This window comes from Cannabis sativa, chromosome 4 (genome assembly GCF_029168945.1).
Source record: "Cannabis sativa cultivar Pink pepper isolate KNU-18-1 chromosome 4, ASM2916894v1, whole genome shotgun sequence".
NCBI lineage: Eukaryota > Viridiplantae > Streptophyta > Magnoliopsida > Rosales > Cannabaceae > Cannabis > Cannabis sativa.
Window position 1 is genome coordinate 51,145,257 of NC_083604.1, and position 72,089 is coordinate 51,217,345.

Here is a 72,089-nt window from a genome sequence, read left to right on the forward strand (position 1 = left end):
CATCTCATTTTTGTTTTCATATGGATATTGAATTAACAAAATGTTCATCAAAGGAAATATATATATGCGTAGTATTGTGCACGAGTTTTGGTTGATTGTAAGTTGTTCGTGAAAAATGTTTAGGTGTGGCGTGTGGGGGATTTGTGTCTTTTTGGCTTGCTATATAGCTAGCTAGCTAGTGCTACTACCACACTTGTCACATGCATTATATATATATATACATATACTACATATATATTTACAAATTTATGTGTATCAATGTAATTTAGGTACATCCATGGCCAAATTGAAGACCGCCAAATTGGTTCAGGCCACGAGATACTTGTTCTAATGTGTCAAACACATTATTATACTCTCCAACTAACCCCTCATATGCTTCCAATATCTACCCTATAGACCATGACCCCCTTTCTTATAGACCCATCCCTAAACTTTTTTATATATGTATGTATACACTGTAACCAGTGGCGGACTCAGAATTTAAAGTGAGGGGGGCGTAAATAAATTTAAAAAGAAAATATAAAGTGTAGTTAGTGGGATATGAACCTTTACCCTCTAATCTATTTACCAACTACCTTAACCATTACACCAAAGTTACTATTATGTCTATAAATATCATCTTTTAATACAAATATATGTTGTAACTAATTAAAATACATATACATTTTTTTCTCGATTTTTTTTTTTAGGGGGGCGACTGCCCCCCCTCGCTACAATGTGGGTCCGCCCCTGACTGTAACTATATAATATTTTTGTATATATATACACGAACACATTCAAGTGTACATGTAAAATCTACTTTATAATAATACATAGACATAAATCCTTTTGCATACTAATATATAAATATATATATATATATATATATTTACATATATTTATAATTTATATATACATCATTACCTTTAGCAGATGACGAGGAGACCAAAATTTCTATTGTACACCTTGCCGGCCGGCCAGGCAATTGTACATTAGGACATACATTCACTTTTGTGTTCGTGATAATGTCTAAACAATAACAAATAACTTTTTATTAGATCATCTCTTGTAATTTTCTATATATACTTTAATTATACAAAGTTAAATCTTCATATTGATATGAAATAATAGCCTGTTTTTTCCATTTTTTTTTATTTTATTTTACTATTTATTTATTTAGGTGGTGTTTGGTAATACTTTTTTAATTAGTTTTCTGTTTTTAAAAGTAGAAAAGTGAAAATATTTTTCAAAAACATGTTCTATAAAACTGTTTTTACTTTTTAATTTTATAATTAGAAATCAAAATTTTAAAAACAACAAAAATCACTTTCAATATTTTTTTAAACATTTTTTTTTCTTAATCAATCTTTTGGATTACGACCAGACCCGGACCCAAATCCCCTCCCCACGGCCCTGGCGCTGAACCCGGCTTTTGACTTGAACCCGAATCCGACTCCGACCCTAGACCCGACTTTAATAAAATCAAAAAATAAAAATAAAAATGAATTTTACAGAACACACTTTTGTTTTCTGTTTTTAAAATTGAAAAATAAAAGTAGTTACAGAACGCATTTTTATTTTTCAAAAATAAATTTTTCAAAACAAAAATTTTACTTTCATTTTGTGATTAAAAAATTAAAAAACAAAAGTGTTACCAAACGGCACCTTAATTTTGTAAAATATTAGCATGTTTAGTTTATATTTCACCCTGTCAAATTTTTATTGGTATATTGTATAAAATAAATAAAAATAATGTGTATTATTTTAAAATTTGGTTGTGTATTTGTATTTATTATTTTCGAAAATATCTTTTCTTTTCTTAATGTAGAAAGTCTATCAAATCAGATTGTACGACTTTATTAGTGAATAAATATAAATTTTTCTTATTTAAATTATTATTTAGTATTCACTTTGTATTTTTAAGAAAAATCAAAATATATTAATTTTATTCTTATTTATTTTTATTTTTAATAAACCGTGTATATGGATAAAGGTTTTCAAGTTTTCTTATTTATATAGTTAAGTTGCTAAAAAATTGTCCAGGTTTAATGTATCTGTTTGAACAAATTGACGTACAGTCTGTTTGAACAGAATCTGACTTTTTTGTTTGGGAAGATTTTCCATTTATTAGCTGATGGATTCTTAATTCTTTGATCACGACCTAGAGGGTTTCTAAAGTGTATAAATACAATCTTAGGTCGTTGAATTCCATCATCTCTCTTGGTGTATCATGTTCTAAATTACTTTTCAAATTTAGAGATAGTTTCTTTAGTGTGTGAAAAATTTGAGTTGAATAAGTTCTTAGTATTTTGTTATTGTGTTATTCTGTATTATTTCTTGTTGAAATTGTCCAGGTTGTAAACATTGGATATCGTTCCTCAAGTTTCGGGAGAAGACTTGTTCGTCACTCTTCAGGAGGAAAAGTGCAAGTGAGTCATTCTTTGGGAGGAAGTGTGCAAGTGCTACGATTTGAAGGGAGTTCAAGGTCTCAACACTTCAGAAATTTCGTTAGAAAGATATATTACAATGGTTGCAGAAAATTCAAAGAGGGTATAAGTCAATTTGGTTTTGTAATCACTTGAGATTCATCTAATAAATTTAATTCTCTGGGAGTGGCCTCGTGGAGTAGTAGCAATTTGAAAGGATTACTGATACCATGTACAATCTTATGTGTTCTTTATTTCATGTTTGTTTTTACATTCTGTTAACTTTTGTTTAAACATATTATTGATTCAAAAATTTAGACTAGACTTCTAAGTCCCAACTGCTCGCTAGATTGGCAAAAATAAAAAAGTAGTTATGTAATTATAAGTGAGACCTAGCAAATTTATAATAGTTCACTCCCCGTATCGTAAGAGTTATGGAGCTATGTCTATTTCGAGTTTTTATTTCTCATAAGATGGTAATTATAGAAAAAGACTAAGTGTCAGAAGCTCCAATTTCTAGAGAGAAAAACTAGAGAGAGAAGCTTTGACTTTGTGGGTAGTTTCCTGAATGTGAAAAATGAGCTTATAAAGCTCTCCTTTAATAGGTGAAGGAGGCCCAAAAAATAGGAAAAAAACACAAATAAGATATATATATATATTTTTGACCGTTGATGATGATCTAAAGATGAAATTAGCTCTTAGTGGTGATGGCCATTTTTTGAAGCCCAGTAGGTCCTGTTGCGGGTAACTTGGAGCTTATTTTCGTAACTCCCTTGGGGTGAAATTGACGACGATAACTTTAGAATTATGTCTCGAGTTTGAGACATGACTTCATAGAGAATTGAATTAGCTTCGAAAAACAAGTTTAATTGCGTCCATTGGATTGTAATTGAGTGAATTATGACTGTTTAATTGAAGGTGGTTCATATGACCCAGCGCATCTAGCGCCCATGTTGCCATCCCAGCACCCAGGTTGACATATGACGTTAACCTGGATGCTAGGTAAGTGTAAAAACGTCCAAGGGATATACTTTAAGATGCGTAAGTGATATTTTGACATCACTTAGTTAGTCGTTGTGTTCTGGCGAAGCTGGTCCCTAGTTCACGAAGATGTTGTTGTTCTGCAGACTTGAGAGACTCAAAATTCTTCATTTCTAAGTATGCCAGAATGAGAAATGCAAAGTTATGAATTTGACATCTCTGACTTCATAGATCTTTATTATTATAAAAAACTAGACGAACAGTCAAAATGACATCAGGATCGGATAAGCGAAACCCAGTGCACCAGACCTTTTGTCAGCTTTAGCGCTAGGTACTTAATCTTGAGCTCCTGGGATCTCATTTTTGATACTTCCAAGGCTTCAGAGCTTGAGGATGTGGTCTCCTCCCTTGTTTTTAACCATTCTAGATTCAATGGTCGCATAAGATTTGGCAAGGTAGCATCCCATTTTGATTGTCAACCTGAGCATTGGGCCCAACACTAGATCAACCTTGGCGCTAGCCCCGTTTCTTGGGGCTCGAGTTTGTGGTTTTCTCCCCGAGTTTTCTTGAATCTTCATTACTTTTGATGATGGAAAAAAAGCCCTAAACACTTTTTGATAAACTCAATCAAAAATAGCCCAAGTTGACAATATGTTAACTTGGGCAATGGGTCCCAGTTTTGTCCCTTCAGAAATTCTATTTGGTCCTACAAAATAGTTGATTCTTAATATTTTCCAAAAGTAAAGAAGATTCTCGAAAGTGTTAATGAAAAACTCCATTTAAAATGGCCCATGTTGAAAAAATGTTAACTTGGGCACAAGACCAACCACAGGTGTAAACCTTAGCACTGGGCCCTATTTTTTACACCCAGAAAATGATTTTTCTTCTTTGAAATGACCTATTTTCTAACGCCCTGTCCAACAGGGACGCCACATGTGTATTTTTATAAAATTTACACTTGCTACATAAGTATAATAATACCAAAAAGTGAGGTTAATTAAAACTTTTTAATTTAAATAAATACAAAACATTCATTAAAGGTAATTACTAATCTCTGTTTTTCAAAATATTTACAACCAGTTTAACAATGCTTTTACAATGTAAGTTTATATTTCAAAATACAATCAAAATGGAACACCCTAATCACTGGGTTGTAACACCGCGGCCGATATGTACATTGCTGCTATGACCTTTAAACTCATGGCTGCTCAGCTTTGGCCTTCTCTTTACCTGGACCATGTAGCACCCGTGAGTCACAGAGACTCAGCAAGAAAAGTGAATAAAACGATAATCCTTATAACATTTATCGATTACACTTGAATTAACATGCTTAAACTTTTACACAACATTGTAATCACAGTCCTGGTACATAAAGTACCCTTACCACTCGTTAACCATGAGCTGAATATGTCACTATCGTTGCCCAATAAAGCAAACAAAAAGTAAGAAACATATCTGCGGTTTCAGGAGTAATTACTTGTAACGGTAATGACCATTTCCCAACCCTCAATCATTACTGAGGCTTAATAAACAAATAATCTGGATCTCGATCATAATCGAGACTATACAATTCAATTGTTAATCACTTAATCCTAAGTGTTACATAACACTTTTCTTACCTTGGTCCAAAACTCAAGTGTGCGGGCTGACTTGAGTGGAAAATAAGCTGGGAGATTCTGGTCCTATGTCATGACAACAAAATCCAATAAATAACTTTTCAAAACTCTGAAATCAAACCCTAATCTCCATAACCGGACATCTAACTCCCACTGGATTTGAACAATTAAAATATTGTTAAATTACCCTAATTTAAGTTCTGAAAAACACCCCGAGCAAAAACTGGTTTGGAGGCTAAAACCAAAAATTTTCCCCTGCTAGAAAAATTGGTTGACCAGTTTTATAACACCTATAAAACATATTAATCGGTTTTTTAGCTAGCAGAAACGGAAAAATTGGTTTTCACCCCAAAACCACACAAATCTCCTCCAAACTTGCTCAAACTTCCCACAACAGTACAATACCATAAATATAATGTATTCGAAGCACTAATTCACAGCAATTCATCCATTAACTCAAAATTGAACACTCAAGTGAAATTAAATTCAAAAATTCTCAACTAAACCAAACCTAACTAAACAGCCCCTAAAATCCCAATCTGAATTCCTACAAACCCTAAAACAAACCTAAAAACATAATCTAATCTTAATTTAACATCACAGTCCCAAATTTCTAGAACTCTAACCAAAACCTAAATTTAAACTTATAAAATCCTTAAATATTCACAAAGAAGGCTTACCTCAAAGCTTGAACAGTCCCTAAGCCTTGATAAACTAGCTGAAATTTGACAATTGGAGAAGAAAATCCCTTGGTTGCACCCTCACTTAGGGTTCGGGCAAGGAGAAAGGAAAAGAGAGAGAGTTGAGTGCTATCCTTATCTAACTCATCACTAACTTATATTATTAAGTCTTTAATTAAATAAATCTAAACTTTCAGCTAATAAACCAAGTAATAATAAGCTAGAAATAAACCTTAAATGACCCTTTTACCCCTCACAAGGTTCTCTCAACCTAAAATAAATCTTAGGGGTATTTTGGTAATTCTAACCAACTGCCACACCAATAACCTAAAATTCTAAACTAGTCCGGAATGCTTCCAACACAATCCATAGTTTATTTTCGTGACATATCCAATCACTCCGCCGAGTTCCCATGGTCATTGGGCCCAAAAATATTTTATTCCAAAAATGGTATCCACGATACTCATATATTCCATTAAAATCTCCGTAATTAATAAATTACGCTTTATTTAATCATTTAATGTATTCACTCTAATTAGTCTAAGTAAGATCATAATCTTACATCATTACTAAAATAATTACATATTTAATAAAATATGTCTAAGTAAATAGCATATTATTTTTCGGGATATTACAACAATCCCCTTCTTATAGAAATTTTGTCCCCAAAATTTACCTGAAAAGTTCGGGATACAGCTCCCGCATCTGCGACTCTAATTCCCAAGTCGCTTCTTCAATCTTTCTATTTCTCCACATCACTTTAACTAGCGGAATAGTCCTGTTCCGGAATACTTTTTCCTTCCTGTCCAGAATCTATACTGGTTGTTCTTCATATGACAGGTCAGTTTGAAGCTCGATATCTTCATAACTTAATACATGAGTTGTATCAGATACATATTTTCAAAGCATCAAGACGTGAACACGTTATGAATCCCAATTAGAGCAGGAGGTAGAGCTAACTGATAAGCCACCTGACCTACTCTCTCAAGAATCTCGAACGGGCCAACAAACTTGGGACTCAACTTTCCCCTCTTTCCAAACCTCTGAATTCCCCTCATTGGGGATACTCGAAGGAAAACAAAATCCCCGATCTGGAATTCAATATCTCTATGCTTTGGATCTGCATAGCTTTTCTGTCTACTCTGTGAAGCAAGCATACGAGCTCGAGTCTTTTCAATAGCCTCACTCGTTCTTTGGACAGCTTTAGGTCCAAGATACATGCGTTCACCGGCTTCATCCCAGTGAATGGGCGAACGACATTTCCTTCCATAGAGCATCTCATATGGAGCCATGCCAATAGTACTCTGATAACTATTTATATAAGAAAACTCGATTAGAGGAAGATACTTATTTCAAGAACCTTCAAAATCCATTACACAAGCTCTTAGCATATCCTCAAGTATCTTTATAATCCTCTCAGACTAACCATCAGTTTGAGGATGAAAAGCTGTATTGAACTTCAACTTAGTACCATTGCCTATTGTAAGCTTTCCCAGAACATAGACGTAAACTTTGGATCTCAATCTGAAACTATCGACTTCAGGGCACCATGAAGTCAAACTATCTCCTTGATGTATAAATAAGCATATTGATCCACTGTATACATTGTTCGCACTAGTAGAAAGTGTGCAGGCTTCGTGTATTGATCCACAATACCCAAATAGAATCATAGTACCCCTACCGTCCTTGGCAAACCCACCATAAAATCTATAATGATGTCTTCCCATTTCCACTCGGGAATCTTCAAGGGTTGAAGTAAACCTGCTGACCTCTGATGTTCTACTTTGATTTGCTGACAGGTTAAGCATCTTGACACATATTCAACAATATGACTCTTCATACCCGACCACCAATATAGAGCTTTCATATCATGATACATTTTGGTTGTTCCCGGGTGTAAGGAGTACGGTGTAGTATGCGACTCGTTAAGAATCTCCTGTCTGATAATTTTATCTGTTGGTACACAAACCCTGCTCTTGTATCACAATAACCCATCAGACAAAAGTGAAAAGTCTTTTGCCGATCCGGCCTCTAACTTCTCTTTGTGCCCCTACAACTCAGAATCACTTTGTGTTGGGTTTTGTGCCCTAAATAAAACTCATTTCAATATAATCAGATTTACTTATTAATAAATATCAGAAATAACATTTTATGTTGCATGGTTCACATGATTTATTTCATGATTATATATATAATGTATGAATTCTATTTAAGTCCTGAACATATGAATTTGTTAATGATTATAGTGTTGTTAGCACAGTGGAATATAATCTTAATTATATGTTCGAAAGTTTATTCCCTGATTTGTCAGTTCACTGGATTTAGACTGACATGATAATCAGCGATAGGTATTCTTACACCTTGGATAAGTGTTATGTCCTTTCCAGAGCATTGGCAAAGTTTACCAGTATCGGATGTATGGAGTATACATCGGAAGGGACCGATATTGAACTTTGATTAGATATATTAAAATTTACCATAATATCTATTCAATTCAATATCACCCGTTGATCCTAGATCAAATGATCTTAATCCTGATATGGTTAGGTTCGATCTCAAGAGTATTATACATGTTCTTTGATTTGTTAGTTAAGCCTACTTTTGGGTCAAGGTGATACGTACATTTTGGGAACATGATAGTATAATTGAGTGGGAGCGCTAACATAAATATGGAGTCTATAACTTCTATAGGAATTTAGAAGTGAAACGATGATATCCTTCGAGCTTGGCTAAACAGAGATAAATGGTGGAGATCTCATTTCACTTCGCTGAAATATCATTTATACGGAGCTAAGTGTTTTAAGGATAAAATACATTGAAGGTGTAACGGTAATTTACTTCCTATTCAATGTAGATCATCTATTAGAGGGTCATTGATCAAATAAGGATTATAACAATGGATAACTAATAGCGTATCTATATCGTGGAACATATAGAGCGTTCTATATGACTGAGAGTGCAATTCCAAGTTCTAAGTGTGGATTCAATAAGGAATTAATAAGTTAGGGAATTTACTTGGTAAATTCGGTTCAACTTATTGGAAGCTCGGTTTATATAGGCCCATGGTCCCCATACTAGTTGAGACCATACTGCTTGTAAGACTCAGTTAATTGATTTTAATTAATCAATTATAATTCTAAAGTTAGACTATGTCTACTTTATGAATTTTCACCAAGCAAGGGCGAAATTGTAAAGAAAAGAGATTCTAGGTTTATTTATTAATTAAGATACTTTACATGTCTAAATTAATAAATATATTAAATGGCAATATTATTTAATAATTAATTTTTAGTTATTAAATAATTAGTGTTGGCATTTAAATGGTTAAATTGGAAAATTGGCATTTTTGAGAAAATGGGAATGAAAAATAACAAAATGGGAAAGTTGCAAAGTGAGGCCCAATTTCCTTATATGGGCCGGCCACTATGCAAGATTTTATCATTTTATTTTGGGAAATTTACATGTTATACTAACTTTTACTATTTTTTTACAAAAATACTGCCAGGCGGTATTTTTTACTTTTTTACTATGTTTTTTTATAAGTTTCATATTGCAGTATACTGTGTTAAGTTTTCACTGGTGTTCTACTGGTGTTTTACTAGTGTTCTACTGTTGTTTTGAGTTGTTCTGCTTTGTGTTTTAGTGGTGTTTTATAAAAATACAGTATTTTTGAAAAAAATTCCGTGTAACAGTATTTTTGTAAAAGTTAACCCAAATTCCAGTATTTTTGTAAGTTTTCCTTTATTTTTCCATTATTTTAATGCCATACAATTCTAACCTAAACCTAGATGGCATTCTATAAATAGAAAGTATTGGCTTCAGGAAACTCATGACTTGCACATTGTTTCCTTCAGAGAAAAGCCTTTGACGCCCCTCTCTCTTTTTTCCTCTCTTCAATTTCGAAATCCTTGAGTGATAGAGTAGTGCCCACACACATCAAGTGGTATCTCAATCATAGTGTGTAAGACTGTAGGAGAATCCAAACAACAAGAAGGAGAATCAGCATCAAGGAAGGAGAGAAAGAGATCCAGGTTCAGATCTTGATTATGCTCTGCTACAGAAAGGAATCAAGGGCTAGAGATCTGAACGGAAGGAGTCATTATATTTCGCTGCACCCAATGTAAGGTTTATTAAACTTTATGTGTTTATTTCATTGTTTTAGAATTCATATTAGGATGTTAATGAAACATACTTGGTTGTAAATCTAGATCCTGGTAAAATATTTCCAACAACTGGCACCAGAGCCATGGTAATGATTTACTTTCATGAAATATGAATTAAAACGATGATATGTGTTGATTTGGATGGATTCATGTTGATATGTGTGTTATATGATGATTGATTGATGCTTGTGAAATTTTATGAAAAATAATTGAATTTTTGTTTCTGGAATTATTTTTATTGGATAGTTTGGAAAAAAATTAAGCAATTTCCTTTTTTACAAAACTCAATTTTTGATTTTATTTGAATTAGTTATGATTTTTTGAAATTTTGAAAAAATCGGGGGTGGTGACACACCCTTGTGCGCGCGGCTGGCTGGTGGCAGCACCCTTTGTGCGCCCAAGCAGCCCCTTGCGCCCAAGGATGGTGTGCTTTGCATACCGTCCGTACATCTCACAATTTTTTCGTTTTTCTTCGATTTTTCATGCTATTTCATGGAATTAACTTCCGATTTTTTCTGTAGTTTTGTATTTTGATTTTTACTTTTTATATTTCAAATCTAATTATCAGAAATAAATTAATTTTAATTTTTAAAATTAATTTTAGATATTAGTGTAATTTGATTTTGAAAATAGGTAAAAATCAATTTTTCCTTACCTCTTTTTTTATTTTTATTTTTAAATTTGATTATTTTATCTTAATTTTAAATCTAAGGTCAGATATTAAATTCCTTTTATAAAAAATATTCTATTTTAAGTAATTTGACATTATTTAGATTTAAAATAAGATTACTATAATCATGGTATTTTAAAATGAAATAAGATATTTTTGCTAACTTTTAAATTTTGTTATTTTTACTTAAATTAAATTATAAAATCAAAAAAGGGTATGTATTAATCATTTCATTTTATTGAATATTTAATTTATAAAATAACATGAAAATTTAAAAGGTGGTTAGCAATTTTTTGAAATGATATTTCGGTTAGTAGAAACCTAATTTTTCAAAAATTGTAGGTTTAATTTTAAATATTATTTTATTTTACTTAAAAGCAAAAATATTTTTTTATTTAAATATTATTTTCGAAATTTTTTTTATTAATTAATTTAAAATTAAATAAATCCTACATCCAACTATCCAAATTCAACTTGTTGCAGGAGTATGTGTTTTAGCTTGTTTGTAAGTTTTCTAAAACCTATTATTGCTTGATCTAAATTGCCATGGTTAACTTGTTGACAAATCAAATGATCTGATTTTAACCCATGATTCAATTGTCAATAGGTCAAGTAAATAATTTGTAACAGGTAAATTTTACATTCTTCTTTCATCTATGTATGACCTAGTAACATGATAGGATTCATCCAAATCTGTGTGCCTGTGTGAGCCTATATGTTTACTTTATGTTTAGATGCATATAGGTTGTTGCTAAATAAAATGTCACACCATGATAGATTTTATTTAGGCCCATTTAGATTTTGGGCCTATTCAATTAATAACAGTTATTTATTTTAAGGTTAAATTCCTCTCTTTTGGGCCTTGTGTAAGAGTTGGGGGCCAATAGAAGTGGGTACGACATACTGAACCTAGCTCCCCCTCACATGAACTACCCTAATTGTGAAGGCCCATTTGCCTGATTTGGATAACTGTGCTAGGTTAATTAAATTAGTTTAACCTAATAAAATTGATTAGCAACATAATTAACTTTTAAAATATATGAAATTTATTTTCATTTTAATATTTTAAAGTTAATTTTAAGAAAAACACTCTTAGTTTAAGATATTATTTCTAGATAAACTATTTGTATTTTTCTTGTATTTAATTAAATAAAGAATTTTAACTAACTAGATTCTTTCTGAAACTTACTTTAATTATTTCATTAAATATTCCTATTTAAGTTATAAATTAGTTATTTCTAACTAATTTTCCTTATTAACTTAAATTTGAATATCTTTTTAATTTAATATTAAGTTGAGGAATTCTAGGAATTGGTTATTGAAGATTTTTAAGATATTTTTTAAGTTGATTTTAAACTTAAAATGGAATATTCTTAAATTAAGTAGTTATCACTTAATTTTGATATTTAATTAAATTTCATTTGAAAACTTTTTAAGTTGGTTATTATAGATTCTTTCTATAACAACTTAAATTAGATATTTTCCAAATCTTGAAAAGATACTTAGTTAAATAGAGATATTTTCTAGATAGTTATTTCTATACTAATTATTATTTCTAATATTAAAATAGGAAAATATCATTGATTGTGAAATTAATTGTTTAATAATTAATTTTGGTACAATTCAAGTTTTTAGTATATTTTCCTAGTATTAAACTAGAATTAATAATTAAGTTTCCTCTATACTTAATTATTTATTTCTTGAATTTAATACATTTAATTAAATTGAAAATTTCAATATCCAAGTTGATTTTCATTATGATACTTAAATATTGTTATTTTCATGTTATTTAATTAAAGTTAAAAATTATCTTAAGTTTCGAATCTTATTTCAGAATAACTTAAATCTGAATAATTTTTAAAATATATTTTTTTTTATTTTATTAATCTTTTTCCCACATTTTCAAAATTGCATTTCTTTAATGCAGAAATCTCGAATTTTATTTGAAAAATAGATTAAAGTTGAAAATTATTTATTTTAATTTTGGACCAACTTAAATCAATGATTTTTTCATTTAATGATTGATTAAAATAAATGAACTAAAATATATTATAATTAGAGATTGAATTAATTAGTCAACGAAAGTTTAGATAGATATTATCTGTTTTGCTTGAAGTATTTTTCTAGTGATATTTAATTAAATAGAAAATTAATATTTAAGTTGATTATACATCATGATACTCAAATATTTGAAATTTTTTCTTAAACATTTAATTAAATAGGAAAATTATATTTTTGTTGTAAATTAATTTTATTAATTAATTTTGGGCCAACATAAAATTAAGATAATTTTTCCAGGATTTACTTTTATTTTATTTTAACAAGCATTTTCGAAAATTGTATTCTTATATATACTTCAATTTTTCGAAATGCAATATATATTTATAGAAAGTTAAATTTGAGTTGTAAATTAATTTAAATTAATTTTGAAACAACTTAAATTGAATATTTTTCTAAATATTTATTGGAAATTATTACTAAGATGGAAATAATTCATGTTATTTTCATATCCATCTAAGTATAATTTATAAATATTAAATTAAAATTTATATTTAGAATTTTTCATTCTAAATTGGAAATTTTAATTAAATAAATATATATATAAAATAAATATTAGAAGAAAATACACTTTAAATAATGAGCTTTATTATTATTAGGAAATTCGATCTCCATTGTTGGTTCTACATAGTTCTTGTTTTAGTGAGTAATCATCCCTAATGGAGGAACGTTCATTAGCAATTTAACGTCGTATAATTTTGAAAGATAATATTATTTGTAAGTGGTTTATATAGTATTGATCACCCTAATGATGGCGACTGTATTTGACTTACAAAAGTATGAAACAATGGTGGAAGCTCATAAGATAGAATAGCCTTGACTCTCGCCTAAACGGGACAACGCTGGATTCCAATCTTGATCGAATAAAAGGTTGCTAGAATTTTTATCATTTTAGATGAGCTGACAACTCTATTCAATGGATGGTATCACTGACTCTCGCCTAAACGGGACACTGATATCAGTTTGTTGAAGACCTTGGAAATTATTTAGGATTGTATGTTTTAGTATTTTCACTTGTCATTCCTACTTGCTATGTGATTAATAATTTCTGAATTGTGTATGAATTTATATTAAACCGTGTTATTTTCTGTTATTAAATTGTAGTTTAATTTCGAATCTTCATTGTTGGTCTAACTTGGTTTGTTGTTTTAATGGGATAAATCCCTAATGGATTGTCAACACTAGACAAACATAATAGTGTTAGATCTCGAAAGATAAATATTGTAAATGCAACATCTAGTTGTTCATCAATTGATGACACCTTAGACTAGTATTTACAATATGAAACAAGAAGATTGTATAAATAAGATTACTTTGACTCTCGCTAATCGAAGCATCGTTGGATTCTTATTTAAAACGAAATTATCCTAATTCCTCTTAGCTTATTCATTTCGAATTAGCTTAATAACATATCATTGGATGAATGTTCAATAAATCGTATAATGTCATTCTATTTTCTCTTAAGAAATTAAATGACGCATTTGGTTATATTCCCAAAATTCTATCCCAAATGATATAAATCCTCAATCTTAAAAATATCCTACTTGTATGGGCAATTCAACTCAGAGTTAAATTAGTAGTGATGGTCCAAGAAAGAATTACTCATTATACAATTACACTTTCACAAGTGTTTAATAACCATTTTCTATCAATGGATTCAAACTGTATAGAATATGAGTTTAGTATTCTGTGACCAGAATCCATTTGCATTATTCTAAGAACTCTTTGATGTAACTAAACCTAAGTCATAAAAAGATACAACTACATATTTTTTAAATCTATGGCATTTGTATCTTGTTCATAGTTATTTTGACAAGATCATTCTCTGCAAAGAGTTAATATGCCTATATCCACTGAAAGTAAGTTCATCTCATTCGCAGATGGATGTACATTCAGGGGTGGATATGAGTTTTCGTTGTATTCTTAAAACGATCACTCTAGATTTTACCTTAAGCAAAAGAAATTTGAAATGTTTGAAAAATTTCATGAATTTCTAGCAATGGTGAAAAACCATTAAGGTAAGTGGTTAAAGATCTTGCGAACTGATAGGGGTGGAGAAATAGTTAGTAGATATGCAGTTCAAAGATCATTAAGTTGATTTTTGAATTATATCCAAACTTACCTCCCCAGAAATTTGAGTTGCATATTGATGATTAGTTACTAGTCGTTGCCTAAATTCTTCTATGGCAACATAATTTTAAAATGATGAAATGGTTGTATACTTAATGTAAATCATTACTAGATTCATGGATGACCTAATCGAAATCTTAAGAAAAGCTAGAACTGTTAACCACGGTTTGCATGTTTGTTAGCTATTCTGAGTGATTAGGGGTGGACCTTCCCATAGTCAATAGATAAGAAAGTGTTTGTTTAAACAAATACTACTTTTCTAAAAAAATGACTAAGTCTGAAAAACAAAGTAGTAAATAAAGGAGATAATTTTTTTCTTGATTCCAAAAGTGTTCTATCATCATATTCTACATATGTGATCCCATTGCCTCTGTTGTCTTAACACAACCTAAGAGGTTAATACCATTTAACTTTCTTAGACATAATTCACAGTACCTTGTCATAGTGGGAGAGTTTCTAGGAACTCACTCTTATTATGACTTGGAAGACACTAGTGATTAAAATCCATTGTAAGTTTAAACAAGTAATGGATTGTCAAGATAAGAAACTAAGAAGAAAAGCCAAGAGAACTATGGTTTAATCCATTCACATGGAGTAACCTAAAGTTTTCTATTACAAGGACATGAAACAAAATTTTAGTTAATAAGTCTATTCAATGGACTTAACAAAACTTCATGTTCCTAGTATTATAGGTTTGAGTTTATCTAAACCTTTGGCTTATGGTATACCTGGTAATTACATACTCTAATGCAAGCAACTTACTTTAGTAAGATGATGAAGCATTTTCTTTTCTAATGGCAATCTATAGAAGCTTCTCGACTTCTAGGCATAGATTTTATTTATCTAAGGAATAGTCTCAACTATTCGAGAAAAGATAAAGCCATGAAAGAATTTCTTAAATCAACAGTGAGAGGTCTCAGATATGCTTTAGTATGCCTTAGACCTGACACCTGCTGTTGAGTGGGAGTAATGAGTAGGTATCAGATTAATCCAGGAGAGGAACATTGGAAGAAAATCAAGTAAATCTTAAGATTAAGAAGATGAACTATATGTTAGTCGATAAGGTGTGTTTAAAACTCTTAGACTACACCACATCAGATTTCTAGACTTGCCTTTGTGCTAGAAAGTCTACTGATAAGATGGTGATTACTCTGCGGGTGGAGTAGTGATTTTAGAAAAGTGTAAAAACCTATCTGAAGTCTCTAAGTCTACCAGAGAGAGACTGAATGTTAAAGATGCAGGAAAGGTACTTATTCAGTCTAAGGAAATTTCTATACATTTTTGGCACGGTTCCAACATTTCTTAACTACTAGTGTTATTTCCTGATTAACCAAAAGTAGTTGCCAAAAGTATAGAATCCAGTATCCCAAGAGAGTAGACATATAGAGAGGAATTTCACAATATCAAGGATTTTGTGATTAAGGAAGAGTAATGGTGGAGAAAAGGTTGTGTTTAATTCAACCTGTCAGATCCTATTACAAGGAGTATACTACTACTACACTTGATTTGTATATCAAGGTGTTGAGATTATTTGAAATGCACATTTTGTTTTATATTAGTGCAAATGGGAGTTTGTTGGGTTTTGTGCCCTAAATAAAACCCATTTCAATATTATCAGATTTACTTATTAATAAAGATCAGAAATAACATTTTATGTTGCATGGTTCACATGATTTATTTCATGATTATATATAATGTATGAATTCTATTTAAGTCCAGAACATATGAATTTGTTAATGATTATAGTGTTGTCAGCACAGTGGAGTATAATCTTAATTATATGTTCGAAAGTTTATTCCCAGATTTTTCAGTTCACTTGATTTAGACTGACATGATAATCAGGGATAGGTATTCTTACACCTTGGATAAGTGTTATGTCCTTTCCAGGGCATTGGCAAAGTTTACCAGTATCGGATGTATGGAGTATACATCGAAAGGGACCGATATTGAACTTTGATTAGATATATTAAAAGTTACCGTAATATCTATTCAATTCAATATCACCTGTTAATTATTTGTTAATCTGTTAATTATCTGTTCAACAGGGACGCCACGTGTGTGTTCTTATAAAATTTACACTTGCTCATAAGTATAATTATACTAAAAAATGAGGTTAATTAAAACTTTTTAATTTAAATAAACACAAAACTTTTATTAAAGATAATTACTAATCTTTACGGGGACCCCCATTTTCAAAATATTTACAACCAGTTTCACCGTGCTTTTACAACGTAAGCTTATATTTAAAAATACAATCAGGATGGAAGACCCTAATCACTGGGTCGTAACACCGCGGCTGATATGTACATTGTTGTTACGACTTTCAAACTCATGGCTGCTCAACTTTGGCCTTCCCTTTACCTGCACCATGTAGCACCCGTGAGTCACAGAGACTCAACAAGAAAAGTGAATAAAACGATAATTATTATAACATTTATCGATTACACTTAAATTAACATGCTTAAACTTTTACAAAACATTGTAAACACAATGGTACATAAAGTACCCTTACCACTCGTTAACCACAAGGTGAATATGTCACTATCATTGCCCGATAAAGCAAACGATAAGTAAGAAACCTATCCGTAGTTTCAAGAGTAATTACTCATAAGAGTAATGACTATTTCCCAACATTCAGTCATAACCGAGGCTTAATAAACAAATAAACTGGATCTCGATCATAATTGAGATTAAACAATTCAATTGTTAATCACTTAATCCTAAGTGTTACATAACACTTTTCTTACCTCTGTCCAAAACTCAAGTTTGCGGGCCGCCCTGAGTGGAAAACCAGGTAGGCGATCCTGCTCCTATGTCATGAAAATAAAATCCAATAAACAACTTATGAAAACTCCAAAATCAAACCATAATCTCCATAACCAAACATCTAACTCCCACTGGATCGGAACAATTAAAATATTTCTAAATTACCCTAATTTAAGTTCTGAAGAACACCCCGAACAAAAGCTGATTTCGAGGCTAAAACAAAAAAAATTTCCCCTGCCGGGAAAACTGGTTGACCGATTTTACAGTACCTGTAAAATTCATTAACCGGTTTCTCAGCTGGCAGAAACAGAAAATTAGTTTTCACCCCAAAACCACACAAATCTCAATCTCATCCAAACCTGCTCAAACTTCCCAGAACAGTACAATACCGTAAATACAATGTATTCCAAGCACTAATTTACAACAATTCATCCATTAACTCAAAATTGCACACTCAAGTGAAATAAAATTCAAAAAATCCTCAACTAAACCAAACCTAACCAAACAGCCACTAAAATCACCCAATCTAAATTCCTACAAACCCTAAAACAAACCTAAAAACATAATCTAATCTTAATTAACATCACAGCCCCGAATTTCTAAAACCCTAACCCAAAACTAACTTAAAACTTATAAAATCCTTAAATATTCACAAAGGAGGCTTACCTCAAAGCTTGAACAGTCGCTAACCCTTGATAACCCAGCTGAAATTTGACAATTGGAGAAGAAAATCCCTTGGTTGCAACCTAACTTAGGGTTCGGGCAAGGAGAAAGGAAAAGAGAGAGAGTTGAGTGCTATCCTTTTCTAACTTATCACTAACTTATATTTTTTAAGTCCTATGTCTGGGTCCTCATCCGAGTCCGGTCTCGGGTTTAGGTCCAAGTCCTAGGCCCGGTCCCGCGTTCAAGTCCAGGTGTCTGGTCCGAATTCGGTCTTAGGGTTGGGGTGGCAATCAGGTCTAGGTCTGGGTCCGGTCTGAAGTTCAGGTTCAAGTATGGGTGTCTAGGTCTAAATCTGGGTCTAGGTCTAGGTGTTCGAGTTCGAGTCTAGGTCTAGTCTTGGAATTGGGTCCAAGTTTGGGTTTCGGTCCATGTCCAAGACTGTGTCCCGGGTTCGGGCTGATGGGTTTTATACCCTAAATAAAATCCATTTCAATATAATCAGATTTACTAACTAATAAAAGAACAGAAATCACTTTATGTTGCATGGTTTAAATGATTTATTTCATGATTATATATTTAATGTATAAATTCTATTAATTCCATAACATAAATTTATTCAAGATTATAGTGTTGTCTGCATAGTGTAATATAATCATGATTATATGTTCAAAAGTTTAAGTCCTGTGATTTGTCAGTACACTGGATTTAGACTGACATGATAATCGGCGATAAGGCATACTTACACCTTGGATAAGTGTTATGTCATTTCCTAGACATTGGCAAAGTATACCAGTATTGGATGTATGGAGTATACATTGGACTAGATCGATATTGACCTTGGATAAGATATCATAAACTTACCGTTATATCTTTCTAAGTCAATATCGTTGGTTAATATTAGGTCTGCAGATCTTAATCCTGATATGGTTAGGTTCAATCTTAATTGTATTATTTATGTGCTTAAAGTTGTTCGTTAAAGTCTAGTCGGCTAATCACTTATATCTTGGGAACATGGTAGTTCAATAGAGTGGGAGCGCTAATCATAGTTATGGAATCTATAGCTTCTATAAGTATATAGAAGTGAAATGATGATTTCCTTTGAGCATGGGCTGATAGAGCTAAATGATTGATGTCTCATTTCAGTAATTATATTAATTTACTAAAATATCATTTATAGGTAGCTAAGTGTTTTAAGGATAAAATAAATTGAAGGGTGTAGCGGTAAATTTGTCCCTATTCAATGTAGATATCTATAAAGGATCTTTGACCATTTAAATTGTAACAATGGATAATCATAACGCATCTATATATTGGTACATATAGAGTGTTCTATATAATTGAGAGTGCAATTCCTAATCTATAGTGACGCAAGGAGGAATTAGTAAGTTAGGAAATTTACTTGGTAATTTTTAAATCTACTTATTGGAAGCTCGGTTATATAGGTCCATGGTCCCCTCACTAGTTAAGATAATACTGCTTGCAAACTCAGTTAATTGTTTTAATTAATCAATTATAATTCTAAAATTAGACTATGTCTTATTTATAAATTTTCACTAAGCAAGGGCTTAATTGTGAAGAAAAGATGTTTTGGGGTTTATTTATTAATTAAGAGACTTTGTTAAGTCTAATGAATAAATAATATAAATAGAAATTTTATTTGATTATTAATTATAATTATTAAATACATAGTTTTGACATTTATAGGATCTAAATTGGAAAATATGGTATTATTGAAAGAAAGAAAAATGATTGAAATATATTGGCAAAATTATAACTAGTGAGGCCCACATTAATGTGGCGGTCACTTAGTGTATTTTTGCTCATTATTAATCCATATAATTAAATCATAAACCCTAGTTGAAATAATATAAAAAAGGAACATGATGTTGTCATTCTCATCCAACACTTTCAACCTGCCAAATCTAGTTTCTAACTTTGTTAGACAACTATAGATGAGAGACACCTTCTATAGTGATTTTGAGCCTTCTTCATTGTTCTTTATAATCGACCCATAGTGATAGAGTGTCATGCCCACACATAGCAAGTCCAGTACTCAATTATAGTGCGGAAGACGGTGGTAACCAACCTGAAGGAGAGAAATAGATCTAGACTCAGATCTTGTTAATACTCTGCAACATAAGGGAACAAGGGTTAGAGATCTGAGTGGAATGAGTCATATTATTCCGCTGCAACCAATGTAAGGTTTTCTAAACTCTTATGTGTTTAATTTCATTGTATTAGAGATATTCATATTTAGGATGTCAATTAATATACTTGTTAGTAAATCTAGATCCTAGTAAAATAAATCCCAATAATTGGCCTCAAAGTCATGGTAATGATTTACTTTCATAAAATATGTATTTAAAACGATGAATTCGTTAATTTGTTGATTTAGATGTGTTCGTGTTGGTTTATGTGTGATTTGATGATTGAATGTGAATTACAAAATTTTTCCATGAAAATAATTTTATTTTCATTCTAAAAATATTTTATTTCGATTCATTGTGAAAAATTAAGCAATTTTGGTTTTTACGGAACTCAATTCTGATAAAAATTGAAAAAGTTATGAAGGTTTGAAAAATTCGGGTCCAAAGGTGTCCAGATAGTGCATCGAAAGCACCAAGCACTCAGACAAGCCAAGCATCCGCTCACGCATGACAGGGACAATTTCTATCTGAAGCGCACGTCAGCCTTGCTCAGACACAATAGGCCGCAACTCGCCTGCCCAGGAGGCTGCATGTGACCGAGGTTTCTCAATCAGGGACCTTGCACGTCCCTTGGTTCGTTCGCGTATAGGGCTACGTGCAGCCTGTTGCACGGCAACCTAAGTGCTTTCAACCCAAAATCTAATTTTTTGGGGATTTTTCACCTAATTTTAGATTTTTCAATTTCAAAACCCTAAATATCTAAATAAAATATTATTTTTTACATTTGAAATTAAGTATCAATTTTTTAAAATTAATAGTGTTTCATTTTTAATAGATTATTATTAATTTTGATATTTTGAGGTTTAAATTTAAAAATTGATTATTTTATATTTTAAATTATGGTCAGATTTTAAAAATTTGTTGATTTGTTAATATTTATATATTTTAACATTGGATATATTTCAAATTAAAAATAGCATTATTTTTTTTAATTTGAAATATTATATTAAAATTATCTTATATGACAAATTAAATAATTATAAATTTAAAATTAACCTAGATATTTTTGTAGACATCCTAACCATGATATTTTCAAATTCAAATTTAGTTATTTTGTAGAATATTTTATTCTTTATAAATTATAAGTTAGAAAAATGATATTTTATAACATTTTGCTCATCATACATTTATAAATAATATTTAAAATATTTAAATAACTTAGATATTTTTGTAAAAAATTTGAAAAATACTTAATTTAAGACATTTTGACATATAATTTAGAAAATTATGATTTGTTTATTATTTTATTCTTAAAATAATTTATTATTTTATTCTTAAAATAATAATTACCTAACCACATCTATTTTAAAAATTGTTTATTTTATTATTTTAATTTTATTAATTTATAAGATTAAAAAATGATATTGAAAATATCTAATTGGTTATTTTCAGACCATTTATCTTATTAAATATTTAATTTAATTTGATACAATAATTTAAATAAACCTAAATATTTTAAAAATATGTTAACTTTGAAATTTTGAAAAGATATTTTAGGTTGTTTCAACAACCCTAAATTTTCAAAATCTAGTTGGTTAGTTAAAGAAGAATTTAATTATATAAGTAATAAATATCTTATATTTGCTACATGGTATTGTTTGTTTTATATAAATTTTTTATTTTAAATTTTTTTTTTTAACAAACCTATTATTTATTTGATCTAAATTGCTATGACTAACTTATTGACAGATCCAATGATCTGATTTTAATCATAGTCCAATCGTCAATAGATCATATAAATAATTTATAACAGGTAAATTTTGTAAATTTTTTCATGTGTGATAAACATATAAACATGATAGGGCCCATCCAAATCAATTTGACCTGTGTGAGCCTATATGTTTGCTTTTGGGCTTAGATGCACATAGGAAGCTCATTTATTTCTAGATATATAAATGGACTAGGTTGCTAAAATAAAATATCACCTATGATAGTTTTATTTAGGCCCAATTAGTATTGGACTTATTCAATGAATAACAATTATTTAATTAGAGGTTAAATTTCTCCCTTTGGGCCTTGTGTGAGAGTTAGGGGCCATTAGTAATGGGTACGACATACTGGACCCAGCCCTCCCGAACATGAACAACCCCAACTGTGAAGGCTCATTTGTCTTATTTAAATAATTGTATTAGGCTAATTATACTAGTTTAACCTGATTAAAATTTAATTAGTAACATAATTATTTTTCATTGGATTATTTTAAAATTTATTTAAAAAAAAACACACTTAGTTTAAAGAAAAGATTCTAGATACGAATTTCAAGTAAGTAATTTATATTTTCTAATATTTAATTAATAGAAAAAATATATTTAAGTTGAAAATTAATTTGTTTGTTAATTAATTTTAGACCAACTTAAATTAGAATATTTTTCTTAGAACTTAAAAATAGAATTAATAAATAAGTTGATTTTAATCAAGATACTTAATTATTTATTTCTATTTCAAGGAATTTAATTAATTTAATAGAAAATATAATTGAGTTGAAAATTAATTTATTAATTAATTTTAGACTAACATAGATTAGAATATTTTTCTTACATATTGAATTAAAAATTAATAATTGAGTTAATTTTATTCAAGAAATTTCAATATTTATTTTTATTTTAATAAATTTAATTAAATAGAAAATTATATCTAAGCTAGAAATTTTTCAATTTTAGATCAACTTAAATTAGAATAATTTTTAGAGTATATTTTATTTTATTTTAATAATAATTTCCCACATAAATTTTGAAATACATTTATTAAATGTAGATATTTTTTAAATTTGCAATTTTAAAAATTAGATTAAAGTTGAAAACTGATTTTAATTAATTTTGGGTCAACTTAAATCTAGTAATTTTCATTAATGATTTATTAAAATAAATAGAAAAAATATATTATATTTTAATTAGAAAACAATAATTAGTTTATGAATTATCTAGATCAATATTTTTTAGGTAGACTTTTTGTATTTTTCTAGGTATATTTAATTAAATAGAAAATTAATATTTAAGTTGATTTGTTCAAGAAACTTAAATATTTGATATTTTTTTAAAAAAAAAATAAATAAGAAAATTATATTTGTATTGAAAATTAATTTATTTAATTTTAGATCAACATCAATTAGAATAATTTTCCGGTTTTATTTTATTTTATTTGAATTTCGAAAATATATTACTTTAATACATTGGATTTCGAATTCGATCATATATATATATATATATATATATTTATAGAAAATTAAATTTGAGTTGAAAATTAATTATTTAATTTTTGACCAACTTAAATTAAGTAATTTTCATAATATTTATTAGAAAATTTTTACTAAGGATGGAAAATAAATTTTATTTTTCAAATCTTCGTAGGGTATAATTTTATAAATATTAAATTAAAATCTATATTTATATTTAGATTCATCGAAATTAGTAATTTTAATTAAATAATATTAATATTAAAATAAATAGATTGAAATACAAATCAAATGAAAATACACTCTTTAAAATAATGAGCTTTAGTTATAAGGATATTCGATCTCCATTGTTGGTTCTATATAGTTCTTGTTTTAGTGAGATTCATCCTTAATAGATGTTCGTTCATTACTATTTTAACACCGTAGAATCTCAAAAGATAAGTATTGTTGTAAGTCTTTTATTCTTAGTAACGTCCACCTTAATAGTGGCTACTAAAAGTACGACTTACAAAGTATGAAATAATGGTGAAAACTCATAAGATAGAATGGCTTTGACTCTTGCCTAAACGGGATAACACTGGATTCTTATCTTGATCGAATAAAAGGTTGCTAGAATGGTATCCATTTTACATGAGTTGACTACTCTATTCAATGAATGATATCTTTGACTCTCATCTAAACAGGACACTGTATCAGTTTGTTAAAAACCTTGGAAACTATTTAAGATGTGTTTGTTTTGTATTGTTACATGTCTATATTACTTGCTAGATGTATGATAATTTCTGAATGTGTAAGAATTTATATTGAACTATGTTATTTTCTGTTATTAATGTTGTAGTATAAATTTCGAATCTTCATTGTTGCTCTAACTTAGTTTGTTGTTTTAATGGGACAAATTATAAAGGATTGTCATCCATTAGACAAACATAATAGTGTTAGATCTCGACAGATAAGTATTTGTAAATGCAACATCTAGTTGTACATCCAAAGATGACAACTTAGACTAGTGTTTACGATATGAAACAATGAAAAATATTATTATATAAGAATAACTTTGACTCTCACCTAAACGGGACATCGTTGGATTCTTATTTTAATCGAAATTATCCTTTACTTTTCCTCTTAGCTTTTTCATTAAGAAATTTCCTAAATAGTGTATCATTAGATAGATGGTTTATAAATCATATGCTTATAATGTCATTCTATTTTCTCTTATGAAATTGAATGGCACACATGACTGTATTCTAGCAATCTATCCCGAAATGATATAAGTCCTCGATCTAAGAAATTTCCTACTTGTATATGTTTACTAGAGGTAACTTATATTTAGAGTGAAATTAGTAGTGTGGTTCAAGAAAAAATTATTACTCAAAGATTATTTGGTATAAATTTAAGCCTGTGACTTTAAATTTTAGATTCCAATAGAAATTCTAAATTTCAGTTTCCAAGAATGCATTGAACATTACAGTAAAACTTTCACAAGTTTAATATCCATTTTCTACAATGGATCTGAACTATATATTATGTATGGAATATGAGTTTTGTATTTGTGACCAGAACCCACTTGGACTATTCTAAGAACTCTTTATAGTAACTAAACATAAGTCATCCGAAACCACAACCACATTCTAATATATCTATGGCATTTGCATCTTGTTCATAGTGGTTTTGACAAGATCAATCTCCGCAAAGAGAAAATATGCAAATATCCACTTGAAAGTAAGATCATCTATATTTGAACATATAGATGTACATTCAGGGGTGGATATGAGTTATTGTTAAATTATTTAGATGTTCACTTTGAATTTTATCTTAAGCAAAGAAATTTGAAATATTTGAGAAATTTCATGAATTTTTAGCAATGATGAAAATCATTAAGGTAAGTGGTTAAAGATCTTGCGAACTGATAGGGGTGGAGAAATATTGGGTGGATATGCAGTTCAAATATAATTAAGTTGAGCTTTGGTTATGTATTCAAACTTACCTCCCCAAAATTTCAGATTCCATATGGATGAAAGTGAAAGGTCCATGATTAGTTACTAGTAGCTGCCTGAGTCCTTCTAGGGAAATATCCTAGGAAAATTTCAGAATGATGGAATAGTTATGTACTTATTGTAAACCATCACTAGTTTCATGGATGTCCTAATCATGAACTTAAGAAAAGCTAAAAGTTTTCACTAAGGTTTGCATGTTTGATAGCTATTCTAAGTGATTAGGGGTGGACCATCCTATGGTCATTAAGATAAGAAAGTATTTGCTTCAACAAGTACTATTTTTCTAAGAATATGACTAAATCTGAAAGCAAAGTATCAAAGTAGAGGAGATATTTTTTTTATTCCAAAGTGTTATATCATCTTATTCAATATAAGATGGTCCCACTGCATCTGTTGTCTTGACACAACCGATGACGACAATACCATTATTGTTCCTAGACAGATTATAGTCACGGTACCTTAGTGTAGTGGGAGGATTTTAAGGAACTCACACTGTTATGACTTGGAAGACTCTTGTGATTAAAAATCTATGTTAGTTTAAATAAGTAATGGATAGTCAGAATAAGGAACTAAGAAGCGAAGTCAAGAGAACTATGGTTAAAACTATTCATATGGAGTAACCAAAACTTTTCTATTACAAGGACAAGAAAGAAAATTTTGAAAATAAGTCTATTCAATGGACTTAACAAAATCTCTTAATCCTAGTATTATAGGTTTGAGATTATCTAAACCTATGGCTTGTGGTATACTTGGTAATTTATTTACTCAAGTGCAAGAAACTTACTTTAGTAAGATGTTGGAGTTAATCTAATGACTAATTCTAAAAGAGGCCTTTTGGCTCCTAGACATAGATTTTATTTAAGGAAAAATTTCAACAATTCCAAAAAAGATAAAGGCCAAGGAAAGAATTCCTTAGGATTGACAGTGAGAGGTCTCGTGTATATTTTGCAATGCATTAGAGTAGACACCTGCTGTTGAGTGGGAGTAATGAGAGGGTATCGATTTAATTCAAGAAAAGGGAACATTGGACAACAATCAAGAAAATCTTAAGATCAAAAAGTGAAACTATATGTTAGTTGATATGGGTGGTATTTTAATACTCTTAGACTACACCAAATCAAGTTTCTAGACTTGCGTTAAAGCTAGAAAGTCTACTGATGAGATGGTGATTACTCTAGGGGTGGAGCAGTGATTTTAGAGAAGTATAAAAACTAATCCGAAGTCTCTAATTCTGCCAGTGAGACTGATTGTTAAAGTTACTGGAAGGATACTTATTCAGCCTATGGAAAGTTCTATACAGTTTTTGGCTTGTACCAATAATGAATTAACTACTAATGTTGATACCTAACTAACACAAAAGTAGTTGCCAAAAAGTAAAGAATCCAGTATCCCTATACGAGTACACATATACGGAGGAATTTCACAATATCAAGGATTTTGTGACTAAGGATATGTAATGGTGGAGAATGAATACAACTTGTTAGATCCTATTACGGAGAGAATACTACATACTACACTTAATCAGGATATCAATGTGTTGAGATTAATTGAAATACACTTTTAGTTTTATATTAATGTGAAAAACTGTGTTTTTGCAAATGACAGTTGTATATACGAAAATATAAAAACTGTAAGCGTTTGCAGCAGCAGAAAGTAATTCTGCTACAGCAAAACTGAACAGGCAGAATATAAAATATTTGCAGAAAAATAAATAACTTGACACAAGAGATTTATACGTGGTATCAGTGTTCTCCCGAACACTCCTAGTCCACGGGGCCACGCCCAGAGAATGAAATCAATTAATAAAGTATCAAAATTACAAAGACAATTGACTTAAACAAGTTTAGACTCCCTCTAAAGTATTGCTGCAATCCTTTGTAATCCACTTTATGAATCTGACTTCTTGAAACACCTTCAAGCCCGAACTCCCTTCGTCTTTGAAGTGTGAGTGCTTACTTCCTCCCGAAGTAAGGCTTTAACAAGTCTTCTCCCGAAGACCAAGTGCTTACTTCCTCCCGAAGTAAGGCTTTATCAAGTCTTCTCCCGAAGACCAATCTCTTGTTCAGTCAAGTAGTTCTTTACAACCTCTAGGATAGAGTAAGAACAGAAATAGAACAACTAGAACCTAGATGAACAACTAGGCTCTCACAAAACAAAGAAAGACTCTCTTCTCTCAAAAGATAAATGTGGAAAATGAATAATGGAAGAGGTAATTCGAATGGTTGCTCTCTAGGCTCTATTTATAGACCATAGAAACCAAAGAGGCAACCACAAGTTCGAATTAGCAGCTGTACAAAAACTTTCCAAAAGAAACACGATCTGCTACATCAGATCTCGTGATGCCGACGCAGCAGATACGCCGAAACGGAAACTTACTAAAATCGGGTCCGATCTTCTTTCAATGCTTGATTCTATCGCCAAAAACAGATTAGATATTCTGATTGTATCAAGATACAATCGAAATCAATAAGGAAAAGGCAATAAACAAAGTTTCCCTAAAAAAGACAACTTTCCAAAAGAGAATTCCTTCTCTTTTGAGAAGTTTTCAACAAAGGAAAGTTCAGCTGAAAGTGCAACTTTCCAAACAAGGAAAAGGGCAACTACAATCCGAATTTATAAGGTAAGAAATCGAATATGAATGCACAACAATCTTACCATAAATGGAAAAATTATTTTGTCAACTAACTTGCCAAAAAAAGACTTTACAATCTCCCCCTTTGGCACTTTAGATGAACAAAATAATTTTTAACACAAAGTATCTGCAAGATAAAGTTAGCCATAACAAATAACTACTCCCCCTGAGTAACACAATCGCAAACCAACAATAACTACTCCCCCTGAGTAACACAATCGAAAACCAACAATAACTAAAGAAACATGCTAACTTTTAAACCAAATAGTTCACAGGTACCAAACACAACTCCCCCTGGAAAAAGGGTCTAGAGATGATAAAAACAAATTGAATGCTCAATAAAATGCACATTAATTAAGAAATATTTTGACAACTAAATTGCCAAAAAAGGACCTAACATAATGCAAGTGGGAGTTTGTTGGATTTTGTGCCCTAAATAAAACTCATTTTAATATAATCAAATTTACTAATTAATAAAGGATCAGAAATCATTTTATGTTGCAGGGTTCACATGATTTATTTCATGATTATATGTTTAATGTATAAATTCTATTAAGTCTAGAACATATATTTATTCATGATTATAGTGTTGTCAGCACAATAGAATATAATCATGATTATATGTTCAAAAGTTTAAGTCTCATGATTTGTCAGTACACTAGATTTAGACTGACATGATAATCGACGATAAGGCATACTTACACAATGTCATTTTCAGGGCATTGGCAAAGTATGATAAGATATCATAAACTTACCGTTATATCTTTCTAAGTCAATATCACCGGTTGATCTTAGGTCTATAGATCTTAATCCTGATATGGTTAGGTTCAATCGTAATTATTTTTTTATGTTCTTAGAGTTGTTCGTTAAAGTCTAGTCGACTGATCATGTACATCTTGGGAACATGTTAGTTCAACTGAGTGGGAGCGCTAATCATAGATATGGAATCTATAGCCTCTATTAGTATTTAGAAGTAAAACGATGATTTCCTTTGAGCTTAGCTTGATAGAGATAAATGATTGAGGTCTCATTTCAATAATTATATTAGTTTACTGAAATATCATTTATAGGTATCTAAGTATTTTAAGGCTAAAATACATTGAAGGATAGAACGGTAAATTTGTCCCTATTCAGTGTAGATAATTTATAGAGGATCTTTGACTATTTGGATTGTAACAATGAATAATCATAACACATCTATATCTTGGTACATATAGAGTGGTCTATATTATTGAGAGTGCAATTCTGAATCTATAGTGGCGCAAGAAGAAATTAATAAGTTAAGGAATTTACATGGTAAATTGTAGATCTACTTATTGGATGCTTGGTTATATAGGCACATGGTCCCTCACTAATTGAGATAATACTGCTTGCAGACTCAGTTAATTAGTTTTAATTAATCAATTATAATTCTAAAATTACACTATGTCTTATTTATGAAATTTCACTAAGCAAGATAGCTTAATTGTGAAGAAAAAAAGTTTTGAGGTTTATTTGTTAATTAAGAGACTTTCTTAAGTCTAATTAATAAATAATATAAATGATAATTTTATTTGATGATTAATTATAATTATTAAATAAATAATTTTGATATTAATAGGATTGAAATTGAAAAATATGGTATTATTGAAAGAAGGATAAATGGTTGAAATAAAGTGGCAAAATTGTAACTAGTGAGGTCCACCTTAGTTTTGTCGGCCACTTAGTGTATTTTTGCCGATTATTTTATTCTTCTTTAATCCATATAATTAAATCATAAACCCTAGTTGAAATACTATAAAAAAGGAACATGATGCTGTCATTCTCATCCAACACTTTCAACATGCCAAATATAGTTTCTAACTCTGTCAGACAACTAGTAAATGAGAGACACATTCTATAGTGATTTCGAGCCTTCTTCATTGTTCTTGATAATCGACCCTTAGTGATAGAGTGCCATGGCCACACATAGCAAGTCAAGTACTCAATCATAGTGCGGAAGACGGTAGTAACCAACCCGAAGGAGAGAAAGAGACTCAGGCTCAGATCTTGATAATACTCTACGATAGAAAGGAACCAGGGTTAGAGATCTGAGCGGAAGGAGTCATATTATTCTACTGCAACCAAGATAAGGTTTTCTAAACTCTTATGTGTTTAATTTTATCGTATTAGAGATATTCATATTTAGGATGTTAATCAACATACTTTTTAGTAAATCTAAATCCTAGTAAAATAAATCCCAACACGGGCATGGGTCCTGGTCTCGAGTTTGGGTCCCCGTCCGGTCCCGAGTCCGAGTCCTAGCTGGTCCGGTCTGGGTCCTGGGTCCCAAGGAGTCTGGGTCCGGGTTCGGAGTCTAAGTCTTGAATTAAGTTTTTTTTATTAATATATTGAAACTAGATCAAATCCGATCTGAAAAAAAAAAAAATAGATGGGGCGGAGCAGATATGATCTGAGATATAAGTATCCAAATGATTTAGATCAGAGGTGATCTATCGGATCGGAACTCCGACCCGCTCCAACTAAATGAATCTTTTTAACATGCCTATCAATCTCTATAACATGTTATTTTATGATCATATTTGCCTCATTTACTAACAACTACTAATACAAGCACTTCTATTAAAGTTGACTTTAAAAAACTCTTATAATATATATATTAAAACACTTTATTAAAATTTCACCTTTTTATTTTTCAAAGGTAGATTCTTTGATAATAATTGTCAATTTACTTATAAATAAATAATATATATATATTTTTATTGTTATTACAAGAAATTAGAAAGAAAAAAAAATGTAATAAGATGTTATTATTTGCACTCCTCTTTTATAGCACGTCTCGTTGGTTACATATCCATATGCTTCTTAATACTTTTATTTTTAAGATTGAAGACTCTTTATTCTATTAACTCTTTAATTATTTATTTTATTTTGTCTAATTTAAATGTTTGTAAAGAGTGCTTAAAAACCGCCTCTCTCGCTTCTAGTTGACTAGTTGTATATCATCAAGTGAAGCAGATGTTCTTCCCAAAATTAAAATAATGTCAAGATTATGTATATGCAATGCATATAGTGGACAAATATGTATCATTTTATATTTTGTTGAGAAAGAAAAAAATAATAATTCCAAAATAGAAATAGAGAGAAAAAGACTTAAAAGAAAGGTCCAAGAGCACCGCTAAGGGACTGTGGCCACCCTGTCCTCTTCTTGAAACGTCATTTTCTCATCTTAAAAACACCTTAGCGCATACCTCTTCCCATGTAGGGCCTGAAAGCTATGTAGATCTTTCCATTAACTATCCCCCACCCCACCCCACCTCCATTTTTCTTTTTCTCTCTCCTCAAAATTGTTTTCTTTTAATATATATAAACAAATTTCTTTTCTTTTAATTATTTTATTTTTATTTTTTTGGTATTTTTTTTTCTTACTATAGAACAAAGTACATTAATTTTATTAACCGGGCAATCTCTTTTATCTTGCCTACCCACTTGTTTCTCTCCACATCTTCATCAAATCCGTACAATTCCACTTATGTTACTCATACAATTTTTTTTCTTTTATTTTATTTTTGTTTTTCTGTCCAAGTGGTATAAATTAAGAGGGTTATACGCCAAACTCTCTATCCATTGACCATCAGTACACTCACAGAATATATTTATATATATATATATATATTAACCATCTTCTTCTTATTGTGTAACTTGGTATTTTTGGTTTCATCGACCGGTTTATGGCAATTGCAGGCACCTCAAGTAGTACTACTACAGCTAGTAATAATATGAGCCAAGAGAACGAGTCTTCCAACAACAACGTTGTAAGCAAGGCCAACGATGATGACGATGACCATGAACACGACGTCGTTATGCCAGGCTTTCGCTTCCACCCTACCGAAGAAGAACTTGTTGAGTTTTACCTTCGCCGTAAGGTTGAGGGCAAAAGATTCAATGTTGAGCTCATTACTTTCTTAGATCTTTATCGCTATGACCCTTGGGAGCTTCCAGGTATAGTATATAATCCAAAAAGCTAGGTTATCTCAACTAATTCATAGCTACCCTTCATATCCGAAATTCGATCTATAAATATAAGAAACAATATTAACCAACTTATATGATAATCTAACTGTAATAATAATAATAATAATAATTAATATGCACATACATATATATATATATAAGATATATTTTCATCGAAATTTCTTTCAGCTTTGGCTGCAATTGGAGAGAAGGAATGGTTCTTCTATGTGCCAAGAGACAGAAAATATAGAAACGGCGACCGGCCTAACCGGGTGACAACCTCCGGATATTGGAAGGCAACGGGAGCTGACCGAATGATCCGAACCGAGAGCTCTCGGTCGATTGGGTTGAAGAAAACCCTAGTTTTTTATTCTGGGAAAGCTCCCAAAGGCATCCGAACCAGTTGGATTATGAATGAGTATCGCTTGCCTCAACATGAAACTGAAAGATATCAGAAGGTAACTTAACGGCCGGTATCAATGTATTTAAAAATTCACTACTAAATGATTGAAAGCTTCTAAAAATATATCATTTAGTTTTCTTTTTGTAAAATAAAAATAAAAAATAATAAATAATAATAATAATAAAAGTTTTACTTTTTATTACTAGATTCTTTTAAATTAGTTGATCTATAGCTTACTAATTTCACTAACCCTAAATTAACAAATTTCTAATATGGGCCGGCGGGGGATCTAGCTAGAAAGTTGTATGTTAATTTCAACTTTTCTCCACGGTTAGTTGGCAAAGTAGTTAAAAGTCTCTCAAGATTTCTTAAACATTCTATAAGATATATATAAAAATTTATATCAATTTAGATTTTTATACACACAATAAATATATCAGCTATATATACTATAGCAAAGTAGAAAACCAAGAGAGACTTGAACGAATTGCATCGTCAATGAGATTATACGTAAAATAGATAAAAGGAATTGAATACTATGAAGGAAGAACCAACGTACACACTGTGCACTTGTTTTTATCAAAGTTAACCATTTTTAACATGGTAAATTAATACATATATATACATTCAAAACTATACTCTCCTTAACGAATTCTCTTAGTTAATATTAAGGAAGGATATAATAATTTCACCTATATATACATATTTTCTTTCTAAATTATTAGTTTCTAAGTAAATACACATAGCAACAACGTGGATCATTAATCATCATCATCATGAAATTAACTGCAGGCAGAGATATCCCTTTGCCGTGTGTACAAGAGACCAGGTGTGGAAGATCATCCTTCTCTTCCACGCTCTCTCCCATCTAGAGCGTCGTCTTCATCAAGAGCAGCTCACTTAGTAGACAGAAAGCAGCAGCCCGTCAACGCCATGGAAAAAATCGGCCAAGCTTTCATGGGACAGCCAACGGCACTGCCTCAACAATTTGAGCAAGAAAATATGAACGAAACAGACGGAAGCAGCAGTTCCGATGTTGCAGCAGGAAATATTCTTGGAGTCTCTAAACGCAAAGCCAATTACAGGACTTCATTAATGGCTACTCCACTCATTCACGCCTCCCTCGAACAAACAGTGGCCGCAGCCGCAGCTTCCAACAATATCAACGAGGCACAGGCTGCGATGCTGTCATCTCATCTACTGCAGCCTAAGCAAATCATGAGTACTTGTCCAATTAGTTGCTCCCCAATCTTTCCGGGCTCTTCTTCCTCGGCCGTGGGGGCAGCGAATTCCATCGACGACCTTCACAGATTAGTAAATTACCAGCAGCAGCAACAACAGCAATACTATCATCAACAAGAGCAGCAGCAGCAGCAGCCTTCCACCAACCAATTTGGCCATCCATTGCAGCTGCCACCGCAGGCGCAGCCACAACTGCCTTCGGCTGCCCTTAATGCACTGCCTAATTTCCTTCCAACTACCTTCTCTGACCGGCTGTGGGAGTGGAACCCTTTCCCGGAGCCTAACCGAGACTACTCCAACAACCCCTTCAAGTAATTATGAATCATGATGAATAATAATATATTTATAACTGCACATACATTAATTAATATACTTAGAGGAACAAAGTAGTTCTGCTTGTGTTACTTCTGATTATCATCATGATCTAAGTCAATTTAGTACTCTACCAATTAGTTCTAATGCAGTGTAGGATCTTGGATATATATATATATATAATATTATAATTATATTAATGTTAATTTGTTTAGAATACTAGCTAGGGCTTTTGTATTGAATTATTTTGATTATTAGTAATATATGTGACTCGGTATAACGTTTTTGCTTTTATTTCCCTCCTACATATCTGATAATTCTCAAAAAAAAATATTAATTACATATCTGATATATATTATTTTGATTTTTAATAATAATCATCCCAAGCTGTATATGTAGACAATTCATTAATATATATTAAGTACTTCTCCAACTTAATTAATGACATTAGTTTAATTATTAGGCAGAAATTTCATGAAATTGGTTAGGGTTTTGAGTTTTAGTAGACCCAATATTGGGGTTAAGGACCTCTCTCTCTCCTTAAAAAACTAGTATAGTTTGGTAGAATACAGGCTCCTACAAGTATCGCTATATATACATTAACCTGGTATGAAAAGAATAAAAAACAAATTAATTCACAACACAAAAATTACATGTTATGTTTAGTGTGCTTTATGGGAAAAAAAAAACTAATACACAAAAAGAGGCGTTCAAACTGATATACAAAAAAGAATCTAAATTTAACACTAAACAATTAACCAACTAAAAAATCGGCCATTACATATATGCTGATAATTATATATTTTAATTTAATTCTTTATTAATACTTACCCATGACATATTTAATTATAATTTTATATGTAAGAGAACCAGTGGATAGAGAGGCAGAGGAAACTAATCAAGCTCTCAAATATATGATTTATACACGTACATTACATATATGTATAAAAAATATCTATAACCTTTGGTGCATGCTAGATTTAGACTTTAGTGTGAAAAGATGATGATTAAAAAAATGATAGATTTAAATAATAACCACTCCTATGTAATTCATTTTTCTTGTGAACCGCTTTCATTATAATTAACGAAAGAAAGTATCCAAAAGAAAATACGGTGGTATAGTCCTTAGCTTTGAGGGTAAATTTCTGTTATAAAAGGTAGTATATATAAATATGTGCATACAACTAAAGATATTGGTAAACTTTTTTTCAAGAAAAGTGAGTATTTTTTTAGTACAATTAATTCGTTAATTTTTCTTATGGTACGTACGTATACTATTTACGAAATTTATGTAATTGTAGAGCTTTTAATATTGTAACTTAATTATTATCTTCCATAGAAAATAAAAAAGTTAGGCACACTATAGCTTTTATATATACTAGCCAGTTAATAAATGTGACAAATTATATGCTGCAATTTTTCCAACGACATACCTTATGAATTATTTCATAAATATAAAAGAAATTATAACATTTCTGGAATATTATAAAATATTATTACGATTTTTAAAATGTTATTTACTATAAATATCATTTTTTATATTTGCATGCTATTTGTAATCGATATGAATAAGAGGTGGAAGTGGAACTTCATGCATTTATACTCTAATTAAATTGTGACACATCAATTAATTTAATTATTTTAAGGAAAAAAAAATTATCTACATGGTTAATAGAATCTAAAAAAAGTAGTTAATTAGTTGAATTATTATATTTAAACTACACCAATTTTTAACCTATAATCTTAATTCCGTTTATACATATATGTTATTATGATCTGATCGTAAGAGACAGGGAAGGACGCATGATGTCTAGTCGAATTCTTGTTCTTTGAGTTCAGATAATTCGGAGCTGGAATAGTAGTAGTATATAATATATATATATATATATCTTTATATATTAAAAGTGTCTATCTAACGGTATTTATTGGTTTAACAGAATATACTTAAAAATAAAAGAATATTCTATTAAATTTAACGATTAGGTTTGATCTCCCGTTAACAAATAAACCCAATAATTAAATATAAAAAATTAAACAATCTTTTAAATATTAATAATCTATTTTTAAATTAAAAAAATCATATTAGCCACATCTCTCTAACAAACCTATATAGGGAGAATATTAATAATTTTTTTTATTTATTTTTTAAAAAAATCTTTAATTTTTTGATTCCGATACATAATGTGATGTTATTCTTTTTAATTGCTTTATTAATTTATTTTCTATTCTAATGTGAATAAATTTTGGGCAATAGAGAGTCATCAAATTAGTCCAAGTATTTGCACTCCATAATCTATATATCTATCTATAATATAGGTCATTACTCTTTTTTTTAACCTATTAATTATACAGGTATAATTATTAATTTTAATTGATGATAAAATTTAATTTTTCTATTTTTCTATCATATAAGGATAACTATTTTTTTATTGTTATTATTTTTTTCACTATGATGTTTGTAGATATTTTGTGGATTGTAGAATTTGATGAATAGGGTAGGTTTGGGTGAATCATATGATATTATATAACAAATAACTGTAAAGTGTATAAAAGGCAGTAGTCAGAACAAACCCGCGTGTGCGTGCTGTACACTGCGCACCTATATATCCATCATCACTTTGTTTGCCGCTGCCAGGCCTGAATTATTTCTGGTTCTCCACTGCATCTTGATATATATATAATCTATCGATCTATCTATATATAGCTTTTGTGAGAATTAAATTGTTTATATATATACATGTTGGAGATGTAGCTCATGTATAAGTCTAACACAGCATTTATAATTACATATATTTGATCATTTTTCATAATCTATACTTAGCAGATTATAAGGATTTTATGTATTTAGACTAGACGATTGCAATATAAATCTATGAAATTATATAGTTATAAGAGATAATGGGGCTAAGATTATTTGTGTATATTATATATATACTTCTCCTACGTGTATTACATCTCTGTACTAATATAATTATTATTAGCTTTTTAACACATACTTTTATATATTTTATATATTTATGTAGTTGTTTAACGAAAATTGTTAATTTAAAACTTCTTTTTTATTAAATTAGTGATTAAAATTAATACAGTTAAATTAATCAATTAAAATACCTAAGATATATATATATATATATATATATATATGTGGATATTATTATTTTATGGCCAACAAAAAAAATCTCAACTGGTAATGAATTAAATTTTGCTTCAAATTGCGTCAGAAAGCCTCTCTAGGTGTTCATGTAAAGGTAAATTTATTTCATTAAAAAGTGTAGGCGCATATATTTATAAATAATACAAATGTGATTTTACTTCTAAATTCAACTGCAACAAATCATCACAATTTTATTATATATCCTAAATTGACAAACCATCAGTATATAATTGAGTACAAATCACAATTAAAGCCAATTAATGCTATATTTATACGATAGAGTCTCATATTAAGCATATATATAAAAATGAAGGTGTCGAGCGGTGTAGTTCCGTTTTTTTTAGTTTCCCCAATTTCACCAGTCTGATTATATAACTTTTTTTTATGAATCAGTATGTATATATTCACATCAAAAACTCAATTAAAAATTAGAGCCAAACTCAAAAAGAAACTAATTAGTAGAATCCGAACTTAGAGTAGCAGGAACTTGTCTCATGCAGGTAAGATTGTGCTCATAAATTCTGTCCTTCATTATAAATGTTTACTGGTTTCAAATGGTAATTTTGCCAAAGTCAATTACCAGCAAAATTAACTTAATCTGTCGAGCTTATCTTTGGAAAGGGAGTGAGATGTCAAGCGGCCCGGGTCATGTTGCTTGGTCAGAGATTTGTAGAGATAAAAAAGAATGAGGCCTTGGTTTCAAAGATATAGCTGTATGGAATCTTTGTGCTATTGAAAAACATGTTTAGGCAATTGAGAATAAAAAAATAAACTTTTGATCAAGTGGATCATTTCGGTGCATATTAATCAAGATGATTGGTGGGACTATCAAGTTTCACAAGAAACAAGTTGGTATCGAAAAAGAATTGTGCAGTCGAAAGAAAATATAAAGATTGTTTACTCAAAGTGAGTTTCAAAATTTTCACTTTTCTATTGCTAGTCTTTAGAATAAAATGCATAATGTTCAGGTGTGTAAATGGAGATATGATTTAGTATCCCAAAATATAGAATTATTATGTGGTTAGCTCTTCTTGAGAGACTACCAACTAGAGATTGGTTCCACCTATTTAGGTTGCTTCAAAATGATGATTGTCTTTTGTGTGGAGATGCCAATTGAGACATGAGTCATTTTTTCTTTTTTTTTTTTTTTTTTTTGCTACTGTTATAGTAGGAAAGTTTTGAACCATCTTACTGAATGGTGTGGCTAAACTATAATGGAAGTGAATTGAAAAAACTTCTTCATATGCTTCAGAAAAGAAAAATAATCTCGAAAGGTAGAAGGAAGGTTTTTTTGTGCATTATCACTGCAGTGGTTTATTTTGTTTAAAAAAAGTAAGAATACAGTTTTGTAGGAGCAAAAACTTCCAACAATTCATGTAATTGTGAAAAATATTATTCATTCAATTTGTTTTTTTTTTTTCTATGTTCTAGCTAGACAATCTGGAATAATAGAAATATTTTTTTTAAGCACATTATCCTGTCAAAGATATTGTTTAGTTGGGTGCTTTTCAATACATTAATGGTACGTGCCCAAGATTTTTCGTTGTTGTGTTACCTGGATTTCTCCCATGGAGAGGAGAAGATAGGTACGTGGAAACTAGATTACCAAGATCATGTATGCTTGTTATATATTGTCCTATATCTTTTACTGCCTGATTAATATGATCATTTTGTTGGATTATATTTTACCAGGACTTAGATTTACTAATAAGTATGTTTTTAACATCATAAATATGAACTTTTAAAACGATAAAAATTAAACATATATAAAGTATAAGAAACCTTACATTGGTTGCAGCAGAATTAAATGACTCATTCCGCTCAGATCTCTAATTTTTGTTCCTTTTGTCACAGTGTATAATCAAGATTTGAGCCCGAAACTTTTTTAGTTGTTTGGATTCTTCACAATCTTACACACTATGATTGAGGACTAACTTGTTATGGGTGGACATGCACTCAATCACTAAGGCTTTAATGTTAATGATGAAGAAGACTATAGAATTCGAATTAGAAGCGAGAAAAGAAGAAGAAGAAGTCTCAAACTCTCTAGTTGTTTGACAATATGAAAACTAGGTTTAGAGTCATTAGTTGGATAATGAGACTATACTTTTCTTTTTATACTAATTCACTTAGAGTTAAGATTGAATTATTTGGAATAAAAAATGATAAAATAATAGAAAAAATAGGACTATAGTGGCCGGCCATATGTGGGCCCAACACTGTTAGCTTTTTGCTATTTTTCACAAATACTATATTTTCTAATTTCAATCCTATAAATGCCAAAATAATTTATTTAATAATTAAAACTAATTATCAAATAAAATTATCATTTGTATTATTTGTTAATTAGACTCCACAAAGTCTCTTAATCAACAAACAAACCCTAAAATTCTATTTCTTCACAATCAAGTCGTATCTTAGTGAAAATTCATAAACTAGACATAGTCTAATTTTAGAATTATAATTGATTAATTAAAATCAATTAACTGAATATTCCAAGCAGTTTGTCTCAACTAGTATGAGGACCATAGCTTATATAACCGAGCTTCCAATAAGCAGATGTAGAATTTACCAAGTAAATTCTCTAACTTATTAATTTCTTCTTGCACTATAGATTTGAAATTGCACTATCAATTATATAGAATGCTCTATGTGTTCCACAATATAGATACGCTATGAATTATCCATTTATTATAATCCTAATATTTAATGATCCTCTAGATGATTTACATTGAGTAGGGACAAATTTACTGTTACACCCTTCAATGTATTTTATCATTAAAACACTTAGCTACCTACAAATGATATTTCAGTGAACTAATATAATCACTGAAATGAGCGCTCAATCATTTATCTCTATTAAGCCAAGCTTGAAGTAAATAATTATCGTTTCACTTCTATGTCCAGATAGAAGCTATAGATTCCGTATCTATGATTAGTGCTCCTCGTAATTGAACTACCATGTCCTTAATCTATATGTCATGAGAAGAACCATTAGTCGACTTTAACGAACAGATTGAAGAACACAAATAATACAATTGAACTAGAACATAACAATCTCAGGATTAAGATCATTTGATCTAAGATTAACTAGGTGATATTGAATTGAATAGATATTACGGTAAGTTTATTATATCTAATCCAAATTCAATATCGGTCCCTTGTGATGCATACTCCATACATCCAACCCAAGCTTAGTTTAACCAATGCCCTGGAAAGGACATAGTACTTATCCAAGGTGCAAGTAAACTACATTATAGATTATCCTATCAGTTAAACCCGGCCTGTGTACTGATAAATTATAGGAATACATTTAATCACACAATCTTGATTACTTTCCACTATGTTGACAACACAATAAACAAGAATATTAGTGTGATAAGGATTCAGATGAATTTATAAATAATCAAATAAACAAATAAATCATCAAATGAACCAAATAACACATGAAATAAATAATAAAAATAAATCTATTTTTTTATTAATAATTGAATAGAAAAGATTACATTAAAATAGAGTTTTATTTAGAGCAGAAAGCCCAACACATTTGCCATATTTATTTTAATGGAGCCCAGCTTAGGGATATATATTATGTCATCTTTTTCGCCTCTATTCCATTGTTGAGTTGGTTTAAAAAATTGTAATTCATGGAATTAAATTAAAGGTCTCAATTTTACAATTATAATTCAAATTTGTTTTCTTATAATATCATTAGTTATATATAATGTAGCTTATACTTTCTTCATTGCCTAGTGCTTAATTATTCGGACTAATTAATAATTTTTTGGCTCATCAATTAGTTAGCGTGTTTTGGAATATGGTTTTATTCCATTTTTATCTTATATTTTTTATTGTATAACTTCTTATACTTTTAACGTTTTCTTTAAGATGAAATCAACTCTGCTCACCATCTCAAAAAAAAAATCAACTCTGCTCACTCTTGACTTGATCAGTGTCTTATATCTTAATATCATCAGCAATTTTAAAGCGATAAACTTTATATATGTTGGGTGTACATTCAAAGTCCCACATTGGCTAGAAATGGGAAGGATCTTGGGTATATAAGGATGAACACTAACTCCATTGGAATGATGCCTTTTGGGAAGGTGCCCAAAAACAAATCCATGAGGGCTTGGCCCAAAGCGGACAATATCATTCCAATGGAGAAATAGATGGTGTTTGATGGTCCTTATAATTGGTATCAGAGCCAAATCTCAAAATTACCCATGTCAATGTATCCCCGGATTGCCAAACAAAAAGAAGGTGAAGCTTGTTGCTAGAGACATCGGAGGTTTAGATCTTGTTCGAAGGGATTTCAAATCTTGCTGGTGAAGGGATTCATCTAGCTTACTCAAGGGGATCTTGAGTGGCTGAATTGGGAGATTCTTGTATACAAAGGGATTTCGAATATTGTTGGTGAAGGGATTCATCTAGCTTACTCAAGGGGATCTTGAGTGTTGGAATCGAAGGATTCAAGTTTAGAGCTGTAATCGTCTGAGGGGAGGCAAAGTGGTCCTTAGTTTGAGGGGAGGATTGTTGGGTGTACATCCAAAGTCCCACATTGGCTAGAAATGAGAAGGATCTTGGGTATATAAGGATGAACACTAACTCCATTTGAATGAGGCCTTTTGGGAAGGTTTCCTAAAACAAATCCGTGAGGGCTTGGCTCAAAGCGAAAAATATCATTCCAATAGAGAAATAGATGGTGTTCGACGGTCGTTACAATATAAATATATATAATATATATTATATTCATAATAAGATAAAAATTCCATATATAAGGATTAAATCGGTTCGTTGTAACTTGTGTTTTATCTTCTTCTTGATCTCATTCAACATTTATCAACGTTCCAAATAAGTTGAAAAGCTTCACAGCAAGCTTAATTTCAAGCTAAGCTAGCTATATATAATATATAGACATATAACATACTTCGAAACCCTCTGGGAATATGTTAAACATATATAAGTTATTTTGAATTGTTTATAAATATAATTGCCATGAATCATCATGTATATCATGCTACAATACAATTATTATTGAGTCACAGGATCACAGTGCTGAATTATATTTTACCAGGACCTAGATTTACTAGTATATTTTTAAACATTCTAAACACGAATTTCTAAAACAATAAAATTTAAAAATATAAAAGTATTAGAAACCTTACATTGGTTGTTGCAGAATTAAATAACTCCTTCCACTCAAATCTCTAACCCTTGTTCCTTTCTGTCGCAGAGTATAATCAAGATATGAGCCCAACACTCCTTCAGTTGTTTGGATTCTTCACAGCGTTACACACTATGATTGAGGACTAACTTGGTATGGGTGGACATACACTCAATCACTAAGGCTCTAAATTTTATGTGATGAACACTTGTCTGACAAGATGTAAAGTAGGTTTAGAGTCATTAGTTGGATTATGAGACTATTATTTTCTTTTTATACTAATTCACTTAGGGTTAGAATTGAATTTTATGTAATAAAAAATGATAAAAAATTTCCAAAAATAAAGGATAAGTGGCCGGCCATATGTGGGCCCCACTCATTGTATTTTTGTCTCCAACTATTTATCTATTATTTCACAAATGTCATATTTTCTAATTTCAATCCTATAAATGCCAAAACTATTTATTTAATAATTATAATTAATTATCACAGAAAATTATCATTTATATTATTTATTAATTAGACTCCACAAAGTCTCTTAATTAACAAATAAATCCTAAAATCGTTTTTCTTCACAATCAAGCCATAACTTAGTGAAAATTTATAAATAAGACATAGTCTAATTTAGAATTATATATGATTATTAATTAAAATCAATTAACTGAGTCTTACAAGTAGTAATGTCTCAACTAGTATGGGGACCATGGGCCTATATAACCGAGCTTTCAATAAGTAGATCTAGAATTTACCAAGTAAATTCCCTAACTTATTAATTCCTCCTTGCATCACTACAGATTTGGAATTGCACTCTTAATTAAATAGAGCTCTATATGTTCCACGATATAAAAAATGCTATGGATTATCCATTTGTTATAATCCTAATAATCATTGATTCTCTATAGATGATCTACACTGAGTAGGGACAAATATACCGTTACACTCTTCAATATATTTTATCTTTAAAATACTTAGCTACTTATAAATGATATTTCAATGAACTAATATAATCACTGAAATGAGTACTCAACCATTTATCTCTATTATGCTAAGCTCATAGGAAATCATCATTTCATTTTATGTCCAGATAAAAGCTATAGATTTCGTATCTATGATTAGCGCTCCCACTCAATTGAACTACCATATTCTTAATCTATATGTCACGAGAAGATCTATTGGTCGACTTTAACGAACAGATTGAAGAACATAAATGATGCAACTGAACTAGAACCTAACCATCTGAGCACATGAGATCATTTGATCTAAGATCAACTAGGTGATATTGAATTAAATAGATATTACGGTAAGTTTATTATATCTTATCCAAGTTCAATATCGGTCCCTTCCGATGCATACTCCATACATCCAACCCAAGCTTACTTTAACCAATACCCTGAAAAGGATAGCACTTATCCAAGGTGCAAGTAAACTACACTATAGATTATCCTATCAGTTAAACCCTGTGTACTGATAAATCATAGGAATACATTCAATCACACAATCTTGATTACTTTCCACTGTGTTGACAACACAATAAACAAGCTATCAATGTGATAATGATTTGGATGAATTTATAAATCAAATAAATAATTAAATGATCACATGAACCAAATAACACATTAAATAAGTAATGAAAAGAAAATCTGTTTCTTTTCGATAAATGAATATAATAAATTACGTTCAAATAGAGTTTTATTTAGGGTACAAAGCCCAACAAACTCCCACTTACACTAACATATAATAATTAGTACATTTTAATTAATCCTAGATTCAGTCTGTACTTTTCAAATGTAGTTACAGTCAAAATTTTGGTGAATGGATCAGCTAAGTTGTCTTCAGTATCCACTTTGTCCATCAGTCTGTCCCCTCTTGCCACATATTCCCTGATGATGTGGTATTTCCTCTCTATGTATTTGCTTCAATTGAGGCTTTGAGGCCCTTTACTATTGGCTATAGCACCAGTATTATCACAAAGTAAAACTAGTAGTTTTTCCATTCCAAGAATAACACCAAGTCCTAAGAAAAACTTTATAAGCCAAACTAGTTCTTTAGCAGCCTCAGTGGCAGCTATGTATTCAGCCTCCATGGTAGAGTCTAATGTTGCGACTTGCTTAGCACTTCTCCAAACAACTGCTCCAGCCCCAAGATTAAATACCATCTTAGATGTAGACTTTCTGTCATCAAGACAATCCTAGAAATTTAAGTCGGTATAGCCTACGAGATTTAAAGCACCACCCTTGTAGACTAACACATAATGCCTTGTGCTTTCAAATATTTCAGAATATGCTTAACTGCAGCCCAATGTTCCTCTCCTGGATTTGTCTGATACCAGCTCACAATTCCTACTGTATAGCAAATGTCAAGCCTAGTGCATAACATTGAATACATTAGACTTCCAACTGTTGAAGCATAAGTAACCCTTCTCATGCCTTTAGTTAGACGAATACCAGGTCTAAAAGGTATCACTACTCCTTTGGTGTTTGTCATTGAGAATCTCTCTAGCACCTTATCAATGTAAGTGTTGTTTGAGATAGAGAGCAAGTGATCTATTCTTCCAACTTATGATGATTTGAATACCAAGAACATAAGCAACTTCACCCAAATCTTTCATTTCAAATTGAGTGTCAAGTCACTCCTTAATGTCAGTCATTTTCTTGATATTGTTACCAATAATCAAAATGTCATCAACATAAAGGACCAGGAATACTACCACTTGATTATCCTTGAGTTGGTAAACAAAAGGTTCCTCATCGTTTTGGTGAAAGTTGTAGGTTTTGATTATTTCATCAAACCTTTTGTTCCAAGAGCGAGAAGCTTCCTTAAGTCCATAAATAGACTTATTTAGTTTGCAAACTTTCTCTTCCTTCCCTAGAAGCTTATAATCTTCTGGTTGCTACATATAGATGGTTTCTTCAAGAATTCCATTAGGAAAGCTATCTTGACATCTATTTGCCGAATTTCATGATCGAAAGCAGCAACTAAGGAGAGAAGAATTCTGATGGATTTGAGCATGGTGACCAGACTAAAAGTATCCTCATAGTCCACACCTTATCTTTGGGTATAACCCTTTGCGACAAGTCTAGCTTTAAAAGTTTCAAATTCTCCACCATCACCTCTTTTCTTCTTGTAGACCCACTTACATCCAATTGGATGATAATCATCAGGTGCGTCTACATATTCCCAGACTTTACTCTTTTTCATGGAATCTATTTTTTAAACCATGCCACCTGACCATTATTTCAGTTCCAGACTTGCCATTGCCTGTTTATAGGTTAATGGATTGTCATCAATATCGTCACTAACGACCGTATTAATTTCACCATCCAAGCTATAACGAGCTGGGTTTATGGAAACCCTCCCACTACGACGAGGAGTCGTGACCTTCTGAATAGGAACATTAGTGGGAGATTTCTCATTTGTATCAACTTGCATTGGTTCAATTGAGGAAGTGGGATTATCCTCTATTAAGTAGAAGATGATGGAACATTAGTTGGAGTTATTTCTGAAAGCATGTCCTCCAATACTACTTTACTTTACAGCTTGAAGTTCTTAATATAGTCATCTTCAAGGAAAGTAGCATTTGTAGAAATGAACACTTTATCATCCTTACAACTATAAAATAGTCCACCCCTAGTCTCTTTAGAAGTTTTAACAAACATGCAAACTTCAGTTCACTTTTCTAGTTTGTCATCTTTCTTTCTTAAGACATGAGCAGGGCACCCTCAGATTTTGTAATGGCGTAAATTGGGTATACAACCATTCCATAATTCTAAAGGTGTCTTAGGGAACAACATTTAAAATGTCAGTAGCCATCTGAATAGCATATCCCTAGAAGGACGTAGGTAGAGTTGAAAAGCTAAGCATGGACCTAACCATTTCCAAAAGCGTGCAATTTCTTGATTCTGCAACTCTATTTTACTGTGTATGAGTGCTAGGGGCAGTTAGTTGGGATTCAATTCTATAAGTAAACATAACATTTTTTTTATTTTAATTTCTAATTTTCTTTCAAAACAATTTTATATTTTTATTGAATTTTTAATTATTTTTCTTTACTTTTTAAAATATGATTTTATAAGTATAAATAAAGTTGATTTTTTTCTTAAAAAAAAAAATCTTAATTTGTTTAAATTATTTATTGGATTTTCAATAATTTTGTTTTGATTTTTAGGATACATGTTTATGAATACAATAAATTTGAAAATATATTTTTTTAAGGAATAATTTAGGTTTTTAAGTGAACTTAATATTTTTTAATTAATTTAATATTTTATCAAGTTTTTTTAATAATTTTTTCAAAATTAATAGAACATTAAATTTTTAAAATTATTTTTTTAATAAAAGGAGAGAAATTTTGTTTTTGTCAAAGTTCAGATTGTAAAAATATTAATTTTTAACGGTAAAATAAACGAAACCTAGAAAATGTATAATTATGTAACTATTATATTTTAAGGAGATTTTTTAACAAGCTGTATATTTTAAGGAACATGATTAAAGTAGTAGCGAAAATTCAGTAGGTAAAAATACTAATTGTTAAAAAAAAGTATAAAATATACTATAGTTAAAAAACAAACAACAAAATATTTTGAATATTTTGACCGCCGCAAATTCAAACCACCATGCCTCAACTATTAATTGTGTTGTTATCTCATCCAAACACCCAAAAGCTTCTCTATCACAAAACTTTCTCGAATGACCAATAATAGCCGCAAAATAATCAAAATTCAAAAGGTTACTACTCTTCCATACTTAATGGCAACCAAAACCATTTACTCCGTCCATCTCCGCAACCGAAACATAGACAATTCCTCCATTTTCCTTATCCTTCAAGCTGATATCTTGTAGAGAATAACTAGTTGACACCATTGAAAACCCACACGAATAAACTCAAATCATCAATGCAGAGGAAAAAAACCATATCACATAAACAGTAAAACATTATGGGACTCCAAATTTTGTTCCGTTGGGTTGTTTCTACCCAACTACTTTGCACTTTGGAATGTACACATTTTCAATACAAGAACTATATCATTTGCATTGATTTTTTGTACTAATGTTGAACAAAGCTACCTTACAGCAGCATACACGAGAACTACAATAACTGTAACCCTCCCATACAAAAATATTCAAAACTTCACAGGAGGGAAAGCAAAAATAAGCCCTTGTTTAACCTAACAATGTTAGTTAAGTAGAAGCATTTCTCTTGTCAGACCAGGTTCTGTCTGCCATTTTGCCATAAGACTTGGTAGGCTTGTTATTGCTCCCTGAAGCTTTTCTTTCAACAATTCTCTGCATGATCCTGATGGGAATTCCACCTAAATCAAAGTCTTCCTTCAAAGACTTTGTTAAGAACCTGGTATCTGTATCTGAAAGCCGCGTTTTCCCACTCACGAAGGCCACAAAAGTGGGCGGTCGCGACTTTACTTGTGTAAAATATTTGACCTTGGGCTGTGCAGCCTGATCTTTCCAAGAATGCCTGCTCATGACCTGGCCAAATAGGGATGTTATGGAGACACAGTTGATTACCCATTTAACCATTTTAGATTTAAATAAAATGAAAGTTTCTAGCTGACCTTTCGCAACCAGCGGTTGAGGAGAGCTGTAGACAACCTTAAACACCATTTATCATATGTATCGATGACTTGGTGCATGACAGCCATCCTGCCCTTACCCTCCACTGCAGCTATAAATACAACGGGTATTCCGGTCACCTGTTCCAAAACAATGTTAACCCTAAATCATTCTCTTTCTATTTTTATCATTCCTAGCATACTATAAGTAAAGTTTTGGATTCTTTGTGCATGCATAAAATATTTAACACAAATAAATTCTTGATTGCTCATGTATTCTACCTTATAGTTGTGCTTATGTCAGATATTATTAGCCCTGCCAAAGTCTATTTTCCTCGTATGACTAATATTTGCCGACCAATTCCCTAGTTCATGGCTTTAAAATTTTCAAAGCAAAGTCCACCATGCAAGAAAAAACTGGGAACAACATATACATGTTCTGGTAAAGTGTACGATAAACATTCTGTCTTATGATGTTTTATGCTACTACATAATGATCTATGTAAAGAGTTAATGCTTCTCAATCTTTACAATCTTATAATCAAGAATTAATACAATAGTGACAGCATCAGTGGTCTTGGCCATGCTAATAACGTTCAAAAGGTCAACGAGGACCCTGACTTTCCCAACACTAGAAATTTTACTAATGCTTGTGAAAAAGAAGAACATTTAGTCCATTGAAAGTGTTGTATAGACATACCTGAGGTACGACAGTCTGAATTTCTTCAGGAACAGCTTCCATAACTTTCTTATATAAGGTGGAATTTTTGTGCCCTCTCAACAAATCCATTTTGTTCACAATTACAACTAAACCACGCCCTTCTTCTACTGCACGTCTTGCTATAACAACTTCAGTATGAGTCATGCTTCTCTTAGATTTAACAATCTGTTAATTATAGCAATGACAAATGTGAATATCAGAATAGAACAAGTTTTCTAAAGAACATTGATAGAGCATTAATTAGTAAATGGTAGTCAACTTCTTTGCTCATAATTTTATCGGAGTTATTCTTGGGAAACTACTAATGGTTTTCTCTTGCACTTGAAATAAGAAAGTCTAAAACGTAATTTGTTTTTTTCTCCAATTACTCATAGAAATGCCTGAAAATGTACCTTGAAAAGTTTTACGAAAAACATAAGTAAAATAAAAGAAAATACTTGACCGTACTTGAAAAAATTGTCCCCATTAAGGTACATTTCCCTTTTATCATATCCCGTATGTTGACACTCCATCCAACAAGACCATTTTGCATAGTTAGAGGAAATAATTATCACAAGATTGATTGCATGAGTGTATGTTCTTTTAAATACCGTCAGTTCACCATATTCTGCAAATGTAAAGAAGATTCATAACAAACCTCTTCGGCGTCAAGCACCAAAGCAACTACATGAGCTCTCATTAGACTCTTTCTTGTTTGCACAATGCTCAAGGATGAAGGTCCTTTCTCATCTTTTGACCTCTGCAACCAACCTGCAGTATCAACCTGGACAGAAAGCCACAACAGATGAACAAGACTTAAATACAACTTTTTTTGTTCAAATTAGATTTAGATATGGAAAGATACATTCATATTCAGTCTAAATCCAAACTAATAGACCTGTTTCAGACAGGGAAGATAGAACATAAACAGAACGAGCAATGACTACATCACTTTTAAGTATATGATTGAGTGCAATGGATTCCTGGCGACCTTGCAAAACTTGTAAAAATATGCATTACAAGTCTTAACAGTTATGTTAGCTTTAAAACAGAACAAAACAACTTTATTTAATCCTCTAACTATGACTTGCTCACAACTGTAAGGCATAGAGACACTATATCCAAAAAGAAGGGAAAAAAGTAAATAATTCCCTGCCATAAAATAGAGTTAGTATTCCACATTGCTTGTAGTAAGGATATCTAGCTTCTAAAAGAGAAAATCACGCCTTCAACTTGATAAACAATTTTTGAAAACCCTGAGGTATTATGTGGATAAATAATACTACAATTATGAAATGGAAAATCCTGAAGTCGTTTCAACTAAAAGAATAAAATTAAAAACCTCAAAAATGATTTTAAAAACCAATTCCAACATTAACATGGAGGGCCAGCCACAAAAGATTTTACAAGGCTTGTTATGGGACTGTGGGGTTGGTGGACCAAGGCAAAGTACAATCTTATACTGGTAATCTCTAATATAAATTATATAAATTGGAATAATTACATAAAGCACCATTTTTTGTAAAAGAATAACAATTTTACGTTTAAAGAATTTTTTTTACATTTTTACGGTTTTTTATAGAAACAACAAAAATATTATATAAAAATAATATGAAAATAACATCTAAATAACATCAAAAGAACAACAAAAAATAACATACATATAACAAAAAATCAACAATAAATTAACAAGAGTACAACATAAAAAGACCGTATTTTCTGTAAATACAATCAAAAAAATCGTAAAAATGTTTAAAATCCCGTGAAACCGTATTTTTGTAATTTCTTTTTGTTATTTTTGTGTATTTGTGAAATAATCCCTATAATATTCAATGATTTTTATTTTAAAAAATTGCTAAATCAGCTTGCTTGATGATGTCATTTTGTTGAGAGATAGGAAATGTAATGAGATTTGATATTAGATGTTTATTTCTATTTGTACATATTTTCCTTATTTACAGGATTATATTTTTATTTTAACATTTATGTTGATTAGTCTGTATAGTCCTACCTATACAAATATATCGATTCCTATTTAGGTTTTCCCAATTCTTTTTCCTCTTCACATCTACAACAACAAAAAGAAGAACAATTTCCACAAAGATGTTAAGATGATATCTTGAGCAGTTCAATATTCAGGACTCTTTAACACAAATTGATGCCTCGCGCATTCATTACAGATTACTTCTCAATACAATTTCTTTCAAATTCATCAAAATTTCATGTACGGATGCTTAAATACTACTAAGTTAGAATATTCACGGGGTCCCAAAAAGGAAGGTATTAGAAAGTTTCATCTTTAGCAATTTGTATTGGGCGGATTAGGATAATATGCAACCAGCATTGGAGGGTTTGGGTTTTCGTTGGGTTATTCCGGTTTGAATTTCATCTTTTGTCGGTTTTTTTGGTTTGGTTCTTGTGGTTTACTTGGGTTCAGGCAGTTTGTAAGAGAAATTGAACACCTCAAAGCACTATATAATATCACAATGTGAAAATATTGATGAATGGAAGGATCCATATTACTGGAATCAGAAAGAGGTCCAAACTTGATTAAGAAAGGATAATAATATTTTTAAAAAAAAAAAATTATTTACCAGGTATATAGTTCTCTCTTCAAATTTGAATTCAGCTCTGATAGAATCTCTTGTCAATCCAGCTTCTGGACCCACCAAAACTCGCTCTTCTTGTAACAATGAATTCAACAATGTTGATTTCCCAACATTGGGCCTTCCTACAATCGCTAACTGTAATGACAACTTACTCTCCTCAACCTCAGAGGAACTGCTGTCCTGAGTCTCGTGATTCAAATTACTTCCCTCAGCATCTTCCTCTAGCACAAGTAAAAGTTTATGGTAACAGTTAAAATAAGTAAAAAGGTATCCTAGTCCATCAACTCAAGTATCATATGATGACCAAACAACAGGTAGTGTAGATTGTGAATACATGCATTACTTTTATAATTATAACTAGCTAATCAATGTAGCTTTCTTAGACAGTTGAAGTACCCGTGTTTCCTAGTTCTGTCAAGCTGAGACAAATCTTTTGAAAAAACATAAACCATAACAAAAATGACCAAAATTACTTATCACATTCAATGGTTAATATAAAATTGGTGTAAATTATTTCCTTCAAAAAAAAAAAATAATGTAAATTATTGAATCACATGCATAAAATACATGTTATAAATCATGCTAATGTCCCTTATTGAAATGTAGACAAGTATCATGGAAGCCTACATTGCCAGGAGTAAGACTACCAATACCCAACTAGGTCATCCAAGCTTACCAAGGCATCAAAATTTTAAACTATCAAAGTGTCAAAGAATTTCAGGTTCAAATTAAGGAGCCATATCATATCCTATGTCCCATGAATAGAGGAGCCAAAGTTAAGTTAGTGAAAGATAGGGAAACTACCATGAAAGCCTATAATGTTCGGAGTCAGGAATCAGACTGCCTATTTCCTACTAGATCAGCTAAGCTTCAAAGTTGTAAAATGTCGAATGATTTCAGATTTGAAAGGGTGATGGGAAAAAAGAAATACTCATCAGAGATATAGCATACGACTATTTCTATCTCCTGATCCAAGGGGTGTACATAAGAATGTTATAATTTGTTACTTTTAGTTAATATATGTGGATCCCACATGTATAAAACAGAAAGAATCCAAAACCCACATGTTAGATGAGTTTAAGATCACTCCCTTAGACGATAAAGTACATCATTCCATAGAATTCACTTTTTCTAAAAGAAAAAAAAAACAGAACTTGTAATAAACAAGACAATGTTTAGAGATTCTCATTCCCATACTAAGATTAACCCTACCAAAAGCCCCTATCTGTATTATTTTAAACAATACATCATTTGAACAATTAACTTTGTTCTCCAAGCTGTCAATTTGTTTTTACAAATGTTGAGAAATAAAGTATATTGTAATCCTAAACCATTTTGAGAACAAGTTGACAGCTTCAATACACTGACACTACAATTGTCACTGATATCAGTAAATTCAAATAAACAACAAATTCCATAAATACAAAAATAAAAATAAATAAGCCAACGCTAATAACTTAAGATGTGTTCTACACAGATTGCCAGTTCCCATGTGTGTTGTACAGTGTCGACACAGAGAAATGCTTCACACGCTAATATATGAAATCAGTACTCATGACAGTCAATATCCACAATTTATCACACTACAGCATTTGTTGAGATCTTAAAAATGCTTGAGCACAATTATAATCCATGGAACTTATCATTTGATAAGAGCATAAGTCTAAGAAAGGCATAATCATTTAAAAGAATAATAAAATGCATCATACCATTCAAGACTTTGAGCATATAATCCTCAAGCTTAGGCCTCAGAGCCTCATAAAGATCTTGTAAACCCAATCCTGTTTCAGCTGATATAGCTATTGGGTCTCCAAATCCTAATCTGTATGCTTCGGCAGCTACAGAGACAAGAGAATTATTGCCATCAAAAAAACATTCTGATTTGTTCAATGCTACTACAAGCTTGATGTCAGGTGCATGTTTCCGTAGCCACTTTCCAACCTCCAGATCAAGGGGGTGCAGTCCAATTCTAGTAGCATAAGATAACACCAAGGAAAGAATTAAAGATCATGCTGAAAAAGAAGAGCATGAAACAAACAATTTTTTTCTAGTCTTTTTCCTCGCTACAGCAATGAACTCATTGTTAGAGAATAGCATTAGCAGATAAATCTCTCTAGTGTAAAATAAAATAATTCCTACACTATTTTACACTGAAAAGAAAAAGAAAAATAAAATCTATCAGCCAATATCCGTCGTGAAATATTATGATTTTTCCTTTCAAAATGTACTGTCATCATATATTTTCTTCAACTTGTATATTTTACATGAGGAAAACATTTAACACACATTAAATAACCTTGCATCGACTAAGAATATTGCAAACTGTGATCTTCCAAGCACATTTGCCGTCATGCCTGCAGTTCTGTCAAGAATGGAGCCTGAAGTCGCTGCAGTTTCTAAACCAGCTGAGTCGAGTACTCTAAATCGTAAATCACCCAACTTTGCAATGCCTTCTCTGAAGTCCCTGGTAACATGATCTTCAGGAGTGTTGAAGACTAGAGCCTCCCTCCTCCGAATTAAACTATATTGATAGAAATAAATGAAAGGTACAATTTAAACTTATAAATAATAATGATAACTTGAGTCAAATTAACTACAGATAATAAAAATACAAACCGATTAAATAGCGCTGACTTGCCCACATTTGGGCGTCCAACAAGAACAACAGTTGGAAGAAGATTCTTGTTCACCGTGGTAAAATCTATAGGCTTTTGGTACTTTACCTCAACCTTCCCAGCTGTGAAATCATCAACCTTAACATGGGATCCTGAGGAAGATACAAAATCACCACTTGTAGATGTACCATTGGAGGAATCAGAATCTAACGGTTCATTACTGGGTAGCGAGCAAAATTGTCTAGAACCCTTAACAAAACAATGAGGAAGGACAGAAATGGAACTACAGCAGTCCAACTCCCAACCCCGAGATGGGATTCCAACGCCGTGTAAACAGGCTCTATTAAGCAATAATCCTGAAACAGGCATTTCATCAAACACGTTCTACGCAAAACCATTCTAGCAAACATTACATAGCACACAGACCAAAACCAAACACACTACGTTACATATAATACAATACAAAATACGCAGAGACAGGAGGTTTGCCTGAGTTGATTATTTACCAAAACTAGCAGTAGAAGAATCACAGCTGTGAAGAGTTGAAATTGAACAAAAAGAGTTTCTGGGTGCCTCTTTGCAGGTGTTAGGAACTAAGCTAGTGAAATTATGAGATATTCGAGTGGTTTTCCAATTGAACAAAGCGAAAGTTGCATTTTTCTTCCGAGCTGACAGAGCTCGAACCCAGGAACGAGAGATACCCATGAAAGAGTTTCTGTATCACTATCACAACGGAGTTCGTACACTAATAAAGTTCAATTCAGACGTTAGGGAGAAGCAGAGAATGCGCGCGTACAATGCATTTCAGTATTATTTCCCTAATGTCACCACTGCGAATAGAGCTAAAAACTAAAATAAAGAGGTGACACTGAATAATGTCACTAATCTAGGATAACTGATCCAGTTAAATTTTTTTATTGTCAAAAAATTGTTATTAAAATTGTTGAAAATATATCATTTTGAGTTAGCATATCTAATTAAAATTTTAAAATAATATTAATTAAACAATATGTACAATACAAAAAACAAACTCTCTATCTCAAGAGTTAATAATAAGAAAAATAATTAGGGTTTCTCGTTTTTAAATTTATCACTATTGAATCTTGTCTTTTTTTTTTTAAGGTTGTGTTTTGCTACTTACAATTCTATTTTTTCAACTACGATTAGTCTTGTTCATGTGACATTGTTAGAACTTAGGATAAGATGCATGGGTATCTATCTCAAAATTAATTGGCAATGGGAGAAGCAACTCATTTATTTTATATATGACAAATTATTTTCACACATTAGTAATGTGGGACGAATTCTAATACACCCTCCTCACAATTAGGATTAGAAAGTGTGGGTATAACGAACGACCTTTAAGAGACCACAAGACCGACATGACATTTGAAAGAATCTCACAAGGCCAAATATAGGGAAATTTGTGGGTGTACAGAAATTTGTAGATTTTGAAACAGGTCAAAGACCCCAACATTAGAAACTGGCACACATTGGCCGAAAGGTCCCAAATAGAGATTAAAGGGAAGACAGTGGAAGTTTTTATGTTTGGCTCGTCTTTTTTGGACCGGCGACACTTTAGGCTCACAACGGATCACAAACGGCTCATGGCTCGCCTTTTTGGACTGTCGACACTTTGGGCTCACAACGAATCACAAACGGCTCTGATACCAAGTTAGAATTTGGGATAAAATGCATGGGATTCCATCTCAAAACCAATTGGCAATGGGAGGAGTAGCTCATTCATCTTACATATGACAATTTATTTTCACACATTAACAATGTGGGACTAATTCTAATAGACATGGTTTTGAGTGTGACATGATTTTTGAGTGTTTTAGTCTTGTTTCTATGATATGATTGTATTTTAGTCTTGTTTATGTGACATGGTTTTATTTTATTTTATTTCGTTGTTGGTTCTTCTTTGTTCTTCGATGACTCGCTATCAAATCATTATTAGTGGTTAGAAATGACTATTTCTTTGCGATTGAAGGGGTTGTTAGTAGTGCAGTTACGTATCTTATACAATAGTTGAATACTCAAGTTACGAGGTTGAATGAACCTGCTGCAACAATTTTTAATGTTTTATCTTTTGAGCAGTGGATGAAACAGAATATATGTATTCTTAAGGTTAATTGTGACGCTGCAATCTTTTTCATTTTGTTTTATTTTAGTTTTTTTTTTTTTTGTCAAACAATCTAAGAATTAGGTGGCTGATTATTTGGCTTATTTTTTTAATTCTAATCATAGTCGTATTTTCAACAAGGAGATGTCCCGATTGAATTGCATACTGATGTCGCCCAATTAGTTACACTGTGGTCGCGATAGTAAACGGGCTATATGTCGTATCCACAAGGAGGCAAATTACCACTAAAGACTAGTATAAATTAGGGTTGTACATCGATCGGTTTGGGCGGTTTATCTTATATATTTTCTAACCCAATCTAAAGTTCGGGTTGCTAAAATTTAAGTGCAACCCGCCCAATTTTTTTAAAAAAAAAATCTATAAACCGACTAACGGTTTGGGTAGTTTGGTCGGGTTAACCCGCCCAAACCGGCCAAACTTTTTTTTTTAGTTTTAAAGTCAAAATCAATAAAAATTAAGAAGATAAATTAAAAATATCACATTCCACCAAAGTACAACACCATATATATGACTTTAAAACTAATAATTAAGTATATAACTTTATATTATTATATATTTAATCATTTATGTTATATATAATAAAAACTAAAAAGTTAAAAAAAAAAAAAAATTAAAGGTGCAAAATCGGGTTGGTCGGATTGATCGGTTTAATTGGGCGGGTTGGACCTATTTTCAACCCGCCCAATTAACAAATTGGGCGGTTTGTAATTTTTTCGGGTTATTTCGGTTTGTAATTTTTATCGGTTTTTTCGGTTCGGTTTGGGCGGGTTATTCGGTTTGGGCGGTTTACAAATTTTTTTGTACAGCCCTAGTATAAATAGAAAATGGTAGAAATTGGAACGAATTAAAAATAATAAAATGATGAGTGAGAGAGAGAGGATGATCAGATAAAGAGCTTAGTAAGGTAGAGATGTAGTTATGCAAATCTTATTCTAACACCGATATTAATTCAGAACGCAGTTGCAATTCTACAACATTAATTACAACCGGAAGATATATAGTTATGAGCACAAATTGAATAATCTTGAATAAATTGAATCTCATCTCTAACTTAATAGCATATCATATTATATATCATAAATCAACAAAATACCACTGTTGGCAGAATGCAAAACTTAAGAAAAGCATGAATGAACATACAATATAATAAATACACCAATAATTAATAGCCAAACTTACATAAGAAAAGCATGAATGAATTTATATAAAAGATACTATTAAATTTGGAAGAAAAATTAAAAAATGAAGAACAGCTTAATACATGAGATATGGAGATGAAGTACAAAAGAATCAATATCAATATTAAGAATAAGAAGTACAAAGCTACACTCTAACCTCACCAATATTTCTAAAATAGTTCACTCATTTTTGTCACTAAAATAAGTAAAATAAAATAGAAATAAGAGAGAACAAGATGAGAAAGTGTATTTCTCTACTCTAAAATCTGATATTTTTTCCATTGTATTTAGTTCCTTTTATAGTACAAATTTGCTCTTCAAATATGGTATTTTCGTGTACCATTTAGTGGAATAAATGGCACAAAAAACTGAGAAAAGTGGGGGACAAAATGTCGCATTTGCGTCATGCGAAGTGGGGGATAGAGTGGGTTTGACGTGGTACTTGTGTCTGCAGAAGAAGTCCACTCGCCTATGTGTGGAGCTGATAATACTAACATATATATAGGGGCTGTTTGGAATAGGTTAATGCTAATAAGAGAATGGTAATGTGAAACATTACCTTGTTTGTTTGGAGGGTTTAGCCTTGGAATGTTATTCCCCTAATAATATAACTACCCTTGAGGAGGGTAATATTGATACCTTAAAAAATGGTATGATTGAATTATTACCTTCCATTATATTAATTTGAATAACATTTTTGAATTAATAAATAAATTTAAATACCAATAATATTATCATTTATTATAAATAAAATATTACGATATATATATATATTTAGTCCGTGAGATCAGTTTTTTTTTTTAAAGTTATTTTATATTATTAGCAATAACATATATATTATATATAAATTTTATGCGGAAGGTGTACATAAATGACATAACGAACAAAAATAAATAACATAGTGATAAAATATATAGAAATGTTCATTTTAATTAATAAAAAATACAATAAAATTTAATGTTTATGAATTAATAAATATATTTCTTTAATAAATAATTATTTTATTTTTATGTGTAATTAACATTAAATAGATATAATAAAAAAATATTTTTATTTTAATTTTTTAAAATAATATATAAGATTCCTCTACTCAACCAAACAGTCTAATTTAATTAACAGGAATATGATTACATATTACCCTACACAACCAAATACAGTTTACACATTTCCCTATAATCATATTCTCTTTCATAATATTCCTTATAATCAAATTATTTTGAACACCTCATACCAAACGCCCCCATAGGGTAATTCTAGTGTAGGAATGACACATCCTTCCTCATGCTATAGGGAAATTATTTAAACCAATAACAAGTCAAGAAAATTGAATATACTCAGATTTTGTTGTGTTTATATATAGCTGATTATTTGAAGAAAATTGGGTGGGAAGTTGGCCGTGAACAACACATTAGGCCCATGTGGGAACGTGTCCTTCAACCGCGCGTGGGAGTCCAGAAAAACAAGCTGCATCAGTGGGGTCTGCAGTGAAAAAGAAGATAATATTTCGACACGTGCTAGTTGATAGACTTTGTTGGCTAATTTTGAACTATTGTTTGGGTTGCAAAAATACCAGCTTTTCATTAGTTTTTTAGCTGTGTCATAGAAAGATATTTATCTTGGACAATGTTGCGGATTATAAGACCTGATCAAGATCACCATAACAACAAATTTAAGGACAACAATGACAGTGACACAAGCATTAATGCAGAACCAAAACTTAATGAACCATTGAGCTAAAAACTGAAGATGAACAAAAAAAAAGAAATGTCATAGAATTGAATTGAATATCTGAGAAAGGAAAGAATACAACTTTAATCACCAATGTTGAATCCAAGAATTACAAATGAAATCTCACACTGAGAGAAGTCACTTCAAGAGTGAGCAATCTCCATTTACAACCCTCAATCCACTCAAAAAACCAGCTGAGAATTCAGCAAAGAAAAAATGGTATTTCCTTGAGCTTTCTGGTTTCTTTCCTTACACAGTATCTCTCTTTTCTCAATCTTGGACACAACTAACTTAGACTGGTGTTGGCATTGTTCTCTTTTCGTGTGTTTGTTATCGAGTTGGAAAGAGGAGGTTTATATGGTTGTGACAGTTGGACAAGTCACCAACCGTATGCTGAGTTGTCAAAAATAACAGTTAATTCTGTTATGGCTTTTCAAAGTAGTTAAAACACATATAAAGTTTAAGAAACCTTACATTGGGTGCAGCGGAATAATATGACTCCTTCCGTTCAGATATCTAGCCCTTGATTCCTTTCTGTAGCAGAGCATTATCAATATCTGAACCTGGATCTCTTTCTCTGAATCTTTGATGCTGAATCTCCTTTGCTGATGATCTTTCTTCACGATCTTCCTCACTATGATTGAGGTATTGCTTGATGTGTGTGGGCACTACTCATACACTAAGGATTTCGAAATTATCAAGAGGGAAGAGAAAGAAGAAGTGGCAGCTAAAGATAGGGAGAGAGAAAGCTCAGGTTTTCTGAATCAGAAGAAGTCAGAAGAAAAGTGTAATTTTCCTGAAGCCTTCACTATCTATTTATAGCATTCCACTAGGGTTAGATTTGAATTATATGGCATTAAAATAATGAAAAAATCAACTTAAAATACACACAATAGGTGGCCGGCCATACACTAATGGATTGGGCCTTGCTTTTTGCAATTTTGCAATTTTAACACCTTTTGTATCTGATTTTCTCAAAAATGCCAATTTCCTAATTCAATCATTTAAATGCCAATTCTAACTATTTAATAACTATAAATAATTATTAAATAATATTGTCATTTATCATATTTATTAATTGAACCATACAAAGTATCATAATTAACAAATATGCCCCTATAAACTCTTTCTTTACAATTTCGCCCTTACTTAGTGAAAATTTCACAAATAGACATAGTCTAACTTGTGAATTATAATTGATTAATCAAAACCAATTACATGAGTCTTACAAGCAATATTATCTCAACTAGTGGGGGGACCATGGGTCTATATAACCGAGCTTCCAATAAGTAGATCAAGAATTTAGCACTAAAATTCACTAACTTATTAATTCTCCGTTGAATCCACGCATAGAACTTAGAATTGCACTCTCAGTATATAGAATGCTCTATATGTTCCACCATATAGACACATCATTAGTTATCCATTGTTATAATCCTAATGTGATCAATGATCCTCTATATGAATGATCTACACTGTAAAGGGATTAAATTACCGTTACACCCTACAATGTATTTATTCCTTAAAACACTTGACCCCGTATAAATGATATTTCAGCTTATGTGAAATGAGTACTCCACCATTTATGTTCGTTTGGTCAAGCTCGAAGGAGATCATCCTTTGCTTACTATTCGCCAGATAGAAGCCATAGATTCCATGTTTATGCTAGCGCTCCCACTCAATTGCACTACCGTGTTCCCAAAATGTACGTATCACCCTGACCTAAAAGTAGGCTTAACTAACAAATCAAAGAACACGAATAGCCTTTCAAGATTGAGCCTAATCATAACAGGATTAAGAACATTCGATCTAGGATCAACTAGGCGATATTGACTTGAATAGATTTTACGGTAAGTTTAATTAAATCTAAGTCAAAGTTCAATATCGGTCCCTTCCGATGCATACTCCATGCATCCAACTTGAGCTTTACTTTAACCAATGTTCTGGAAAGAACATAGCACTTCTCCAAATGCAAGTAAACTCTGTTGTAGATTATCATATCAGTAAAACCCTATGTCTGATAAATCTAGGAAACTTTATTCACATAGTCATGTTTACTTTCCAATGTGTTGACGGCACAATAAACAGGATCAAGTATGTGAAAAGGGTTTCAGATGAATTTATACATTATGTACATATAATCATGAAATAAATCATGTGAACCATGCAACATTAAATGTTGTTTCTGATCTATATTAATAAGTAAATCTGATTATATTGAAATGAGTTTTATTTAGGGCATAAAACCCAACAAGTTTTGCTTTCAAATTGTCAATTTCTGTTCTGTTTTTGCCCACAATGAGTATGTCATCAACATACAATAGCAGGTAAAGATGTCCATTAGTGTAGACACAGTAGTCATAGCAGCTCCTTGTGTATCCCAGTTTCTCCATTGTTTCATTGAACCTCAAGTTCCATTGCCTTGGAGCTTGTTTCAATCCATACAAGGATTTCTGCAACAAGCATACCTCATCAGGATCATTGCTTTCAAAGCCTTCAGGAATAGTCATGTAAATGTCTTCATCTAAGCTGCCATGGAGAAATGCAGTTTTAACATCCATTTGGTCCACCTCAAGATCAAATTTTGCAGCTTTGGCCATTATGATTCTAATGGATGCTTGCTTTACCACAGGTGAGAATATGTCAGTGTAGTCGATTCCCTCTTTTTGAGTGAATCCCTTAGCTACTAATCTGGCCTTGAACCTAACCTGTTCAAAACCAGGGATGCCATCTTTGACCCTGAAGATCCATTTGCATCTAATTAGCCTCTGTCCAGGTGGTCTCCTGACTACTATCCATGTCTTGTTCTTGACCAGTGATTGTTTTTCCTCATCAATAGCCTGTAGCCACTTCTTGCCATCTTTTCCATTCACAGCTTCTAGATAGGATATGGGCACTGTGTTGTCAACTTCATCTGTGACAGACAAAGCATATGCTGAGAAATCAGCATAGCCAAACTTCTCAGGTGCCTTGATTTCTCTCCTTGTCCTATCCCTTGCAAGTTGGTAGTCATCTAGGTTACTTGTTGTCTCAGTTTCTATTCTCTGATCTGTAGAAGCTTGATTCAAAGTCTCAGTTCTTTGTTCAAGTTCCACTTGAACACTCCTGGGAACAGCATTTGAGCTCATGGGGATTTCTCTGGTGATTTTTAGTGGCATTTCATCTTCTCTGAAGATGACATCTCTGCTTATTATGCATTTCTTGTACCCTTCCTCCAAGCACCAGAGTTTGTAGCCCTTGATTCCATCAGGGTAGCCAAGAAATAAGCACTTAAGTGCTCTTGGTTGCAACTTGTCTTGCCTAATGTGAGCATAGGCAGTGCAACCAAAGACTTTGAGATGTTCATAGCTGGGTGCTTTTCCAGTCCAGAATTCTTGAGGAGTTTTGAAGTTTAAGGCTGTAGATGGACATCTATTTATCAAATAGCAAGCAGTTTTTAGAGCTTCTCCCCAAAAGTGCTTGGCCAAACCAGCCCCTATGAGCATACACCTTACCCTTTCCAACAGGGTTCTGTTCATTCTCTCAGCAAGGCCATTTTGCTGAGGGTTCTTGACCACTGTGTGGTGCCTGGCAATGCCTTCTTTCCTACAGTAACTTGCAAACATATCAGAGCAAAATTCTAACCCATTGTCAGTTCTGAGTTTCTTTACCTTTCTATTTGTTTGATTTTCAATCAATTTCTTCCAGTTAACAAATGTCTCAAAAGCCAGGTCTTTGCTTTTCAACAGGAAAACCCACACCTTCCTTGAGTAGTCATCAATGATACTCATGAAATAGCTTGCTCCTCCCAAGGTCTTGGTTCTTGATGCACCCCACAAATCTAAGTGAAGGTAGTCAAGTTTGTTCTTAGTTGTATGCTGGCCTGTTGTGAATTTCACTTTGCAGCTTTTGCCAAATACACATTCTTCACAGAAGGGCAACTTTGTGTTCAGTTTTCCTTTGAGTAACCCTTGTTTGTCAAGCTCTGAGATTCCTCTCTCACTTACATGGCCCAATCTAAGATGCCACAGTTTTGTGTCATCATTCTGATCTGCAACAGCAGGTGCTGCACTTCCAATGACAGTTCTCCCAATAAGAGAGTATAGGCCATGCTTCAATTCTCCTTTCATCACTGTCATTGATCCCTTGGATATCTTCAATATCCCATCTTCCACCTTGATTGTGCATCCAAGCTTGTCAAGCATTCCAATGGATACCAAGTTTCTTTTGAGGTCAGGGACATACCTCACTTCTTGCAGAGTCCTAGTGATGCCATCAAACATCTTTATCATGACAGAACCCATCCCAAGAACATTACAGGCCTTGTTGTTGCCTAGCAACACTGTCCCTCCTGAGATTTCCTTAAGTTCTTGGAACATCTCCTTCTTAGGACACATATGGAAGGAACATCCTGAATCCAGGATCCACTCATCATTGACTCCTTCCTTTGACACTACCAAAGCCCCTGCAGATTCATAGCCATCAGAAACAACATCAGCTTCTCCCCTATTCTTTCCTTTTTCTCTGTCAGTTTTGGCTTTCAGTGCCCTGCACTCATCTCTGAAGTGCCCTTCCTTCTTACAATAGTAACACTTCTTTCCAGTCTTGAATTTTGACTTGGAATTTGGCCTGTATCCACCTCTGTTCTTGTAGTCTTTTGACTCTCTTCTTTCTGGTCTTCCTTTGGAGAACAACCCTTCACCATGTGATTCAATTCTGTCCTCTGATTTCTTTTGAATCTCTTTAGAATTCAGAGCAGACTTTACTTCTGACATGTTTAGTGTATCTTTTCCATACAATATAGTGTCAACAAAATGCTCAAAAGATTTAGGTAGAGAGCTTAAAAGAATGATACCTTGATCTTCTTCATCGATCTTGACACCAATGTTGTTCAATTCGAGTATGATCTTGTTGAATTCATCAAGGTGTTTTCTTAGCTCCTTTGATTCATCCATCTTGATTATGTAGAGTTTCTTTTTCAGGTACAGTTTATTTGCCAAAGATTTCTTCAAGTAGATCTTTGCCAATTTATCCCAGAGACCAATGGCTATTTCTTCATCAGACACTTCTCGAAGAACTTCATCTCCCAAGGAAAGTAATATGGCACTGTGAGCCTTGATCTGTATCTCCTTCACTTTCTTTTTGTCTTCGATTTCTGCAATTGCAGAAGTGTCAATGGCCTCTGAGATACCTTGATGCACCAGTAGGGCTTTCATTTTGATTCTCCAAAGCCCGAAGTCATTTTCTCCATTAAACTTATCGACTTTGAACTTTGCCATTGCCATTCTTGAAACTTAAATCTGTGATCAACCGATTCTTGATCTTCTTGAGCTACACAAGCTCTGATACCATTTGTTGCGGATTATAAAACCTGATCAAGATCACCATAACAACAAATTTAAGGACAACAATGACAATGACACAAGAATTAATACAGAACCAGAAACTTAATGAAACATTGAGCTAAAAACTAAAGATGAACAAAAGCAGAAATGTCATAGAATTGAATTGAGTATCTGAGAAAGGAAAGAGTACAACTTTAATCACCAATGTTGAATACAGGAATTACAAATGAAATCTCACACTGAGAGAAGTCACTTCAAGAGTGAGCAATCTCCATTTACAACCCTCAATCCACTCAAAAAACCAGCTGAGAATTCAGCAAAGACAATGGTGTTTCCTTGTTCTTTCTGGTTTCTTTCCTTACACAGAATCTCTCTCTTTCTCAAACTTGGACACAACTAACTTAGACTGGTGTAGGCATTGTTCTCTTTTCGTGTATTTTGTCGAGTTGAAGAGAGGAGGTTTATATAGTTGTGACAGTTGGACAAGTCACCAACCGTATGCTGAGTTGTCAAAAATAACAGTTAATTCTGTTATGGCTTTTCAAAGTAGTTAAAAAACCAACAGACAATTAATTTAATAATACAATATTTTAAAAATATATTACACTAAATTTACAAAATTATTAGATAGACTAAATTTTATTAGAAATCTTCATAGTAAACCTCCTTAAATATCGTTTTGGTAAATTTTTTATTTGTTTAGATATATAGTAGTTCAATTTTTTTTTTCATGATCGTATATTATAGTTATATCAAACCCTTTTAAAATTTTCAAAAAATTTCAAATAGTGTATAGTACCGAAACTAAAGTTTAAACAGTTACTTACCACGTGTACAAAAAAAAAATTGTGCATGTAATAAAATATATAAATCTTATTTTTAGTATTGTAAGCTATTCAGAATTTTTTTTAAAATTTTACAGGTGAATAGATAAATTTTTTTTTTCTGTATACCAAAACAGATAAGAAGTTTACCAAACTCTCTTTGAGGAAGTGTACTATAGACTTACCAATTTTATTATGTATTTTTACATTAATATTTAACTTAATTATATATATAGTTTTAATATTTATTTACTGTTAACCACTAAATATATTGTCTAGATAATTATTTTATTACTTTCTTAAATGTTTTAGCAAAAAAAATACTTTCGCTTAAATGACATTTTAAAGATTAATTAATTACTTATAAAGTACTTTGTTAGTGTCTTTTTACTTATTTATTCACCCTTTTTGAATGACCAATTTTGTAATTTTAGATAAATTAATAATAATAATAATTTAAATTTAAAATTAATAAATAATTTAATTATTAATATTATTTAATTTTTTTAAAAAAATATATTAATAAATATTATTATAATATATGTAAAGTTTTAATCGTATACAAGCAGTCTTATCGTAAGAGTATACACCTTACATCTTAATAACTACATGAGCTAAAATCAATAGTCGAGAAAAGTTCCCTATCGGTAGGGAACTTTTGTTAAGTCCTACTATAGTCTTGCTCTATATATATATATATACTAGCAAAAACTACGTGCGAGGCACGTATACTAAATTTTATGCTAGTTTTTTTCTATGTTATTTGAAAATGATACAATTAAAAATTAAAGAAAAAATATTATTAGTTATTAGGTAAAATTATTATTATGTGTATTTAAATATTATAATTTATAATGCTGTCAATTAAAAGTGAATACCGAATGTAATATATTAGGAGGTGTTTGGTTGGGAGGAATGAAAATATAGGAATATGAATGGGAATGGAAATGGGAATGGGAATAGGAATGGAATGGAATAAAATTTAAAATGCATAAAAAAAATTATAAAAAAATCATTAATTTTTTTTTCTTGTTACATTGGAATGGTCATTCCTTTCTTTTTAAAATGGAATAACCATTCCACCAATACTTTAAAATGCAACCAAACAAAGGAATAGAATAAAAATTATTTCCTTTCCATTCCATTCCATTTCATTATCTCCAACCAAACGCCACCTTAGTATTTAAGAAAGCTTGATGATTTAAATATGTTCTTAAGTTAATCCAAAAATAAATTAAAAGGTGATGTTCCAATACTTAAAGAAACATTACTTAAATGGGTGTAAGATAGAAAGAAAATTAAAAATCAATCTCTAAATTGTTGATAATTGAAGATAGCATTTGTCTAAAAATTGTAGATAAGAAAACTAATGATAGTCATTGGTGGATTTCAATCATCATTTGCTTCGATAGAGACAATAGTGTAATTTTTGTATTTTGCACTTTTCATTCTAGCCGGGTCCGCATATATCTGAATTGTCCATTTTTTCATTGATAAATTAAATATGGTAGTGTCGACAAAGCGGCGGTGTTCCTACAAATCGTGATGTATTTTCATTTAAAATGATTAGACAGGGTGTGCATAGCTTATTTAATTAAAAAAATCAACTTATGAAAGGCATGTAAAACTATTTCATTTTTTTAAAATTACACCTTTGCAGTATATTTCATTAGTTGGGCAGCAGTACACGAAAATATTTTTTCCACAATATCTGCGAACATGACAGCAGATAGGCTCTTTGTATTGTCATCAAGTTCAACATATGCTATAGCACTGTAAAATGCATAATAAGATTGTTAGTATCTTTTTTTTATTATTATTTTAATTAATTTCAATAACATCATATGTTTTTTGTAATATACCGTGGTGTAAGAAATCCTTCCTGGCTGCATGATGGCTTGTCACATATAATTTTTTCATTGCGATTGTATAAATCTATTTTTTTATGACATGCGTCACATAACATGTAATAAAAACTCTGGACAGTATCAATTATTTTTATTGCCGCCTCAATCCAAAAATATTTTTTCTACATCCAAATTAAATGGTGTTAATAATAGTAAGATATTGAAACAAAAGTTTTATAAAGTAAATATTGTAGTAGTCTTTACCTCATTCAGTTGCAGATTTTTCATCAATTCTGAAATTTGGATGTTAGTCACTATTTCGCTAATTTATTTAATTGTGCTTCTAATTTATGAGCACGTGATAAAAAAAAATGTTGTAATGTACTCTCTGATTTGTTTTTTTTTTTTTTTTTTTTTGCATCTAATGCCTCAAGTTTAATTATGATAAGTTTTGGTGGGTTTTAGTAAATGTTTTTCTTTTTCTGGTTTGCATTAATAGCTAGAACATGGAGAAATTAATAAAATTGACATTCCTTTTTGTCGCAGCATGTACAAAGCAGCATAATTATAATAATGCTTCAAGTTGCTATTATTTTTATTTAATAGAAGACGAAATTATAAATTTTATGACTTCTTAGTTATATTCTATGTGCTAAAATATAACTTTTTCTTTTAATGAGTGTTTTTATAGGAAAATTGTAATTCTAGAAGAGAAGAAGAGAAGAAGAAGAGAAAAATCATAAATGTACAACAGCAAAAACCCAATCGTATTTTTTTTTAGATTTAATGGGATTTATTTTATTTATTTTATTATATATAAATAAAAAGTGACCCATGAATTTCTCATAAACTATTTTATTTTTAATAATAAATTATTTTATTTTTAATATAAATAAAAAGTGACAAATTTCTCATAAACTATTTTATTTTTAATAATAAATTATTTTATTTTTAATATAAATAAAAAGTCTCTCACGAATTTCTCATAAACCAAGAATTCGGTTATATAGGCACACTTTATATAGAATAGATATATGTTTGGACTTTGGAGACTTGGGCCACGTGAAGCATATTATGGGTCTTAGGCCATGTTGGTGATGTTGATGATTAAAAATTGAGATTGCATTGTCTTATTGGGCCTTTTGAAATTGGGTTTTTGTATTTTCTTTTTACCACTTTTCCTGAAAATAACATAAAATTTAAAGTAAATTAAATATTTTCAATAAAATTTACCATTAAAATTATGAAATATTTAATTTATATTAATTTAATATGCATAATGAAAGGCTTAAAATGTACAAATTTAAGCTTTAATCACATACTATTATTTTAGTTAATTGCTTTTAATAAAATTCCATGATTTATTCAAAAAGAAACACAAAATGTACTTTGATTCTAATAAAAATAATATAGTACTATATATCTCTATAAATTATCAGAAAAAAAAAGATTATATCAAGATCTTAATAAAGTAATATTTGTATTAAATTAACTAAATGATTAGTTTAAAGTAAGGAGTTTTTTGATAAATGTAGAAAAATGTAGTAAAATTTATTTTAATATAGCATAAATAAATAATACAAAAAAATATAAAATTCAAAAATAATTAAAGCTAAAATATGGGAAAATAATAAATAAATTTAATAACACTTGTAATAATAAGTTGCCGAAAAAGTCACCGGCACCGTAAAAGTCGTCGGAAAAGTCGCCAAAAAATTGTTATCTCTGGAAAAGTCACTGTCACTAAAAAAGTCACCGTCGCCAGAAAAGTCACTAGAGTAGATGTCTCAGATATGAATAAAAATAGAACCGGTTCTATAACATAATGAATAAAAACAAATAATTCAAATAGGTTATTATTAAAATATAGCCGGTTTCGTAACATAATGAATAAAAAAAGACACAAATTAACTCAAATTAGTTATCATTAAAATATAATCAGTTCTATATCAGTGCTATAATGAATAAAAATAAATAACACGAAATAACTCAAACCGGTTATAGCTAAAATAGAACTGCAATATAACATAATGAATACAAATAAGTAATACACAATAACTCAAACTGATTACAATTAAAAAAAATAAAGAGGAAATTAGTACCTAAAACACTGAAACATAAATTAAAAATAAAACTAGTTCCACAACAAAATCCTTATAACACATAATACCTCATAAAATTGGTTCTAATTTTTTTTTTAAAAAAATAGGGATCAATTCCAAAAAATATTGAGGCATAAATATAAAAAAATTGGTTCCATAATAAAATAAATAAACACAAATAATAACACACAATAACTCAAATATAATATAAAGAAACTGGGTATATTTATCTACTAGTTAAAAATTTAAGACAAAAAAATTAGTTCCGTAAAGCAACTTAGACAAAAACTCACATACAAAAACCAATTAAATAAAATAACTCAAACAAAAATATCCATTCAACATGCTCCAACCCACCAAATAATTACACTCATACCATATTTACCCAAAAATACTCATTTATTATATTATTTAACCGGTTCTATCTTAGTAATAATTCGTTTGAGTTATTTCATGTTATTTATTTTTATTCATTATAACATTGTTATAGAACCGAATCTATTTTAATTATAAATGGTTTGAGTTATTTTGTGTTATTTATTTTTATTCATTATGTTACAGAACTAGTTATATTTCAATTATAACCGATTTGAGTTATTTTGTATTATTTATTTTTATTCATTATGTTATAAAACCGGTTCTATTTTTATTTATATCTAAGACATCTACTTCTGGTAACTTTTCCAGTGACTTTTCTGACGACGGTGACTTTTCAGTGACTTTTTCGGTGACACTAACTTTTTCAGTGATTTTTTCGATACTTGCGACTTTTTCGGCACCTGCAACTTTTTTGGCGCTGGTGACTTTTTTGGAGAAATTTATTATTATTTTACAAATATGATATTTTTATCTTTTTTATAAAAATATGACATAAAAAAGCCCATATAAATGTAAAAAGTTAAAAAAAGAAAAAACACATAACCCCATGATATTATATATTTGTGCCATAAAAAAGTAAACTCTTATAATTTTCTCATATATTGTGTAATTTCTATTAAAGAAATTGTATTAATGTCTCTAAGCTTTTCTTTTGTAATCATTGTGCTAACTCGTTAGCTCACAATCTTGCTTAGCTCACTTTGTTTTTGGATGAGGCAAGAGTGTTGTGGTAGATTTATCTGATAATCTTTGAGTTCTTGAGATTAACTTTGACTTTTAACAATGAGAATTTTATTCTATTCAAAAAAAATATATAAACATGTTACTTGACATAAATATTTCATTTTATTATCAAAATATTTTTATTTTATTATTTCTCTTTTTTACAATTTCATTTTATTATCATATATATATATAAAAATGATACATTAATATTTTTTACAAAACTTATCATTTTATTATATGGTTCAAATTTATAATTTAAATTTAACTTTTTTCTTATTATTATAAATTATTAAAATATATTTTAAATTTTATTGGTCTTTATTTATCTTTTTTTAGTTCTTTTTTTTTTTTTAAAAAAAAAAAAATAGTTCACCTTATTCTAAAATCAAACACAGTATTACATTCAGCATAATTCAATCCAGTTTAATCCAATTAAATTCTTCTCAATCCAATCTATTTTTCTTTTTTTTTTTTGAAAGGCTCAATCCAATGTATTTCAATTGTGTGTCAAAGGGGCCCTAAGACTATTTATAAAGAAAATTATAACAAATGACCCCAAATCATAGCACTATGTTAGTAAATATCATCAATTCAAAACTTGTAGAGAAATGACCTTTTTACACTAATTACTATCTATATTATCTTTTACCACATAAAAAAATCAATATTTTTTTAGAATTAGAAATAAATTACTTAAAGATTGTGGTATATACATTAGTTTTGTTAAAAAAAAAATTATTTAAAATTATGTCATTTTTTTTTTATTTTTCATAAATTATTGTGGGTTGTTCATATATATATTTTGTTGTACAGTATATTTCTGTTTTGTTGTATGATATATTATTATTTTTAGATGATATTTTTTTTATTTTTTATGTATAATAGTGGTATATAATTTTATCAACATAATACAAATATTTTAATGTAGGTATATTATTTTATTAGCATGCTACATTTATTTAATTATTATTTTTATATATTTTAATTGTATGATAAATTATTTATTTTAAATAGTATTTAATAAGTTTCTATTTTATTATATACAATGGTGGTATATAATTTTGTTGTCATGGTATATATATTTTAATTGTAATATATAATTTGGTTAGTATAGTGTTGTTAACCCTAAAAATTAGCACCGCTAATCTTCGAGATTATTCGCCTAAGGACAAAGAGACGAGCGAGAGCACACTCAATCAGCCTATTCACCTTATGCATATTTCTCAAAGACAATATTCTTGGATGTCGGGATACGTCCATACAATCCCAAGACTAACCCCGTGAACCCTACAAGGATGCATGTGTGCATGCCTTATAGGGAGACCAGCGTGCGAGCCCACGTGGAGGCTCCAATGCGAAGCAAGTTTGGAGTGTGTGTGTGTGTGTGCGCGCGCGAGTGTATGGGGGAGTGGTGAGACGTGTGTGCGAGTATATGGGGGAGTGGTGAGACGTGTGTGCGAGTATATGGGAGAGTAGTGAGACGTGTGTGCGCGTATATAGGGGAGTGGTGAGACGTGTGCGAGTACATGGGGAGTGTTGAGACGTGTGTGCAAGTACATGGGAGAGTGGTGAGACGTGTGTGCGAGTATATGGGGGAGTAGTGAGACGTCTGTGCGAGTACATGGGAGAGTGGTGAGACGTTTGTAAGTGTAACACCCTAACTAGCATAGGCGTGTTGACGTGATTTTTAACGTACTGTGCAGCTCGTTGCTAATCAACGAGGTTAATGAAAAACGTGATTAATTAAAATTTTGCTTATTTAATTAAATACTTAAATATAGCATACAAAATACTTTGGGATCCCATTTACAAAATACTTTACAAAAAGTTTGCTATTCAATACAAAATATTTGTCGCCCAGCGACTAACTACAGAAGCCCTGATGTCCCGAGGATCGTACGCTCCAGGCCTAACCGCCTCGACATGTACAATCTTCATCT

At 30.9% G+C, this 72,089-nt stretch overlaps 2 protein-coding genes across 2 annotated transcripts; one reads left to right on the forward strand and one right to left on the reverse strand.

Annotated features, from left to right (window-relative positions):
• The first annotated feature begins 31,581 nt into the window (after positions 1-31,581).
• Positions 31,582-34,381, forward strand: LOC115714610 (NAC domain-containing protein 35). Its single transcript, XM_030643355.2, has 3 exons — positions 31,582-32,118; positions 32,320-32,588; positions 33,326-34,381. The coding sequence occupies exons 1-3, from the start codon at positions 31,848-31,850 to the stop codon at positions 34,088-34,090; spliced, it is 1,305 nt and encodes a 434-aa protein (XP_030499215.2). The 5' UTR covers positions 31,582-31,847; the 3' UTR covers positions 34,091-34,381.
• Positions 34,382-47,301: 12,920 nt separating this feature from the next.
• Positions 47,302-54,780, reverse strand: LOC115714719 (uncharacterized). Its single transcript, XM_030643477.2, has 9 exons — positions 54,403-54,780; positions 53,898-54,252; positions 53,578-53,802; positions 52,991-53,250; positions 51,267-51,502; positions 49,331-49,456; positions 48,673-48,858; positions 47,976-48,113; positions 47,302-47,889 (listed from the first exon to the last, which is right to left on the reverse strand). Exons 1-9 carry the CDS (start codon positions 54,599-54,601, stop codon positions 47,587-47,589), a joined length of 2,028 nt encoding a protein of 675 aa, XP_030499337.2. The 5' UTR covers positions 54,602-54,780; the 3' UTR covers positions 47,302-47,586.
• Between the last annotated feature and the right edge of the window lie 17,309 nt (positions 54,781-72,089).

Bases quoted from the DNA above. Each gene is read 5' to 3' on its own strand.
- LOC115714610 (XM_030643355.2), top strand. From the start codon at position 31,848: ATGGCAATTGCAGGCACCTCAAGTAGTACTACTACAGCTAGTAATAAT. The intron at 32,119-32,319 runs GTATAGTATATA...AATTTCTTTCAG, and splicing joins TGACCCTTGGGAGCTTCCAG to CTTTGGCTGCAATTGGAGAG. The intron at 32,589-33,325 runs GTAACTTAACGG...AATTAACTGCAG, and splicing joins AAACTGAAAGATATCAGAAG to GCAGAGATATCCCTTTGCCG.
- LOC115714719 (XM_030643477.2), bottom strand. From the start codon at position 54,601: ATGGGTATCTCTCGTTCCTGGGTTCGAGCTCTGTCAGCTCGGAAGAAA. The intron at 51,503-52,990 runs GTATGATGCATT...TACTTGTGCTAG, and splicing joins TATGCTCAAAGTCTTGAATG to AGGAAGATGCTGAGGGAAGT. The intron at 47,890-47,975 runs GTCAGCTAGAAA...CTATTTGGCCAG, and splicing joins TCAACCGCTGGTTGCGAAAG to GTCATGAGCAGGCATTCTTG.